The 60,948-nt window shown below is 33.3% G+C and overlaps 6 protein-coding genes and 1 long non-coding RNA gene across 14 annotated transcripts; 4 read left to right on the top strand and 3 right to left on the bottom strand.

The window, feature by feature from the left end:
* Window positions 1-1,480: 1,480 nt before the first annotated feature.
* On the top strand, window positions 1,481-9,801 carry LOC140976432 (ubiquitin-conjugating enzyme E2 27-like). 3 transcript variants are annotated; one of them, XM_073440576.1, is made up of 5 exons: window positions 1,481-1,788; window positions 8,488-8,536; window positions 9,070-9,211; window positions 9,327-9,416; window positions 9,555-9,801. In XM_073440576.1, the coding sequence occupies exons 1-5, from the start codon at window positions 1,608-1,610 to the stop codon at window positions 9,660-9,662; spliced, it is 570 nt and encodes a 189-aa protein (XP_073296677.1). In that variant the 5' UTR covers window positions 1,481-1,607; the 3' UTR covers window positions 9,663-9,801. The 3 variants fall into 3 exon arrangements, with proteins under 3 accessions (XP_073296677.1, XP_073296678.1, XP_073296676.1); XM_073440575.1 differs by having other exon boundaries at window positions 1,483-1,788; window positions 9,052-9,211; XM_073440577.1 differs by lacking the exon at window positions 9,327-9,416 and having other exon boundaries at window positions 9,052-9,211.
* A 2,472-nt stretch (window positions 9,802-12,273) lies between these two features.
* Window positions 12,274-20,966, top strand: LOC140976429 (uncharacterized). Of its 4 annotated transcripts, XM_073440570.1 has the most exons (8): window positions 12,274-12,361; window positions 12,540-12,646; window positions 14,166-14,239; window positions 14,519-14,676; window positions 15,112-15,158; window positions 15,978-17,663; window positions 18,108-18,300; window positions 20,351-20,966. In XM_073440570.1, the coding sequence occupies exons 6-8, from the start codon at window positions 16,063-16,065 to the stop codon at window positions 20,561-20,563; spliced, it is 2,007 nt and encodes a 668-aa protein (XP_073296671.1). In that variant the 5' UTR covers window positions 12,274-12,361; window positions 12,540-12,646; window positions 14,166-14,239; window positions 14,519-14,676; window positions 15,112-15,158; window positions 15,978-16,062; the 3' UTR covers window positions 20,564-20,966. The 4 variants fall into 4 exon arrangements, with proteins under 4 accessions (XP_073296671.1, XP_073296672.1, XP_073296673.1 ...); XM_073440571.1 differs by lacking the exon at window positions 12,540-12,646; XM_073440572.1 differs by lacking the exon at window positions 14,519-14,676.
* On the top strand, window positions 18,311-20,069 carry LOC140976431 (uncharacterized). The gene is made up of 2 exons (XR_012175217.1): window positions 18,311-19,391; window positions 19,467-20,069. It is a non-coding gene; the product is annotated as an uncharacterized lncRNA (long non-coding RNA).
* A 6,580-nt stretch (window positions 20,967-27,546) lies between the features above and the next one.
* LOC140976428 (transcription factor ICE1-like) lies at window positions 27,547-30,791 on the top strand. Its single transcript, XM_073440569.1, has 4 exons — window positions 27,547-28,811; window positions 29,768-30,004; window positions 30,197-30,367; window positions 30,447-30,791. Exons 1-4 carry the CDS (start codon window positions 27,714-27,716, stop codon window positions 30,528-30,530), a joined length of 1,590 nt encoding a protein of 529 aa, XP_073296670.1. The 5' UTR covers window positions 27,547-27,713; the 3' UTR covers window positions 30,531-30,791.
* A 5,321-nt stretch (window positions 30,792-36,112) lies between these two features.
* On the bottom strand, window positions 36,113-36,782 carry LOC140977458 (uncharacterized). The gene is made up of 2 exons (XM_073442200.1): window positions 36,245-36,782; window positions 36,113-36,129 (listed from the first exon to the last, which is right to left on the bottom strand). Exons 1-2 carry the CDS (start codon window positions 36,780-36,782, stop codon window positions 36,113-36,115), a joined length of 555 nt encoding a protein of 184 aa, XP_073298301.1.
* Window positions 36,783-42,722: 5,940 nt separating this feature from the next.
* LOC140976427 (probable alpha-mannosidase At5g13980) lies at window positions 42,723-50,278 on the bottom strand. 3 transcript variants are annotated; one of them, XM_073440568.1, is made up of 28 exons: window positions 50,167-50,278; window positions 49,712-49,918; window positions 49,435-49,554; window positions 49,178-49,264; window positions 49,022-49,093; window positions 48,785-48,898; window positions 48,473-48,573; window positions 48,282-48,375; window positions 48,015-48,182; window positions 47,853-47,939; window positions 47,533-47,598; window positions 47,407-47,463; window positions 46,944-47,163; window positions 46,712-46,851; window positions 46,482-46,547; window positions 46,340-46,399; window positions 46,181-46,252; window positions 45,574-45,621; window positions 45,364-45,483; window positions 45,135-45,200; window positions 44,332-44,444; window positions 44,125-44,209; window positions 43,823-43,933; window positions 43,654-43,746; window positions 43,466-43,513; window positions 43,286-43,354; window positions 42,966-43,189; window positions 42,723-42,877 (listed from the first exon to the last, which is right to left on the bottom strand). In XM_073440568.1, exons 2-27 carry the CDS (start codon window positions 49,712-49,714, stop codon window positions 42,992-42,994), a joined length of 2,478 nt encoding a protein of 825 aa, XP_073296669.1. In that variant the 5' UTR covers window positions 49,715-49,918; window positions 50,167-50,278; the 3' UTR covers window positions 42,723-42,877; window positions 42,966-42,991. The 3 variants fall into 3 exon arrangements, with proteins under 3 accessions (XP_073296669.1, XP_073296667.1, XP_073296668.1); XM_073440566.1 differs by having other exon boundaries at window positions 49,744-49,918; XM_073440567.1 differs by having other exon boundaries at window positions 42,723-42,864; window positions 49,744-49,918.
* LOC140977457 (probable alpha-mannosidase At5g13980) lies at window positions 50,256-52,175 on the bottom strand. The gene is made up of 7 exons (XM_073442199.1): window positions 51,871-52,175; window positions 51,569-51,652; window positions 51,401-51,489; window positions 50,978-51,152; window positions 50,669-50,788; window positions 50,412-50,498; window positions 50,256-50,327 (listed from the first exon to the last, which is right to left on the bottom strand). Exons 1-7 carry the CDS (start codon window positions 52,075-52,077, stop codon window positions 50,256-50,258), a joined length of 834 nt encoding a protein of 277 aa, XP_073298300.1. The 5' UTR covers window positions 52,078-52,175.
* Between the last annotated feature and the right edge of the window lie 8,773 nt (window positions 52,176-60,948).

Genomic DNA, 60,948 nt, shown 5'->3' with positions numbered 1-60,948 from the left:
CCGGAGTTTCAATCTTCAAATTTAGCTCGTGATTCAGAACTCCATAACTTTTAATTCCATTTAAGAATTCGGGTGTATGCACTTCGTGCAATAAATCGACATTTTTATCTGAATGACACGCTGAACCAAGACTTAAATACAATCTTCCCTCTGAATTGTTTGGTGATGTCATGTATTCATTTATGGACTGAACAATATCGAAAGTCGGTCCTAATATCTCTCTGCTGGAAGTATCTTGTATCATTTATTGTACTACCAGACAAGGATATGTACTATCTACAATGGTTGAAATAGGATCCCTGAAGTTTTCAGCAACATTTCATTTGGAATATCAATACTCGCATAGCCATCGTTTGGTTCTTTAATTTTTCCATCTCTTGTATCTGCAATCCAATTCGAAAATCTCTTAATTTCATCGTCTTCTCATCAGAAGCCAAATTATTGGTCGCATATTCTTAGTCAATTTCAAAACTATGAGGTGTCTCCATAGATACGACAAATTAATAGTGACATGAACAATATTATGTCCACTGTCCTTATAAATAACATGCAAAATCTGTCAAAAATCACCACCGAAACAATTGTTTTGCCTCCAAAAAGGAGTTGAAAGTTTGAACGGTTTGCAAATCTCATTAAGTTGTTCATGCTTCTGTCAAGTGATTCTAAACAAAACATGTACATCATTGGAGCTTCATCTCATATGAGAAGTTTGGATTTCACAATAAGTTTCGCAAAATGACTAACTTGTTTGATATCGCCAGTTTATTCTTCGGTAGGATTAAAAGGAATTGCAAGTGAGAATGNAACTAATCACTTATTTGTAACCAAAAAAAATTAATTTTTAAATAAAATAATAATTTTTTATTTTTAAGAATATAAGAAAGAATCCAATTTTCGAAAAAAATTAAAAAATAAAATTAATTTTTGAAAAGACTGAACTTGTCGAACATGAAAAATTGACAAGATAAAAAATGGAATTTCTTTTAAATCTTAAATGTTTATATAAATATTTAAAAATATATATTTATCAAAATTTAAAATAAAACATAAATATAATCAAATTTTCAAATATAATTATATATGTAAATTTTTTTAAAAAAATAAACTCAAATATTGTTAAAATAATATTTTTAAACAAGTTCAAAATCCAATTAATTACATATTTGTAGTCAAAAATAAAATTTGAACTTTTAAATACAGGAAATTCATTTTTCTTTTTTTAAGAATATAAGAAATTAGCCCATTTCTAAAAAAATGGAAAAAAGAAACATTTAAAAAGGGTTGAACAAGTAAGTGAACAAGAAAAAATGATTCAAGAAAAATTGACAAGATAAAAAAAAAGTTTTTTTTTTTAAAAAATTAGAATATAAAATGAAACAAAAAATTATAAAAAATAAAATAAAATAAAAAATTGATCGTACTGGCGTTTTACTCCCACAGCAGAGGATCCGTTCCCCGAACACATTCGCATAAACCTTTACGAACAGATTCGAGAAGAGGAAACAGTTCTACACAGCCTTTTTCGTATCTGCTTGGGAAAGAGAGACCACTTTATCTCTGCCCATAAAATCCCATAATTGTAGCCAGAGGATTATCGAAGCTTAAAAATGGTGGATTTTGCTAGAGTGCAGAAGGAATTGCAAGAGTGCAATCGAGATTTTGAGGTGTCTGGCATAAACGTTGTTCCAAAGAGTGAAGTTAATCTTACCCACTTTCTCGGCACAATCCCTGGTCCTCTTGGCACCCCTTACGAAGGCGGAACTTTCAAGATCGATATCGTTTTGACTGGTAATCATTGGTTTACATTCATGTTATTTTCTAATGGGCTTAGATGCTCGAGGGATCGCGTGCAATTGGGTTTTCGAAGACGATTTTGTCGTGATTTTCTTTTTTAGCTTAATTTTGGTGCTTTCTTTTTTAGTTTAAATTTCGTGCTTTTCTGGTCTTGTCGCAAATTATTCTTCAAAAAGAAAAAGAAAATTAACAAGGTTATTTCGTTAATGTTCGTTTACGTGTTCATTATTTCTGTGAACTTGTTAGATTCTTGAAGTTTTTACTGCCGGGTTATTATTGTGGGTTTCTTGTTTTGGGGGTACAAAATCAAATTTTGCTGAATGGTGCAAAGATTGGTGGGGGATTGATTCGTTTATAATTGTGTATGTGCGTGTAAGGTTGGATGAGTTATTTAATTATTTTTACGTATAATATTTGATTTGTTTTTATAAAATTCTTCTGTTCTTGAGTAACAGAATGAGCTACTTGTGGTTTTGTGTATCGATGAAGTTGGATCTTGTTTTAGGCTGTTATCTTGATACCTCGTATCAAGCTCTTCAAGTTGGATTCTACTTGCTGTGATAAAATCTTGCGTTTCATCTTTGGGATTATGGCATTGTAAATTGTAATTGGTAATTTATGGTTCAAGAATTTAGTAATACTTGATGAGTGGATTTACCTTTACCCTTATCTTTTTGCACAATGCTCGATCCTGTGTCATTTAACCATATACAGATTAATTCATGAGGATAAACATAAATTTTAAGGTTTAATGAACTAAAACTTTCTGAATTTGGATGAATTTTAAATAATCCAGAAAGGACTAAACATATAGCTTCTATTAGTTTATTACAAGGCCTGGAGTGCAATGTCCTCTCTCTTTTATCATAATGATACATACCATTAACGTTTCCAAAATATAAATTTCTCATACTGTCAACAAATTTAATGTACATAATGTGATACCACTTTCGTCAACGTTTTCATACTTGTCATTAACCTAGTAGAAAACATAGAACTGGAAAAGCAACCAAACTTATTATGATACATCGAAAGTTGACTTTAGAAAACATATTTGTAAGAAATTTTTCAGTGAAAGCACCGCAAAAATGACTAGACGTTACAACTTTTACCATGTTCCCATGGAATTTCTACCTATATATGGTCCAAGAGTTAGTGTTGCAACATAGTACCAAAAATTTAAAAATCCGTACTTCAACTATCTGTGCCTATGGTTAGGAACCCATACAGCACAGCATATGGCAACAGGTTCCTTCAAACTTAATTTAGGAAGCAAATCTTACACATGTGGCACCATGTGTCCTCTTTATATCTGGAAATTTTTTAACTTATAAACACCTATTACCTATGGGCTTTCTATGGTTTAACTTGTTCGTACTTCATGCAAATCTTGTCATAGAAACAATTAATTTAAATAAATGTGTGGGATTCTCCGAAAATGAAAATAAACTTAGCTGAACTCGAATTTTGGACATAATTTCTTGCTTGGTAGCACACCTTTTTTTCTTTTGTTCTTGTTGTTTGTGCTTCATATTATTTTTACACGTATCAGTTCAAATATCACCAGGATGTAAAGCTTAGAATGCTTAATCTTGTGTTCAACTTCCAAAATGGGCGCCTGAATCTGAAAGTGATAGTTGGATGGCTCTGTTAATCTTCTGTTCATCATCTTGCTAATTTCAACTAACCTTATCCTGGAGAGTTTTATGGCTGACATTAACTCTTCCAGTCTCCTTTTCTGCATTACATAAACTAGAGGATAAGTCAGGTGTGGCTATCGTATGAGTTTGAGCTGTCATTGTGTTATTTTACATTTGTGAAATCCTATTATGTGGAATACTGTGGGATGGGTGATAATAATAGAGGTAGATGATTTACTCACATTATTTGGAAATACATAGCTACTTTATTTACACATGGTTTTACATTACTAGCGAGGCCCAATGAGCCTAGTTGACATCCGAACTCATCATCCGGTGTCATTACATCACCTGACTGTTGGGGAATTACACCCGAAGCGATGCCGACCACGATGATAATATAGTACCCAAAAATTGCGGAATAAAATAACAAACAAGAACACAAAGATTTACGTGGTTCGCCCAATATAGGCTACGTCCACGGAGCACTGCAACTTTTATAACTGGAAGAAATATTACAAGTGTATACACCAATATACTAAATATCTCACTCCCAACCCGAGTATACCGAGAAAGTAAAAGCTTTTGATTTTGGGATACTAAAAGCAAACAAAGAAGGCTCAATTTATAACAAAATTCTTAAGCCAACATTGAAAGAATCCCGATGTGGGATTCCAATTTGCTGAATTTTTTATTCAGCATGGGCCCCACTTTACCTAACATTTCTCCCACTTGAAGACTTGATTTCAATCATGTCTTCACACAATCAGTGCAGCAGCTCGTACCTCTTTTGTTAGTCCAGGAGACTAACTGAAGTCAAACACAACTTCTGTTTTTCAATTATGTCAGTGATCAAATTCTTGTCGAAAAAGTTCGCAAGATGGATTCTGGTGAAGGAACATTATCAAGTTCTGCTCTAAATCTCGAGAATAGAGAAAGGGGTAGGAGTGACGAAAAGAGTTTTAACCGATGGCGCGGTAGGTCCAAGTCAAGAAATGGAAAAGAAAAAAAACAACTTTGAAAAGAATTTGAAGTGCTGGAGCTGTGGTGAAACTGGTCACTTGAAAAAGAACTGCAGATCAACGAAGAATAATGCCAATGCTGTCACTGAGGAAGTACATGATGCTCTGCTATTATCCATGGAAAGCCCTGTTGATTCTTGGGTTATGGACTCAGGAGCTTCGTTTCATACCACTGGTAATCGTGATGTATTCGATAATTACATTGCGGGAGATTACGGAAAAGTTTTCCTGGCTGATGGAAAACCTGTGGAAATAATTGGTATGGGTGATATCCGGATGAAGATGAAAAATGGATCTGTCTGAAAAATCAACAAAGTAAAGCATGTACCAAAGTTGACACACAATCTGATTTCAGTGGGACAGCTTGACGACGAAGGTCATAAGGTGACCTTTGGTGATGGTTCTTGGAAAGTGAAAAAGGGAGCCATGATTGTTGCTCGAGGAAAGAAAACTGGAACACTGTATATGACTTCCAGTTGCAGAGACACATTAGCATCTGTGGATGCTGGAGCGAATTCAAGTCTATGGCATTATAGACTTGGACATATGAGTGAGAAGGGAATGAAGATGTTGGTGTCAAAAGGAAAGCTACCAGGATTAAAGACTGTTGAACACCAACTATGTGAAAGCCGTATCTTTGGAAAGCAGAAGAAGGTAAGCTTTTAAAAAGGCGGTAGAGAACCGAAAGCAGCAAAGTTGGAGCTGGTTCATACTGATGTATGGGGACCATCTCCTGTGACATCCCTTGGAGGCTCGAGATAGTATGTCACATTCATTGACGATTCGAGTAGAAAAGTTTGGGTTTATTTTCTGAAAAATAAATCTGATGTTTACGATACCTTTAAAAGGTGGAAAGCCATGGTGGAAAATGAGACTAACTTGAAGGTGAAGTGCTTACGGTCTGACAATGGTGGAGAATATGAAGATGATGACTTCAAGAAATATTGTGCACAGAACGGGATCAAGATGGAGAAAATCATTCTTGATACACCTCAACAGAATGGTGTAGCTGAAAGGATGAACAAGACCTTGAATGAACACACAAGGAGCATGAGATTGTATTCTGGATTGCCAAAATCATTTTGGGCTGATGCTGTTAACACTGGTGCATATCTGATCAACAGAGGACCTTCGGTACCACTGGACTACAAAATACCCGAAGAGGTTTGGAGCGGCAAAGAAGTAAACCATTCTTTCTTGAAAGTGTTTGGATGTCTATCTTATGTTCATATTGATTCAGCAAGCAGAACAAAACTTGATCCGAAATCAAAGAAGTGCTTCTTTATTGGTTATGGAGATAATGAGTTTGGTTATCGTTGCTGGGATGACCAAAATCGGAAGATCATTCGGAGCAGGGATGTAATCTTTAATGAGAAACTTCTGTACAAGGACAAGTCAGACATTGGAGCTGGAGATGAATGTCCTGAAGTCAAAAAGACTGATGAAGTGTCATTGACAAATATTCCTGTGAATGAATCGAAAACCAGTAACCAGGAAGATGAAGAAGAAACTGCACAAGATGATGACCCACAAACTCCGATGATTGAACTCAGGAGATCTTTGAGAAACCATTAGACCACCTGATAGATACTCCCATGCACTTCACTATATTTTGCTGACAGACAAAGGTGAACCGGAGACCTATGAAGAGGCAATGCAAAATGATGATTCAACCAAGTGGAGTTGGCCATGGAAGATGTGATGGATTCACTGTCATCCAATCAGACGTGGGAGTTGACAGAACTTCCGCAAGGCAAAAAGGCGTTACATAACAAGTGGGTGTACCGGTTAAAAGAAGAGCATGATGGTAGCAAGCGGTACAAGGCAAGACTTGTTGTAAAAGGCTTCCAACAACAGGAAGTCATTGGTTACACTGATATTTTCTCTCTGGTGGTAAAGTTAACTACTATCAGGACTGTACTTGGATTGATGGTAAAAGAAGATTTACATCTGGAACAGTTAGATGTAAAGACGACGTTTCTTCTTGGTAAGCTAGATGAAGAAATGAATCAATCACAGAGATATGAAGTACGGGGGAATGAGAAAATGGTGTGCAAACTTCAGAAGAGCTTGTATGGTCTCAAACAAACTCCAAGACAGTGATACAAAAAGTTTGATGGTGTAATGAATAATGATGGTTTTCTGAGGTACCAGGCCGATTACTATTGTTATGTGAAGTTTGATGGTTATTATATCATACTACTGATATATGTAGATGATATGTTGATAGCAGGAGATTGTCTGGAGGAGATTGATAAATTTGAGAAATAGTTATCAAAGGAATTTGCTTTGAAAGATTTGGGTGCTGCAAAACAAATCCTTGGAATGGGGATCCTTAGAGATCGGGTGAATGGAGTCTTGAAGCTTGAGAAGATTTTTGGAAGCAAGAATCCAGGTGATTTGCTCACGAAGGCTGTTATCATTGAAAAACTGAAGTTGTGTTTGACTTTAGTTGGTCTCCTGGACTAACAAAAGAGGTATGAGCTGCTGTACTGATGGTGTGAAGACATGATTGAAATCAAGTCTTCAAGTGAGAGAAATGTTAGGTAAAGTGGGGCCCACGCTGAATAGCAAATTGGAATCCCACATCGGGATTCTTTCAATGTTGGCTTAAGAATTTTGTTATAAATTGAGCATTCTTTGTTTGCTTTTAGTATCCCAAAATCAAAAGCTTTTCAGCTTTGATTAAAAGAGAGTGCATAGAAAAAAGAGTGTATTTTTTTCTTGAGTGCGGGAATTCTCTTGTGTGAGAAGAAATTATTTTCTCGGTATACTCGGGTTGGGAGTGAGATATTTAGTGTAATGGTGTATACACTTGTTATAATATTTCTTCCATTTATAAAAGTTGCAGTGCTCCGTGGACGTAGCCTATATTGGGTGAACCACGTAAATCTTTGTGTTCTTGTTGGTTATTTTATTCCGCAATTTTTGGGTACTATATTATCATCGTGGTCAGCATCGCTTCGGGTGTAATTCCCCAACACTGACAAGATTACTAGACTCACCTCTCACCACTGATTTTTCAGAAATAAATATAAAATGTCATTTTGCAGCCGAAGTTTGGTGGACTTGATTCTTGTTGAGAACTTTGCATTTTCGTTTTGACAAATTATACAATGAGATTTTTTGTTTGTTTTTATGACTATTGAGTCTTCTGTGCCTTATGCTTCTTAGTTGATCCAGTATCTGGATACAGCTAATATGATTCCCAGATGGTTGGAGATTGTTAGAGCTTTTAAATTAGGGAGATGTCTATTTTTGTGCGATAGTTTCTGTAAGAGTCAGCATAGCAGATAGCTCAAGTGTTATTTGATTGGCGCCCAATTGAGCAAGAGCCTGTTTTGTACATGAAAGGCTCAAGTGGTTCTCTGTACTCTGAGAAATGCCTAAGAAAAATAAATTTAAGTATGTGCATGATAATCTCATCTGGAGACTCAAGTTACAATTTGTGCGAAATAAAATTTATGACTGCAAGTTACAAATCACATTTCTGAATGACATCACATTATTTTGCACGATTAGATGGATGTTGGTGATAGATGGGCTCTTATATGTGTATAAGTTTATGCAGTAACGTGCTGATTTTTGGTCATACAAACTTTTCTCTGTATTATTACTTTCGGATCCTTCTATGCTTTTACGAAAGCACAAAAGTAGCCATTTCTGATCCTAGAAAAGAGGTTTGCTTATGATTGCTTATACAGTTAATATTTGTGTATAAAAAGTGGTCATAAGGAGCATTGAAGGAGCCGACTGCGGACTGCCAACAAAAACCAATTTTTTATAAGGTCTTTCAGATTTCGGACTGTTGAAAAAGATGGAAACGGGTAAATTGCTGCAAGCTAAAGAGCTTATTATGTTTTTCATGCCTTTTTTTTTGTCAGTGAATAGCAATGAAACTTTGATACTAAATTGGTTTTTCTTTACAATGTAGGGATTTGATTCTTATTACAAGTGGGCATTAGTTAGTAATATGGTATCAATAGCTATTTAGCTTGAATTTCATGTGTTCACGTTTTCCTTCCTTGCAGATGGATACCCATTTGAGCCTCCCAAGATGAAGTTTATCACAAAAGTATGGTACGTTGAAAAAATTTGTTCTGATGACTTTGCCTCCTCTTCATGGTTCATATGAAACTCCTGTAGTCTTCCTTCATTTCTTTCTGATACATTGCTTTTAAGGCACTGGCGAGTTTTGTGTCGAAAAATGGGAGCTAAGTTACTGGATTTTATGGGACGTTTATGAAAATGCTGAAACATTTGTAATTGTACTTGGAACTTACACGTTGCTAGGGAAGGGATTCATCTTAACACTCAATTGTTTGTGTTATTTTCATATTTTTCACAGCGACCTTTTACAACAATATTTTACAAGTTTGCCTTTTCATTTTAAATTAGGGGTGATAGAAAACAGGGCAGCCCATCTTACAAGCTAATGTCTCATCATTTTTTTATGTTGCTATTAATATATCGGTCCATCTTCTATTGGCGTTGACCTTTTTTCCCTTCATTGCTGTAACAAAATTTCTTTTTCCATAGGCTTCAAGAAATTATTTACATTTTTAGTATTTCTATATCTCCTTTTCCAATCAAAGGCATCCTAACATAAGCAGTCAAAGTGGTGCAATATGCCTGGATATCCTAAAAGATCAATGGAGCCCAGCCCTGACTTTGAAAACAGCACTTCTTTCTATACAGGCATTACTCTCTACTCCTGAACCCGACGATCCTCAAGATGCTGTGGTAGCACGACAGGTGTTTTTCTCTGCATAATTTTTTCTTACCCTCCCCATTCTTAACTTTTTTCCCACGATTCGTTGTCTTCAATGTTATCAACCATTGACTAGTTATTTTTATATATATTCTTTAGTATCTTAAAGAATATCGAACTTTTTTGTGCACCTCTCGCTACTGGACTGAAGCATTTGCCATGACATCGTCTCTTGATGTTGAGGAGAAGGTTAGCTACATTCAACATCCCTTTTTTTAATCATGCTATAAATATTCAAGAAGCTTGAAGAAAAAACATGTGTAACGATACACAGGCCTAATTTTCCTGCCGATAATCCCAGATTATTATTTTCATTAATTTCTACAGGTGAAAAAACTTGTGGAGATGGGGTTCCCTGAAACATTGGTACGGAGTGCTTTGGAGAGCGTTGGTGGTGATGAAAATTTGGCACTTGAGAAGCTTTGTTCTGGTTAACATAATCGTTTTGATGGTTAGTTTGGACAATGAAAACTGATTATGCCAGTTGGGATTCTGTCTATATGATATAAATGACACCATACCTTCATGCAATACTGTTCGTGTAGTTGTCATCTTATCAGCTTTCACCGGTTAACATGTTTTCGTGGGGCTGAACCATTCTAAATCGAGTGCTAGGTTCAACGGTTGGTCAATGTTACATCGAAAGGAAAATTCCAAGATTAATAATTTTTTAATCTCGAAGAGAATATTATAGAACATCATAAATTTTAAAAATAAAGTAAATTTATCTGTCATTTCATACATTTTTTTGTTATTGAGTCTCGAACCCGAGACCTAATCGTAAATATAAGGTACACAACATTTAACTAGTATGGTTAACATACTGGTTCCTGGCTGGGTCATTGAAATCATTCCACCCCTCAGGAGCAATAATATCAGACATATTTGTGAGTGAAAACACAACAGCGGAGAAAGGCCTCCCTCCAAGCTCAGCCGAGCCATATTCTTCCACTCCTCGTATGCTGCAGTTCACGAATGCAAAACAGCTGTTTTCTTCCTCGGAGGCCCGGCCATGAGCCGTCACCGCCCCGTTTATGTTCCTTGTGCCGGCTGGTACTGGGGTGGCTATGAGCCGTCATTAATAAAGCCCTCCGACGTTAGAGAGAACACATGCAAAGAGAAGAATGCTTGAATATAAATAAGCAAGAGAGTTTTGAGGATTTGTGTTGTGAGTAAATTAAATAAATTTAACAAGTGACCTTACCCATGTACTTATGTTGATCACGTAACTTAGAATAACTAAATCCAAGGGTGTTACTCAATTCATTGCAAAATTTTATGTATTAGTTATTAGAAAGTGAAATTTTGTGATAAATTTATATGGATTTAATTACAGTTTTCTCCAAAAACCGCGTCATTAAATAAATGAATAGGAAAAATAGAATTGTTTTCCTTAAAAGTGGTAGAAATTGATTTAAAATAAGGATTTTTTCCAAAAAAATTAATTTATTGGCGATGTTTTCTTTAAAAATTTCATATGAGACCGTGTCATAGTCAACTTGGTGAAACAGATATCCTATCTAATCCAAGTTATGAAAAAATATTATTTTTCATAACAAAAATATTTTTTTTGCACTCCAGATATGGAATATATCGACTCATCTAACTAACATAAATATGTGAGACCGTCTCACATGAAACATACTCAATTTTCTTAAGTTGCGTTTGAATTTTAGAAAGCACTTAAATAAACTTCCAAGTTATCGATTTTAAATCAATTGTCAAATAAATTTAGCCATACGACAAATGCTTTTATTATAAATTTGAAATTCTTAACTTCAAATTCAGCGATTCAAATACAAATCATAGATTGTCCTAAACTTCCACCTTCTTATTGCTCTTTCAAATCTTAAATACTTAAAACACAAATTTGTATGCGAATTATTGATAAATTCACAAATAGGTACATGAATTATTGTAAATTGCTCATTAGGTTACATGATTCAACTAAAAAGTCCATTTTACCCTTAAATTATATTGCTCATAAGTGCAGTTACTCTTATTAAATTCAATTAGATACACATTTTTAATTTCAAGATTATTTATTTTTTTTAAAATAATTATATTTATGATAAATGAGTATCACACTTTTGTATTGAACTATAATTATTAATTAATGTAAATATATATCAATAGATAAATTATATAATAGAATATAATATATTTTAAAAATATGTATAATGATATGTTATAAATCATGTATAAAAATATATTAATATGTTGATAAAAATATGATTAAATAATTTTTTGTTATCGGAGTTCTAAGGTACTGTTTTTGGATTGCCGAAGCAAGCTCAATCATCATTTTAATTTTTCAAAATATGGTATTGATCCGTTAGAAATTCGAAAAAGTTTTCAACATAAAAATTATAGATTACGAAGAAAAATCTCTTGGAAAAAACCGTTCGCATTTGGCCACTGTAGCATCAATATGGCGGTGTTTCATTCATTGTTTTGGTTTACATGATCATTCCGAGAAAGGATAATTTTCCACTTTATTTATGCATTGTTGAGAAGTTTAATGGTTTTAATACATGTATTTTACTTTAAATATAAATATAAATATATTTATTTTATTGTATGCTTATTAATATATTAAAATATATTTTAGATGTATATATAATTTTATTTATTAAATTATATTAATATATAATTATGATACTATAATATAGATAGAAAAAAAATCATATTTTTAATAGTGCGTTTGACTTTATAATTTATGAATTGATATATATTTATATTAATTAATCATTCTATCATTTTTACATAAATATTATGATAGTTATATATATATATTAAAATAAATATAAAATTAATTTTATATTTTCAATCAATAAAATAATTTTGAAAATTAAAAAAAAGTATATCTAATTGAATTTAATAATAATAAATGGGCTTAAGAACAATTCAGTTTAATGGTATTGTTTGATTATGTATCAGTTGAATCATTTACCAATTTTTTAATATATCAATAGTCCGTGTGTCAAAATGATTTTACTCATAATTTATGTGAAAATATAAAAGATAATAAAATTCGATGTAAATATAATCTGCTTAGACAAAGGCTGAACGATCTTCAGGCGAAGGCGTAGAAGATTTTCAATCCTGCTTTGTTATCCATATAAATAAAATGGGTAGGTTTCATCTCCCAGATTTTAGATTTTTAGTGTTTTGCATTGATGAAATCGTCGTAAGTATTGTAAACAATTACAAATCTTTGCGCTGCCTTCTTTTTTATTTTTTATTTTCCTTGGTTTTGGAATCATGTAATTTTACGATTTCCGGACAATGGTTTTTTGTCACTTCTTGTAGTTTGTGATGGTTCTTAAGTGAAGATTGTGGATGAGATTGATAGATGTTTGGATGTTTAGAAACCCAGTGTGGCAAAGCTCAGAACCTCAATTCACGCATTTAATCATGTAAGATAAGATAAGACTTCGTGATACTTTAGCTAGCTCCGTTTTACTCATATTTCTTCCCGTTGGACAAGAAATAGAAAAGTGAAATGGGTTTCTAATTTGCACATCATTTTTATTTTTGGGAATCCTGTGGTTAATGATTAATGTGTGCTAACGGCTAAGAGCAAGTAAAGTATCGCTTTGTTGTTGATATTATGTATGTTTATGATAACTTTTATGTTTCATACCAGTAAATTTCGTGTTAGAATTATTTTATTCAAAACGAATTGAGATCAGCTAATCAACAATAACTTTAAATTCCCAATGTTGTTGAATCCAAGATAAACTTTGTTGATTCTATATTTAGTCTTTCTTCTATACTTCGAGTCGATTATATATTTGTAGTTTTGTTTCAACAACCTATTAGTTTTGACCTTCAAGTGTTATTATGCTGCCACAAGAAATAAGCCTGAGAGAAGTTAAATGTTCGTTGAATCATAAGCGGGACAATTTTTTTCTCGTGCTCATGAAAGAAATGAGTTCTTTTTGGTTTCTATACATATAAATAATGTTGAGTGAATTTTAAGATCTGAAAGTCCAAGTTATTGAAATTTTGTCTGTCAAATGGGTAAGATTGGAAGAAGCATACTGGTTAAAATTTGTCCTTCAAAAGAAAAAAAGGGTGAGGTTTCCTTACCAGTTGAAGTTGTCATTATATACCTTTTATGTAGTAGGGTCCTTGAAATTAGAAGTCATCGCGCATTTAGTTCAAATGTCAAGTCAATTATCTGATCCTGTATGGGGTACAGCGGTTGTTTTGCATGGTTAATGTCCAATCTGAAAGATTTACTTTTAATTCCTCTTCCCTTAATTTTTTGCTGAAACTTTCTATATTTATGGACGACTTCGAATTTTTTATGCATTTCAACTTGTTGAATTTTAATTTGCTCTTCACTTTTTCGACCATGCTATTAATTTTCTCTTGTACATTCTTAATCAGCAGAAAAATTGACACAAACATGTCTGTGCAATTCTTTCTAGTGAAAGCATTTATAGTTTTAAGCCTCTTCTTTTGCCCATATGACAAATAGGGGTTTGTCATAAAATGCCATTAGGAAAATGCATATGATTGAAACGGTAATACCAGGAATCTGCTTCAATTTTATGCTGCTTTCTAATTTGTATTCATCGAAACATAAAAAAAATTTATGTTACTTGTATTAAAAGGGATCCAGACACAGTTACATCTTTCGGCATGATTCTGAAGGGTAGGATCTTATTTGGAAATATACTATGCCATTTTGTAAGCAAAGTTTTTTAGACAGATTATAAAAGATGCTAATTTTTTTGTTATGTTGTCTGTTATAAATTGACACAATGACATATGCTGAACCATATCGCTGTTTAAGTACTATCTATCGAAATGGCAATAGTTAGAATAAAAATTGTGTGTTACAAGTCGAAGAGTTTGTCTATTAATTATTTATGTCACATCTTCTATGCATTTACTAATTTAGCAAACTTTTTATCCAACTGACAGCATTGGGTTTTGAACTACTGCATAGAGCGTTTGGATTCCAAGTTGGTTGATGTGCCATGTTCATCAACTCAAAGGTAACCTTGCCTAGTTATTTATAGTTTGTTTATTTTCTTTCGATTATAACTTATTTGGATTGAAAAGTAGTGTTTGCTTGATTCATTTAATAAATATTCAACGTACACTATTATTTTATTTGCTTAGTTTCCTTAGTTTGATTCTTTGTGGTGCATTACAAATGCGTTCAAAAGTTTTTGCCATTGTTTTGAAGCTATTATAAATTGTCAATTAATAATTATTTTTAATACTTTTGTAGTTTTTTTCTTTCTTTCTGAATGATTTGTTTATTTTGCTAGCCAAACCAAACCTGACACAGAGGCAACCGTAGCATGAAAATAGAGAATTGCATGTTGCAAAAGGAAGCCTAGCCGGATGATTGGTATTTTGTTTACTTTTCACTAACGACTCACCAATGATCCAAAACATACCAAATGGTAAACGTGCCACATTGGAGGTAATATGAACCCAAGTTAATTTATTATGTCTTCTTGTGATCTCTTAAGATTTTGAAAACTATTTAGGCGAGTTCGAAAACCATTTTCCTTGAGCTTCGTCTTGTAAACCCACTTTACACCAATTGTTTTTTGCCCTTTAGGAAAATCACATAAATTTAAATAAGTTCAGCTTTCTTTAGTCCATTGGCTTCTTCAACCAAACACACCCTTGATTAGAAATCAGAATAGAGACAAGAAAAAAAGACGCACCAATAAAATGGCTTTGTATAAATAAAAAAAATGGAATGTTATAATAAATCATCCAAACAATGTTAATGTGTTTAGCATGATGCCCAAAATCGATTTATGTGTCTTGAACAGTTTTTTGGAAGCCCTAGTTTGTTAATTTATCTTCTCACGGCCTGTCAATATTTAATTGTTTGCCAATTTTTCAGATCCAAGCTGCTTCTAGAAATTCTAGTTTTTGGATTCCGGAGTCCAGGTAATTAAGTTAGTCACCATGACCTTCCTTAATTTTTTTTTTATTTTTTGACAAATAATTTGTGGGTAAAATGTAGCCTTTTCATTTTGCCAATTTTGCTTTGAAGTTTTTTCCCTTCATTTTTGCCTTAATCTTCATCAATCGTGTCCTGTTGAAGAGTAAATTAGAGAAGAGATCGACTTGCACCATCGTCCATTGCTTTGAGAAACTTTGGCATGAATCTGTTTTGTTTAGTGATCAGTTGCGGTTTTATTAATTCAATGGTTCTCCACATGGGATTGGAGAAAAGAGTAAAAGAGTGATTTCGAAGTCTAAGATCAGAATAGTTTTAAATGTTTGTGTTTTACAGTTTAGACTACTGGGGTAGGCATTTTGCTGTTTGATTGATATAGGATTCCCAACTGTAGACCATTTATTCTATTGAAAGTTCAGATCTTGCCGCTGTATTCGTGGAGTCCATTCCAATACATATGTAGTTGCATTGTCGGGATTCAAATTAACTATGCGAGGATGTGTTTTCTGTTTTCCATATTTCCTTCCACTGAAAAGATATGAAAAATTATATTAATATACTTTTATTTACTGTTGATTTTTATTATTATTATTTTCTGCGGGTCACATTTGTAATGGATAATATACTCTTGATTCTTATTTGATTCTTCTCTATAATGGATGGATGCTCATTCATTTAGTATGGCCGTATGGGGTATATGTGAAGCTAATTGCTTTTTCCATGTGAAAATCTACTTCGTTTCTGTAAATACAATGTTGTTTTATTGTTTAATTGGTTGATGTGACAACCTTTCTACGTATTTTCAGGAAGATTACTTCCTTCCATTTTTATCAGTGCTGGTTGTCAATGTTGAGTTAATATCATTGATGAGTGATTGCCAAGTATCTGGATATGAGCCGGTCACCATCATTTTCTGTGAAGTCGGAACTTGTATCAGAAGTTGACGAAAAAGCTTTGCATCAATGGGTAGCTGCCTTTTGTATCATTAGGTTTGATCTCGAGCAGGGGCAGCTCATTGATGAGTGTTATCCACCTGGCTGTCTAACCCAAAATGAGGAGCTTCAAGTTGCTTTTAGTTCATTTCCAGATTCAGCTTCACAGCACCTTAACAGATCAAGTATTCATGATTGTATTTTCTTCTTCCGTATAAGGAGGCATGAAAAACTTCCAGTTTCAAACATTGGTTCATCAAAGACTAATGAAGTAGAATATAACTCACTATTGCGATGGCCATTATATGAAGATACACAAAAGGGTAAAAATCACAATTACTCAAGGTACCTGTATGATTTTGTGTTTAATAGGCAGAGACATGATGAGAGGCTAAAGCGAGGAGGTGAACAAAAATCTGTTGTTATTCTTTCTCACAGTCCATACTCTAGTGTGTTTAGGCCTTTACTACAAATTATGGGCCCTTTGTACTTTGATATCGGAAAGAAAGCATTGACTCATATTGCTAAGTGTGTGTCGACGTGGCCTACTCCTGAACCTGGTAATCTCATGGTGCTTCCTATTGGGAATGCATTACTGAAAGTGAACCTCCCCCCTTCTCACAGTTTGCCCTCAGATAGTGGGATTTTTGAAGACTCTGCGTCCTCACTGGCTCCACTTCTCCCTTCAAACCTATCAGTTCCACAGGGTTTATTTCATGACTCCGATCTTTTCGGAACATTCCGGGGACTCTTGATGCATCTTTGGAAGCTCTGGGAAGTGTTACTCATTGGGGAACCCATTTTAATCATAGCACCGACCCCTCCCCAGTGCTGTGAAGCAGTTGCTGGTCTAGTTAGTTTGGTTGCCCCATTACTTTTCAGTGTTGACTTCAGGCCTTACTTTACTATACACGACCCTGAATTTTCCATTTTGAACTCTCTCCCAGAGGGGGCCATTTTTCCTCCAATGGTTTTAGGTGTCACAAACCTCTTTTTCTTAAAAGCACTGCATAACATGCCTCACATAATTTCAGTTGGAACTCCTATTTCAAATTCTAGTCGTCTGAACATTGATTCAAGGGCTTCATATGGGGGAATTTCTGCTCAAGAAGAACGATTTAACTTCCAACATCTTTCGGTGAGGAAGTTTACTGCTGCAAACTTCTTGAATGCAGTAAAGTTGAAAAGAGATGGTCCTTTGTGTCTAATGACAGAACACAAAGAAGCTGTATGGTCGAATTATGCTTCAGTGACAAAGCCAGATACCTCTATCTTGAATAGACTTGTTGATGCTGGATTATCTCCAAGGGTTGAGGAGTCGATGTCAGTTGTTAACAATGATATATTACGCCGCCATTTTTTGGAGCTGACTACTAACTTTTTGGCCCCTTTTGGTCCATATTTCAGAGCAAATACACCATCTGAAGGTTCATCTCCATATTCTGACCCACCTTCTCTACCGTCTTTCAGTACTGAGGAATTCTTATCAACTTTGTCAGAAAGAGGTCCTGGGAAGTTTCTACTGAAGAGAATGAAGTCAAATTGGCTAGATCTCTACAGGTACTGAATAAGGGATAGACATTCACCACCTGATATGAGAAGGGTTTCTCTTGATAGATAATTCTTCAACTTTTTGTTTAAAGTATCCGTGAAGAGAACATCTCTCCCAACTGGACCTGAAACATTGTTTAATGGTTTTGGAATTACTTCTCTGGTCTTCTTTCCATCAAAATTATTTTTACATCGAAAAGAAATGTTTATCACATGAAGCGTTTCTCCTTATATTACTTCAGTTAGAAATGAATTTTTTTTCATGTTTGGCAATCATGTTCAGTCCACTTCTTTCTGTCCTTGTCATACATATTTAAAATGTCAATATAAACATTACCAAATGGGGCTACAAAATTTATATGGCTTCTAGCGATGCTTTATCCTCAGCAGTAATTGTTTTGTTGATATGTTTTGTGACTTTCTAAAATGGATATTTATTTTACATAAATGCAGGCGTTTCTTAAAAGGACACAACTTTCTGCCATGGTTTCGTAGAAAACGTGCTGTTGCTGAGCAAGAACAGTATAAAATGTGGAGACAAGCTAGAATTAAGAGCAACATAAACCAGTTGATAGCTAAGATGTCTGAATTGGAAATAGTTGATTCCTTCAATGCAATTGAGAGAAACCTCCAAGGAGAAATGCAGGCATGTTTCTTTCTGTAATTTCTTTTAAAAAATTATATTAACTTGGGTATGTGATGATTTGTCGAGGATTTATTTAAATCCTCATGCATATATTTTCCTCAATCCCTTCTCTTGTTTCAAAATATTGTACTGCCTTGTGTCCTTTTGCTTTTCCTTATATGGATTTATTCATTGGAAGAAAGTATTTGAACCAATCTTTATTTTTTCTTTGTTCTTCTCGTCTTCCATTCTTCTTGTTTGATTTTTCACAAAAAGTGGGATGCAGTGGAATGTACTTGATAGGATTCTGGAATCAGGGCACACACATTATGATTATCTGAACTGGAATGATGTGGCAATAGCAGTTGGTTGAGAAATGGTGGAGGAGGTTAATCGATTGAATGGTTCAGATATTTGAAATGCATTTGGAAGTGCCCTACTAGATGAGAAAATAAATGCATAAAAAAAGTAAAATGTGCAAAAATAAATAACACAATTATTGGAGATCAAAGTCAAAATTCTCATGTTCTTTCCGCCTCCTGTTGGGGAGAAATGCGCTAGATGATTCTTGAACCTCATTATACAGTGCAAAGACATCACCATCTATTAATGTCATCTGTATAATATTTGAGCGGTTGACTACTCAATAAATGAAAATTGAAATTCTAAGATAGTTCAAAATCTTTAGGTTAATTAATCTTCTAATTGATGCAACCCATCTACTTGGTTCCCTCTATTTCTTTTTAGCTCTGCTATATTTGGTATGGTGTTAGAACAATGTATATGTATTTTACACCATGTCTGTGTGAACTCTTTTGCAACTTATCTTGATTTATACCAATCGATTGTACCATTAGATTTGTCTTCGTCAGCAAACACCAACTTGTAACCTAGATGTAGGATTTGTACAAATAGGACTGAGGCCCCATGTCCCTTGAGATACATTTCACCATCCATTGCCTCTCCAGTACCGATGAGCCATTTTTTCTTGATAGTAGTTAGAAATAAAACCAATAGAGAAGGAGAAACGAACTCATGGAAACTGATCAGCGAAACAAAATTCAATTAAGGATGAGCAGTGTTGGAGCACTTACCCTTGCGAGTAATGACAGGTATATCCAAATAAGAAGAATGTGGTTCATATTTGAGATATATGTTTGAGGAATCAACATTGGTCAGGATTGCAGGAGGAACACTACGTGTATTCCTTCATTGATGCACTTGAAGTGGGCCAAGATAGAGACATCCTTGGTCGGAGGATCAATAGATTGAGGAAGCAGAACAGAGAGACTGGAAGCATTCATATCACTTTTCAGAGGATTGAAAATATGAAATATGGAGAAGACTCGAAGAAAAGTACATCAATGGATGTAAAGTATTGATAAGAATTGGAATCTTAATAATACCCCTCTGGGGTATGAGAATATCCATAAAATGCACACTTGATAGATCGAGGGGATAGCTTATCAAGACGAGGTCGAAGATCTTGAACAAAGTACACATCTTCATAAACTCTAGATATCGAGGAAAAATTATCCATATTAGGATACAGACATGAAAAGGGATATATCCATGAAGAGATGGGCTGTTTATGCAATTTTACCGTGGTGTCAGTAAAGGATTTGGTGAAAATCAATCAAGTAGTAGTAGAGAACCAAAAAGAAACATCAAAGGAAGGGGGGAGGAAAGAAAATTTGTTGCTGTTCGCGGTTGAACAGTTCCGATTGTACAGTTCACGTGAACAGTTGTTAACGAATTTACTATTCACGTGAACCAATGCACAATTGTTTTTTTTTTAAAAAAAAAAATTGTGGGGTGTATAATTTTGGAACAATGTAAAAGAAAACCTCGGAAAGAAGTGAATTAATATAATTGAAACGTATAGGTTATCACCTATATTAGGAGAGATATAGGATTAATAGGTGTACAGAGGTGTTTACCCATAACCAACAACACATTAAAATTATTCTTCAACATATTGTACTTATCATTGCTGGTGGCTGTTGTCATTTTTATATATCAGATATCCATATGTGTATTTCCCAGTTAATTTCATTATCTCACATTGCAGTACGGAAAAGCAAATAAAGATACTGAAGATGTCTGCAAGAAATTGAAGAAAGATCTCCAAATTGTATTTAAAGTTCTTCCACAGGACTTGCAGCAACTTCTTACAATGAACCCCAGCAGAGCGACTCTTTTACGAGAAAGCCTTGACTGCTCAGATCTTCCTGGGCATCCTGTTCCGACTGGTGGCGATGTATCTTCTGCTGAATCTCAATGACACGCAGATATATTCGCAAATACTTATGTATCAGCTATGTATGTACGCGACCGTGGTCATGCATTAAGCAGGACATGGAAGAAGTTGTAGTCTACCTCACACTCTTGGTATTGCGGGAACTCTTCATGCCCCTTTAGGTCAGTTTTTATCTCGAACTGCTACCGAAGATTTTCTCGGAGCATCATATTTAATTTAGTCAGTCAAGAACGAAATGAATGGATTATACAAATTTAGGAGCTCGTGTAGTACCGCAGGTGGCGATGAAAGAAGGAACATTTAGTCAGTCGAGAAGTTTTTGTTGTACCTTTTTAGTCCAAAGAATGTAATTTGTTATTTGAGAGAGAGAAAAAAGTAGTGACTTGCCCATGCCTTTTAAAATAAGTGCTAATGACTTGGTGGATTACCAGTAAATTCACATAGTTGATTTGATACACATTGTGCATAAAAATTTATAGTAGGTCTCTTGTGAGACGGTCTCACGAATCTTTATCTGTGAGGTGGGTCAACCCTATCGATATTCACAATAAAAAAGTAATACTCTTAGTGTAAAAAGTAATACTTTTTCATAGATGACCCAAATAAGAGATTCGTCTCACAAAATACGACCCGTGAAACTGTCTCACACAAGTTTTTGTCAAAAATTTAAGCTTATACTAATAAAACGAACAACATGTTTAAGACCTCAATCTCGTGTAGGATCTCTCAATGTTTCGTGGTTGATAATTGTTCTAAAATCTCACCTCATAAGTCGTTATGAACCTAGTTAGTTTTTAACATCCACAATTTGTGCACGTTTAACGTGTGAGTAGTTTTTTCTTTTCAATTTACACATCCAAACAAGAAACATACTAAATTTTTTCATAACCAAATGCCAATTTTGTACACTTACTTTATTTATTAGTATTGATTGAACCAACCCGAAACGGGCTCGTTCCATATTGATTTTAAACAGAACTATATATTATGTTTCTTTTTACCGGATTTATCCGCGCAAACTCAAACACACGAGCTTAAAAATCCATCTTCATGTGGATAACAAGTGCTTTCGAAGGAAATTGGGGAGTTGGAAGTTTGGAACACAAAAATAAGATCAAAATCAACTCATGGCATTATTGGCTGGTATTTCAGAAATAACCATGTCTACAAATTTAGTATTCAACTTTAGAACCAACTTCATGAACAAACTTGCTCCAAATGTTTGAATGTGTCCCCACCAGATGCAATGGACGAGACATGGCTTTCGCCTCAATCATAATATAATGTTCATGCAAATCTAAAGCATGCTTCTAAAGAGACTGTAAAGTAGAATAACTAACGGCAACCTCGTGTATCCATGGAGGGTGGCTTTGGCGTAAGGAAGATTCCGGAGGGGGGGGGAGGAGTAAGTGCATGGCGTTGTTGGACAGAAGAGCGAAATCTACAAAGCAAGCGGTTGAGAGGACATTTCTGGAGGATCACCGCCGCTGGCCGCTGCCATTCAGAACTATTATAACTTTGCCATCTGAATCAACATCGACTATGAGTCCCCGAGTCGCCTTCTTTAATTTCACAGGTCTGAAGTATTGTTTCAGCTCCTCCGTCACCAAGCTCTTGATCCGATTGTAACTACTATCCTTCTCATCATAATCTAGATCGAAACCAATGCGACGTCCACCTTTCTCAATTACACTGCTTCCGACGTTTGATGTCATGATTAAGAGCGTGTTCTTGAAGTCTACTGTTCTACCTTTGCTGTCGGTCAACCTCCCATCCTCGAGAATTTGAAAGCATCACGTTGAAGACATCGGGGTGAACCTTTTCGATTTCGTTAAAGAGCACAACTGTGTAAGGACAGAGCCTTTGCTAACTCTGATTTCTCTAAATATACGTTTTTTTGTTTGTTTTTTCTTGACTATCAATACCTTCTATTATATCCTTAAAAAATAAAAAAATACCTTCTATTATTAATGGTTTCTAAATAAATTGAAAAAAAAAATTACCTATAATTTTTTAAATTTAAAAATTTAACTATCAATTTATAGAATGAAATTTAAATTTATCTTCTATTTTTGAAATAAAATTTAAATCTAATTTTTTTAAATATATATATCTGTAATGCAATTTAAAATAATAAATATATATTTTTTGTTTGTTTTTCCCATTTATTAGTGGATTTAATAAAAGTTAAAACAAATAAAATAGTAATAAAATTTACACTCTATTTTTAAAAAATGAATTATATCCTTATTTTAAAAATAATTNNNNATATATAAGCGATATCAATATTTTTAATCAATTAATGTTAATGAAATTTCAAATAAATCGAAGGAAAATGAAATTTACATTGTTGTTTAGTTGTCCAATTTTTGAGTAGGTCTTTTGTGAGCAGGTCTCATGGAAATATATACCTGAGATAACTTGACTTGGTCCATTTTCGGAGTGAAAAACAATGTTTTTTCATGATTCGAGTCGGATAGGAGAAATGTTTCACGAAATTGACCAATAAAACATCTTCACATGAGTTTTGTGCCAAAATTTTTTTTTTTAACTTGAGTAAATTAACATACATGAATAACGTAAATTGTGTGAATTTAAATGTACGTCCTTATTTTCATTAAATAGTATTAATAAATACATTTTTTTTCAGGTATTAATGAATTTTACAATAATTGAAGAAAAATAAAAAGTTATTTTGGAATAAAATTTACACTCCATTTTTTTTTAAAATAACTATTTCTTTAATGGAATTATAAGAGACACAATGTCAACATCTCAACGTACAAGAACTTGCTAGGAGTTCATCAATTCCAGTACTACTCTCACTCACTCACGTTTAACCCAACAAAACTGAATAACAATGAAATATTAATATTTTAGTTCAAACGTTTCTTGATCTTCATGTCAAATGTTATATTTATTATCCAAGACGATATTCTAATTTCTTATAATTGTGACCTACTCTGCAAAGCCTTATACAAAGCTAATGGTGAAATAATGAGGATTGCACTGACGTGAGTGTCAGTAGGCCAAAACGTAAAATCCTATGCATGACAAACCCAAATAATTGTTTGGTACCATGAGAGAACACTTCAAAAGAATGAAAATGAGTTTAAATTGTTTTTATGTGTAATAATTACTCTTATATACATCAAAGTTATAGAAAACGAGTAATACGAATGAATTCAAATCTTTTTTTATGTGAAACAAATTACTCTTATATCTACAATTATTTAAAATGATTTATAAGATTTTAAAATTTTTCTTCTTTTTTTTAAAATATTTTTTTGACTTTTAAAAACTATATGAAAGTCTATTTTGAATATCACTAGACTTCTATAGACTATTTAAAAGTCTTGATTTAAATTTCTTATATATATATTAAATACACCTCCCTAAAGTTCAATCGAATATCACATAAAAAAAACGTCAAAAGTCATTATAAGATATTAAATTTCTTACATTGAATACACTAATCCCACTTTAAAAAAAAAAGATAGAAGGATTGGTTGTGAGATAAATTACGAAGATTTCAGCTTCCGATGGGCCGACGATGGACGGCAGATTGCTATTTATGTTGCCCATTTTACCCCTGTGTTTTGTCCATTTGCATTGGCTGCTATTCAAAGATTGGGCAACTAAGAGAAATTCGCACATCACATTTGAAAATATAACTACTATATTATACATCTCTGACACGATTTGATTAATCTATTTCTTGAAATTTTTGATGTCGAAACTGGTCGAAAAGCTCGAATTGTTCGGTAAGAGTTCAAGTTTCAAGCCTCCTCGCATCGGTAGATATTTATTGTCGAGGTACAAACATTATTCGTGTAAGCTAATCTAAGCAAAAACTTGTGTGAGACGGTCTCACGGGTCGTATTTGTAAGACAGATATCTTATTTGGGTCATCCATGAAAAAATATTACTTTTTATGCTAAGATTATTACATTTTATTGTGAATATCGATATGGTTGACTCGTCTCACAGATAAAGATTCGTGAGACCGTCTTTCAAGAGACCTCCTCAATAATCTATAGTCTAGGACTGGATAGTTGTAAATATTTTTTGGATATATTTTGGGGATCGTTGTCGTTAATTAAAATTATTGAAATTATTGTTGCTTCTAAGTTTGGGCTTTAAACTCTGTTACAACAGTCGTAGTATTCTTGAATTTGATCGACCCACTATGTGATTTTGGGCAAGACTAAATATGGGCTGGTCCTTATTCTCACAACATAGGGCTTCGGCCCAATCTCCCAATTTACATCTAATCCTATCTTCTTGTTAAACCCAATCCTTAATTGCTACTTTCGATTAATAATATATTAATTAATTATGAGTTCTTTCACATAAATGATTTTATCTTCCAATAATTTTATGTTAAGATTTTTATTTAAAAAGTAGGGTTGAATAATAATACCTGGAACTTTGTATTTAAAATTGTGACAAGGCTAATAGGTGAATAGTTTATCTCTTTTCCCTTTTTTATGATTCTTATTTTGTTTAATTTAGTTTAGTTTAGTTTACCCCAATAAAAAATACGTAAAAACTCGTCTTCAATTTTGTTAGACGAATATCCAATCCGATCTAATCCCTGAAAAAGTATCCATTTTTTGTATGTCAAATGTAATACTTTTCATTGTAAATATAGACCGTATCAATCTGTCTCAGTACTAATATATATCAATGAGACCGTCTCATAAAAACTAAAATTTATTTGTTTTTCACTATTATTCATATTTAATTTAGTTTATTCTAATATAAAGCTTGGTTTTTCACCCTATATCTCTATAGGCGATTAGACATTTTGAGTATTCAGTGGGCGATGCTATATCAATTTTTATATATAAAAAAATGTCTTCACTTAATTTAAGAGTGCAGTATCAAAATTGTGGGACTTTAAATTTCATGATTTTGAATTGCATTTTCATTATTTACACAACTTAAACAAAATAAACTCAAATTGATCAAAATATAACCTTATGTAATTTCAAATTAACTAGGTGAATATTATGAAATAAGATAGCGACTACTCTGTCAGTTGTTCACGTTGATACCGTGTTGAATCACGAGTTTCCCAATCAACCAAACTTTTCGATGTATAATTTCTTTTATATGACAAATCACGTTTTAACTAAAATAGACACAAATAGAAAGTTACAGGACCGACAAATTTAAAAGCGATAAAATACATGAAACATTTGTTGTTAACTATGTAAAAATGTTTTCAAAAATATATATCAACAATATTCTTGCCATTCATTTAGCTCATATTAAAGAAGAACTGATTTTTCTTATAAATGTGCAGTCTAAAATAATCCTTGGGATAAGATGTTGAATAAAAGAGTTTTTATGCATTTTTTTTAAAATACTCAAGCAACAAGCTAGTTAAAATTTATTAGGGAAACTTCTCAAAAATGGCAAATTCAATAAAACTAGAGCAGTCACTTTCTAAGAGCAGATTTATGACTAATATTTTGAGTGTATGTATGCTATGAGTCGGTATCACAAATCTATATCCATGAGACGAGTTGACTTTATTCATATTTTTAGCAAAAAATAATACTTTTGACATAAAATTAATATTTTTTAATGAGTTATGTCCGATATTCGTCTCACAAAATAAATTTTGAATCCTATTCTGTCCTATTTTAGTAGAAAATCATTAAAAAAATTTAGTAAAATGTTGAACAAGTAACTAAATCCACTCACATTTTTGTGTTCCTTTTTCCTTTTATTTTTATGACATGGCCATTCACATTTATACTCAATTCAAGCAATTTTTTCTGGTTCTTTAAAGCCCCAAAAATCTAAGCTTTAGAGAATTGTAATAATTAGCTTACATACTTACAAAAAGCAAAACCAGAAATCATATGCACTTTGCTGGCTTAACAACCTACGTCACAATTTGCCCATAAAAAGCAATAAACTTTGCACAAACCTCCAAATATATACACGTATATATGTATTATTAATCAGTAGTATTTTATATAATATATATTATTTTTGGTGTTAAATATAATTTATGTAAAAAATCTAGAGATTAGATTAAGATATTTTATATTTTGAAGATAATACTTAAAAATTATAGTATTTATTACAATTTTTTTTTATATTTTAGATAAGGAGTTTCGTGATTATTTTATAGACACACCATAACGCACATATACATGCTCATATATGCGTACACTTTTTTGTTTATACGTAAGACCGATCCCGACCTACAGGCTACCATTTTTTTTAAAATTAGGAATGCGTTTTTTACCATCGAGTCTTGAACCTGATATTTCATCTTAAACATTAGATTTTAACACAAAACGGGTTATAATTTATCGTCATAAACATCTTGTTTCTCTTGCATAGTAAGAGAGCCACCCATGGATGATAAAATTTTACTCATCTATCAGGTTATCTAACCATCAATTTTGTTTTAGTGCAAATTTCACATGAACACAATAATTTTTGCATATAAAACTAAACTTAAACCCATTTATTTTAAATTTTATTCTTAAATTATTGTTTTCAGCTGTTCCTATCATTTTATTTACAATTATTATTAATTATATCAAACACACACATATTATACATTATATCAAACACACACATATATTATTAATTATATCAAATATTGACTATGTATATTTATGTGACCACAGATGAAGTGACATTCACATATTGGATGTAAAATTTTTGTATGTTTCGTCACATTCAATAGATAAGTACCACTTCATCGATGATCATATAAATGGTAAAAACTTGTGTGAGACGGTCTCACAGGTCGTATTTTGTGAGACAGATATCTTATTTGGGTCATCTATGAAAAAATATTATTTTTTATGATAAGATTATTATTTTTTATTATGAATATCAGTAGGATTGACCGGTCTCAGATAAAGATTCGTGAAATCGTCTCATAATAGACCTAGTCCATATAAATATATACAGAATATTCCTTAGCCACTGTTATTTATCACATATTTAGCGATAAAAAAAATTTAAAAATGGCCCTGTTTTTCTGATAAAGCCAATCCCCTTTTCCTTCCCCTCCCACCATTCCCTTTTCTTTAACGTTCCATTTTCTCACCCTTTCGCTATAATTTCCTCTCCCCTAATCTCTGTGTTTTCCACTCCACTGGCAGATTTCTCTTACACAAACAACACAAAACAAACTATGTTGTCTAGAGCTTCATGGGCTCAAAACAACAACAATGGCGGACTGGAAAATAAGCCGGAAATGGAAATGGGTGCACTTTCTACATTCAAATCCATGCTTGAGGCTGAGAATGATGACTGGTACGCCACGAACGCCTCCGCAGGCGGTGTCAACCACCATGCGACCATGCATGACATCTCGTTTCCAGTGGGTTTCCTCGAAGCTGCTGATAACAATCAGCTACTTTTGAATGCAGTTGATTCTTCTGCGTCATGTTCGCCAACTTCAGCTGCTGTTTTCAACCATCTTGACCCGTCCCATAACCCCTTAAACCACTATATGCATCCGAAATCTTTGATACCAAACAACCATGTAGAGGGGAACTTCGATTTAGGTTGTGAGGGTGTGTATCTTGAAAATGCTTTGAATCGAAGCTGCGGAATTATGGGAGGCGGGTTCGGTAATTTGGGGGCTCACTCTCAAATGGGCACTTTCAATTTGAGCTCTAATGTTCAATTTGCAGCTAATAATTTACTTCATTTGCCGCAAGGTAGTAGTGGGATTGGATTTGGATTTGGGGAAGATCCAATGCAGGGGAATGCTTTGTTATTTAACAGGCCCAATGTTCTTAAGCCCCTCGATAATTTTGCCTCAACTGGAGCACAGCCAACACTCTTTCAAAAGAGGGCTGCCCTTAGGAAGAATCTTGGCAGTGACAATGGCAGCCATTTAGGTTCTTTGAACTTAGGTGGTAGTACGAATCAATTTCGAACTAGTGCTATTAATGTGGAAGAATATGATAAGAAGTGGGATTTTAGTGAAAAGAAAAGGAAAAGTAGCAGTGGGGATGATGTTGAGGACGTTAGCATTGGTGGTTCTAATTTGAACTATGATTCAGATGATCAATTGTGGGAGAATACACCTACGGATAAGCTTGAAGATGGTACCAAAAATGGCGGAAATAGCTCGCATGCGAATAGCACAGTCACTGGTGGGGATCAAAAGGGCAAGAAAAAAGGAATGCCTGCAAAGAATTTGATGGCCGAAAGGCGCCGTCGGAAGAAGCTTAACGATAGGCTGTACATGTTGAGGTCTGTTGTGCCAAAGATCAGCAAGGTATGAGAATTCTTCCCAACAAATTTCTCGTGAATTAGACCATAGTTTTAGTCATGTTTTAGTTCTTGACATCATTTCTTTCCCATGTTTCTTGATTTTGTTTCTTGTTTGTGTTTCATTTTCTCTTAATTTAGTATCTTGCAGTTGTTTGATCATTAATGAGGTTCAGTAGCCAATTTTAATTGGCACTTCCTTACTTGAGAGGCATGCATATTAAAGTTGTATGATAGCATTTAATTCACTCACATGGAATCTATGAGCTCATTTCAAATTGCATCTTTCAATTTGGACCACAGATAGTAAACGAAATGTCATTGTTTGAGTGCTACAAAATGAAAGAGTTAACGATTAGTATTTATTTCTTGACTGACATATTGATTAAGATATTTACTTTGAACCAAATTTTGTTATACATCTTCCTCTATATTTTTTGAACTTTTTTCTTACCAACCAGCATGAGGTCCCGTCTCCATTATATTATTTCTCCCTATCCTTTCCGTTCTACGTATTCAAAATTCTCTTATTCCGATGCTCGTGCTTTCATTAAGATTAAGAAGAAAGAATCCTTAAAAACACTATTGTATTCTCCTATGCATTGGAGGAGTGATATTAATGTTGTACCACTAACCGTTGATTACTTTACTGGTAAATTTTTTTCACTGATTTTTAACCAACCAAACGGCAGACCTGTTGGTTTTTCGAAACATAAGTCTTGGGTTGAGTCGCGACAAATATGCGATTGGCCTTTTCTAACGAACGAGTACTTGAGACGAAAACAAAGACAGTTGAACGGAGGTTTATACATACCATTGTTTCTAATTACATTCTTTGAGAAACTTCTTGATTAAAATACATGGACGTTTTTACAGCTTGAGATAACATAATATCTTGATAACATAAAATTCCGTTCACCGGTTTAACTACTTTGACATACTTTCGATACTCTTGGTTGGTAGATGGACAGGGCTTCGATACTTGGGGATGCAATTGAATACTTAAAGGAACTTTTGCAAAAGATAAATGATCTTCACAATGAGCTTGAGTCCATCCCTGGTAGCTCTTCAATGACTCCGTCCACTAGCTGCTACCCTTTGACGCCTACGACTCCCGGCCTTCCCACCCATATCAAGGAGGAACTTTGCCCTAGTGTATTTGCTAGTCCACTTTCCAGCCCAACGGGACAACCTGCAAGGGTACGTATGAATAGTATGCTTTTTTACTTTGAATCAAAAGGGTTTCGATTTTTGCCTTTTCCTAGCTCTTTGGGTGATTTAAATTTGATTCACGGAGTGTTCAGAAATCAGAAAAAAAGTTGCTCTATGCATACATGAGAAAATTTAATTATGAAGCATTAGCATACTGACACAATTTTAAAATTACGACAGGTTGAGGTTAGGTTAAGAGAAGGGAGAGCGGTGAACATCCATATGTTCTGTGGCCGCAGACCAGGCCTTCTTCTCTCGACTATGAGGGCCATGGACAACCTTGGGCTAGACATTCAGCAAGCTGTTATTAGCTGCTTCAATGGGTTTGCATTGGATGTTTTTCGAGCTGAGGTAGCCGCCATATTTTCCTTAAAGGGTTTAGCTTATTTTGATTGTCACTTATTCGATTTCGTTGTCGTAAATTTGTTAGCAATGCAAAGAAGGCCAAGACCTGCATCCGGATCAAATCAAGGCCGTACTTTTGGAGTCGTCTGGCTTTCATGGGATGGTGTGAGCCTGTTCGATGTCTTGAAGTTCAAGAAGTGGTTCGGATTTTGAGCCACGTTCCCTTTTTCGAGTGACGATGATTCACAGAACCAAGATCTACCTGAATCAGCCAGTTTCATGTCTATCGCGTTCCATAATTTCATTTAAGTTGATCCATTGTTTAGTTTATTTCTCTTCTTCTTCTTCTGTTTTTCCTTTTTTCTTGTTTTTGTTAATGTAGTCCGAAGAAATGTGGTGAATCACTAGAACTTCTATGATTTTCGTTCCAGTTTGAAAATCTTTTTTGTTTATCTTTCGCTTTTGGGGGGGTTTACTATTTCATACAGCATATATAGTTGCAATTCTATGTCCTTGTTTTAAAATTCCTGTTAACCTATACATGGAAAGAATTTGATAACAGTTTGAAGTAGTAAATCAATCAGCAGTTACTGCAAATTGGTAAAAAAAAAATTGTATTATAATTGGTATCAGAATAGAAGTCATAGATATACATACGTGACAACAATGAATTATAAATTTATGTAATTATTAAAAGAAGAATTGTTGGTCAACTAACAATCATTTATATTGGAGCTGACAGTTTAATATAATATTTATGTAAGATACAACTTGAAATTCTTGATTCAAGTATTGTCTATACTATTTCATCAAGATTGAGACACGTAGAGTAATAACTTTAGTGTCATGGTCTGTTTTAATATTTATTTATATTAATAAAATGTTAAAATTTGAATGCAAGTTATATGTACTTCAGCAGATTGAGTCATTGTTTCTTTGAGTTTAGGTTATATGTTCAATTCTTATTGAGATCATTTTTTTATTTTTCAATTTATTTTTTAATTCATATATCAAAATTGCAGTGTAGTCCCTCACTATTTCTTATAATTATGTTTTGATCATCATTTAAACATAAATCAAATGAATTATAAAAAATAGTATACAAGCACGCAACGCGTATGTCGGTGTACTAGTAACTAATAATTTTTGTAGAATGACAAATATTTAGTTTAAAAATAAGGCCATGTATTAAACATTTCTAACCATTTGGATCGACTAATATTTTGTTGGAGGAGGATAAATACGTAGTAGTAATTAACAAAATCTATTACATAGATGTGGAATTTAGTTTTCAGCTACTTGTTTCTTTCATTTATGTGAAACAAAACATATCTAGAGTGAATTAAAAATTGTGCTTCATAAGTAATAAATTTTTTTGGTATTTTATTTTTTTTAATTAATTTATAGGATTTTCCATTTGTCATGAAATAAACTCCTACAATAATTTTTAAATAAAATAATACAAAATAGTATAGCATTTAAATTAACTCCTATGATAATAAACACCTACTTTTATTTCATTCGCAATGAAAAAATATTTAAGTATATCAAGTAAAATATATATTTTTGTAATAATCGATGAAATCATGGGTGAAGTTATGAAACTCAAATAGCTTTTGAGATGGGTTAGAACAATTAATTTATTTTTATTTACTAGTAAAAAAGCACATGCGTTGCATGTGAGTAACAAACTTAAATACACTATGAATATTGATCTTAAATTTGCAAATAAATGTAGACAAATAATTTTTCACTAATTATTCAATAATAAATATTTTTTAACAGCTAATCTATCATTTTAAACAAGCATGATTTAGTTTCTTTAATATTTTCTTGTATGATTTTCGAATCTTTCATCATCTTTTTTCATCTTTTTATTTTATTTTTTATGCTCTTTTCTTCGATTAAATTCATCTATCATATCATCATATCTAATTTACATGTTTCTTTTTCGTCGTCGTATTTGATTTTGATTAATCTCTTTGATGTTTGCGTGTTTTTTTCTTATGATCTTCTTATTTTGTCTATTTAAGTCATTCACTCTTCGGGTCAAACTCCATTTTATTTTTCTTGTTTTTTGAAGTCTTACTCGATTTCTCCACATATTATATATATTATTTATTTTGCATTAGGAACATAATTAAGTGTATGAATTAATTGTTAATGAGAAATAATGTACGCGTGAATTTTGGAGTATAATGAATAAAAAAACTAGAAAAAAATGGACTGATTAAAATAGATGTGATATATATATTAATTTTAAAATTATTGATATAATTACTTGATATAAAAATTAGGAGAAAATACATGAAATTACAAGAGCATATAATATATTAGAAAAAAACTCTCTCGAGGTAAGAGATGTAGATAGAATAATGCTAATACAATCATAAATTGTATTATATTTAGAACAAAACAGAAAATTGGATAACAAAATATATAATAATAAGAAATTTAATTTTAAAAACATTATTTTGTAAAATATTATCTTAACACATAATGAAGCATAAATGAAATCTTATTGAGCTACTATTTTTTTTATTATCACTTAAATCAATTTATTGAAATTTGTCAACATTTAGCATGTCTTATCATCTACATAAAAATATCAAGAGTTTCATAATTTTTTTTGATATTAACTAATAAAATTAATTTAAATACATAAAAATTCTTAAGTTCTTAAAAAAATTATTTTATAATAATCTAATATACTTGTAATAATCTAAGAAAGTTGAAAACATATAATAGAGTTGAAGAGTTCACAAAATTTTATAGTTATATCTGAAATATTAAACATTTATTAGAAATTTTTAACTTTTAGTCTTTCTTACCATCTATATAAAAATATCAAGAGTTTCATAAATTTATAGATATTAATTAATAAAAATAATTTAAATTAAATATATAAAAATTATAAATTAATAAAAATTAATATAATGTGTTTAAAATAGTCTGAAAAAACTGAAAAATATTGTTGAAGAGCTCACAAATTTATTAGTTGTATTTTAAAAATTAAAGCAACTTACATCCATATACGGCACCAGGTTTTCTACTCGCACAATAAGAGGTACAAGTAGCAAAAGCACAATTAAAAAATAATTCATTGAAAACATAATCCGAGGGAATTATTGCAAAATCGCAATCATGAAATAATTCAATTAATATTTTACGTTAAAAAAATATTTTTACCAATAATCTTTAACATATTTCAATATCTACATCATGTATGTTGCTTTTTAGTTCATATTTAAAAAACAATTTATTATAAAAGTGATATATTTATATGTAAAAGAAAAGAAAAGATAGAAACATTAAATATTCATTAGAAATTACGAAGAAATTCACTCATTTTAGTAGCAATAAATAAAAACCATTGATAAATTGATGAATTCAATATATATTAATGTCTAAAGTAACTTAAGATATACAATGAATTACAAAAAAACCCATTAAAAAATATTGATTTAATTTACTTGCTTAAATGAATAAAAGTATATGAAAATTCATAATTAGAAATCATATATTTATATGCACGTTAGATTTTGTATTTTTTTTCATATATAATGTGTCTGACTATCGATTGCAAATAAAATATCATTAAAATACGTTTTTGACTACTTATTTGCTGCAAATCAAATTCCACCAGTAACTTTGTAACAATTTTAATAACTAATGGTACGATTCTTATAAAAAATACTCTCAAGTATAATACTCATCAAAATCAAAGTGTTCTCATAAATATAAAATCTGGAGCTGATTTTGTTCTCATTTACAAGCCCATTGATTTTTAAGTTACGGTTCATCAAAGAGAACATCTAGGAAAACACTGAAATTGACTATAGAAAGCTATGTTGGAGATTTAATAAAATAAATTTATAAATCATGTGATTAAATCCATATATCACAACAAGCCAGGAACTCATATCGAATTATCAGAAAATATGAATAATAGTAAACACGTACCATAATCCATTGATTGATCTAGTGTCAGAGTTATGGATCTTCCAATGCAATAGAGAATCGACCACCTTATTCTTGCCTTTGATGGGAGAAGGAGAGAGATCTAGAATACGTGTGCCGTATGTATTCTGTGTTATATTCTCTGTGCCTTGGGGACCATAACCTTATATAACCTTAGCAGTCTTCAACCCATCATAGAAGACCTAATTGGGCTGGGTTTCTACACATAAGGTGGACCATATCAATTTATTTAATACTTTGGAAACCCATAAATAATTAGATCACTTTATTGAGTCTTTATTAGATAACTTGTCCATGTACAATTAATTAAATTATGTGAGCCCACAAAATAATTCCAACAATCTCCCACTTGGGCCACATAAGTTATCCGGATATTGTACATGCAAAAACTGGATTGAGCTCTTGCTATCTAAACCAAAATATTCCTTAATAATCTGGTCTATCAATTATATCAATTTTGAACCAAAGCAGTCATCGCTACATTTAAAATCACTAGACCCATCAGTGATCACAATATTAGCATAATCAATAACATAGATCAAGTATGAATGTGTAGTATGGAAATACATAAATGTGATCCCAGAATAAAACCTGCATTTCCAACTGGTCCTCCTAATGATTCAAAGAGTCCAATAACAGACTTTCAACCAAATGCTAAACCGCAATGAAAGTCATTACTTTATTTCAGAGTAATTCAAATAAACCTTAGTCTGTACAGAAAATCAAATCATGTCAAATGAGTCAATGCAAACTGAATACAAACTCCCACTGTACATGCATATTCACTATATGGACAACACCAATGTGTGTCACATGCCCAAAAATCTTGGGTGGCCAACCCATGACAAACGCATCCGCAATATAGAGTTTGCAATAACATGCTCAATTGATACACAACCACTCTGAATTATTTCCTTCCAACTAGAAACTTCATGTCAATATCTTTTGACTTTGACAACTTTCAGTTGTTATTTAAATATAATATAGCGGCTTTATTATCACAATTGATCCTCAATGGTTTCTTAGACCAATTATCATTACCGGTGATAAAATTCCGCAATTTTATTCGGAGTACAAATATCCAACTATTTCCAAATGTCAGATTTTCGATGTGTGAGCATAAAATCCTTAGTTCACTTTATGTACCACATAACCCGATTAATAATCTAATGTCGGGTTTCTTAAATATCTACTCAACATTCCAATGATATTCACAATATCTAAACAATGTTCCCCATAAAACCGTACGAGATTACCACCTGATAAAATTTATATCACCACATATGTGGACATAAACATCAATATATTCTTCTCAATGTTGACTTTACAATTTACTCACTTCCACTAAAGTCAACATACGAAATTAATTTGCATTTAATTTCAAAATTTCATGCATGCATAATGTCAATGTGATTTAAAATATTGATGTTCAATTTATCAAGCTTATCAATCAAGGAACTCATAACAAACATATTTGAATTTCGAAAAATTGAAAAGTTTCATTACCACAAGGATAAAGGCAAAAACTTGATTTGTCCAAACATGAACCTAAAATCAAATTTCGTCTAAAAAATACAGTGCAACAGAAGTGTTTTTTCAAATTCAAATACCAGAAAATAAAAATCTCAGTTCTTAAATGAAGCTTTAAAAAAACACCAACAATTTTATTGTCATTTTCTATAAGATGTATTTTTCACCATCAGTTGGAAACCGGCTCCTTAGGCAACCCTTTCTTTGCATGTCAATTGGCTTATTTGGGACAATCCTTCTTCACATGCCCATCAGTCCTTTTGCAAAAGAAACAAATGATCACTTTATCTTATTTCTGTTGCTCCATATGCTGTTAAGTCCCAGAGTTTCCTTCCTTATTGCTCTATTTTCTTTTCTTATTGATGCAATTACCTTGATAGTTAGATGCCAAGTGAGCACTTTCAATCATATCTTGTTTCAATATCTCCTCATCCTGAACGCACTTCGCAATAAGCTCATTCAAAGTCCACTTTTCTTTCTGGGTATTATAACTTATTTTGAATTGATTAAATTGCGCAGGCAGAGAAATCAAGACTAAATGCACGACTATGTTTTCCGACAATTCCAACTTGAATGCTTTTAGTCGAGTCACAAGATTTGACATTTCCATTATGTACTCCCTTATGTTCCCTTTATCTTTGTACCACATTGAGACAAATTTAGTCAGAATAGTACTTGTCTCGACCTTTTCATTTACAGTGAAACGATCTGCTATTTGAGTAAGGAACTTTTTGTCATCATTTTCTTCAGGAATTGCACCCCTAATAGTATCTGGAATGGAATGTTTCATAATCATCAGACTCATGCGATTTGATCGCTCCCAATTTTCCAAAGAACCCTTTTGATCAGAAGTTCCTGAACTGGTCAAAAGTGCGGGGCAATCTTCCCTTAACGCATAGTCCAAATCCATGCAACCGAGCACTATCATAACATGCTCTTTTCATTTCTTGAAGTTTGAGCCATTAAGTACTGGAATGTTGTTCAGATTGACAGATATAGAAGATGCTATAACAAAATAGAAAAAAAAAAAAACTCACAATAAATTATAGTCCATGCATATATTTAAATTAAATAAATCATAAAATATAAGCATACTGGTGGTGGGCCCATAAAAATACCTAGCACAACATTGATATTTAGTCTTTGAACAAAAATAATAATTTGTAAGTGGTATTCTGAAATATCATGGTTATTAAATATTGATAATAAATCCGGCCAACAATATGCCTTTCTTTGGATCGAAAATTGCATGCATGGATAAATCCAAAATTATCACATATTTAGTACCACATATTGTGCTAAAATTTGGCCAGAAAATGACCTTCCTTTGGGTCGATCATTTTCTGCATAAATTTAACACAATTTAATATCATATAATGTATCTACAATCTGGCAAGAAATAATCTTCCTTTGGGCCGATTAATTTCTGCATAGTTTTGACACACTTTAAGACCATATAATTGTGTGATTATAATTTGGCCAAAAAATAACCTTCTTTTGGACCGATTATTTTCTGCATAGATATAAACACTTTTTTTTTTAATTCTGCAATCTGGCCAAAAAATAGTCTTTTTTTGGGCCGGCTATTTTTCGCATATATATAAATGCACTTGAAGAAGATATATTGAATCTAAAATTTGGCCAGAAAATAATCTTCCTTTGGGCCGATTATTTTCCGCATAGATCTAGATGCACTTTAAAATCATCTATTGTGTTGGGAATTTGGCCAATTGAAACACAATTTATTTTGAACTTTAACAATATCTACATATCTCAAAATCACTTTATAAACATGAAGTTTAAATTTAGCACCAAATTTGAGATACAAGATATCAATTTAACTTAAAATTTCCACAAGAAAATTTAATTTACCTTAATTGGGCCAAATAAAGCATAAGACTAAATATGCAAGAAATAAAAATTTGCACCTTATAATTATTCATCCACAAATATTTTATCAAAATAAAAAAGAAGATAAAATAATGAATAATTCTATATTAATTTTATTTCATGCAATTAAATTTTGAAATGGTCGAATTTAATATTTACAAATCAGAATTACAGAAGTCATAAAATAATAAAAGGTCAAAATTCTGGATTTCAAAATTTGGACAACCAAACAAGGCCTTAAATTAACCAAAAAAAATTCGAAACTCTAACCTTAACCCCAAAAACGGCGCCGCCACCTCCTCCGGCGATACCAGTCTGCGGCTACAATCACCCAGGCGTCGCATTACCACGGCTGACTACTTCCATATCATACGGGACCACCTACTAGTTCAAAAACGATCGAAATCCAAAAAATTGGACGGAAATCACGCAACCATATTGCGATTTCCGAGCATTTATCCTACGATTTCCGGCATACAGAGGTGTGGTGGTGGTCGTCCCGACGTTTTGAATCGACCTGAGCCTTCAATTTCCGGATTTGGATTCCATATGGTGATCAATTTCAAGGCTACGGTTTGAGTATTCAATTTTTTGGGGATTTTCGATTTTTTTATTTTAAAAATTCGAAAATAAATCTGAATTTTGGGTGTAAAAATCGAAAATACTATATCCGAAGAGCATGAATTTATTCAGATCCAAATTTAGAAAATTTTAAGAAAAATCATATCTGAATCCAAAAAACTTATAGACTAGAAAATTGTATCAGATCTGGGAATAAAACGTAATTTTCTGTTTCGATCCATCAATAAAAATGTAACACCCCGAAAATTTAAAGGTCCACGTAAACCACATGCATGCAATTAGTAAATTCTCGTGTATTTTAATTAAATATTTTAATTGCATGAATTAATTTTGCTGTGCTTACTTGCATGTTTAAAATATATTTTTCTACATGATTGCATTAAAATGTATTTTTAAAAGATATTTGAGTTGCGATCGAGGAACGGAGACCGAGGGCTGAGAAAAATAGAAAATGTTTTTATTAAAGAATTATTTTTAATTATTTAAAATATGGTTGATGCATTTTAGTATTTTTTGAAAATAAAGGGTTTTGAGGTGATTTAATACGCCGGGACGTAAATTTTATCAGTGTTGGTTTTTCAACAAAAATACGAACTTTTTGACAACCCGGCTAATAAATTCACAAACTTATTTAAGCAAAATTATTTTTAATATTTTATTAAGTACTAATGGGCTTAATAGGCCTAATTAATCTTGTTAGTGGGCTTAAGTTATCATTAGTACTTTAATTGATATTTAAAGTGCAATCCACCCCATATTTTGACACACAACTTCACGCCTCACCTCTTTAAAAATCTGAAAACTCTTTCTCAAAACATCACACGGCACACCTCTAAATTCACGAGAAAGTTGCAAAATTTCAAAGGAAAATTCAGCCAAGGGTTCGTGTCATCGTTCTTCGCAATCGTCAACGTAAATTCGTGCGTAAATTACGCAAAGGCATGCCATACATATCCTTTTCTCATCTATCACATCGTATTATCGTTTTAAATATCATGTGCATGAAAAGCATGAATTTCTTATGATTATTTTCGGAATATTGCACATACATGTAATAAATTCATGAATTTTGATCCAAAAATTATGCTAAACATGTGTTAAGGGGCTGCCATCGATAGGGTAATAATATGGATTGGTCTATAGCCAAATCATGATAATTATTGAAGGGCATTATATACACTGGAAACCGTAGGAAAAGAATAAAGAACAATCGTGAGTTTCTCTTGGAGTTTTATGTGCTCTTGTGGTTCAAGTTGCACGGTGACTTTGCATGGTGCTTAGGGGTTCGACCAGGTCTTGAGGAGGGTTCGGTTGGGACGTGGCTAGGTCCTAGGAAGAGTCCTAGAATGGCTAGGACTCGTGGTTCAGGCTGGGGAAGAGTCCACGAAAGCTAGGACTCTTCCCAAGCAATTCACGCGCGCAGGAGTTCAGGAAGAAGAGGGGCTCACGGTTTAGGGCGGGCGCTGGCTAGGTAGTCCAGTAGGGACTAGGGACGATGGGTCAGGGCTAGGATGGGGCCTGGTGCAGCCAGGGCTCGTGGTGGCTCGAGGGAGATGAGGGCCGAAACCTTAGGAACAAGAGGAAGGTAGCGCGCAGCAGCTGGTGGATTTCAGTTGGTTCGTGCGCGAGTCTAGTGGCCTGGGCTGGTATGGGCTGGGTCTGGGCATGGTCCAGGGTTGGTTAGGGTCGGCTGGGCTCGGTGGTGGCTCGGCTGGGGTGGTCCTAGGTTGGCTAGGGGTCCTCGATGTCGCGAGGAGGCTCACGCTGTGCACTTACAGAATTTGGGTCAGGTTCCAGGTGGGTTTTTGAGCGGGCCAGGCCGGGTTTTGGGCTGGGCTTGCACAGTAGGGTCCCTAGATTGGTTGGCTAGGTTTTGGTTCAAGGTGGCTCGGGCGTGGCTCGGGTAGATTAGAAGATGGCTCGGTGCGTTCGATAAGGTGTCAAAAACGAAAATTTAAGAAAGAAAAATTGATCCAAGGGTCCACGTGGGTGGCTCATGACTTGGAAGTGTAGAATAAATTCTAAAAATGTTATGTTAAAAATTTGGGATCAAAATAATGAGTTTTGGGAATTTTTCGGGATTTAATCGCCGTACGAAACGCTAATTAACGAGTTAATCGAAAAGTCTAGTTTGAAGCTTTATAAAATTATGAAAAATTACGTTTAAGCTTAAATAATTATTATAAGTCTAAGTTTTTAATTTGAGAATTTTATATTAAGGTTTAGGTTAATTCGGGATTTAAACGCATTAATACGTCACATTTAAAGATTAATTTAAAAGTCCTCGTTTTAGGCTAAATAAAAATATGAGAAAATTAATGTAGGCTTAAATAATTATTTGGGACATGTTAGAGTTAACGAAATTAAGAAAATATCAAAAACGTGAAATTTTACGTCTAGGGGTAAAACGGTCTTTTCACACCTAAAAATTAGTAAACGTCATGGCAGTGCCCTGAATGCTGTTTTATGTGCTAATATGATTATTTTCTATAGTTATGGATGCTTATGGAATTTTAAATGTTAAAATGATATTTTAAACGTTTATGAGTTTTTATAAGTTAAAATGATATTTTAAATGTTTAGGGAATTTTATATGGTTATGATTTAATATATCAAAATGTTATTTTAAATGTTTTGAGGTTAAAATGATTATTTTTAAATGTTTATGAAATGTTCATGATTAAATTATGATTTTTAAATGTCTATAGGATTTTTATGATTTAAGGTTGACATTTAAAAGACATGTTGCATGATTGGTTTCAAAAATAAAAATGATATGTTGTGGATGATTTTTATAAGTGATGAAAATTGTAAAATGTTGAAGGAAGTGAAGTGATTGTGACTAATTCGTTAATAATGGCGATGTCGTGAGGGTGATGGTCCCAGTGGGGGCCCGACGATCGTGTTTCCATTATTGCGAATATGAGGTTATGAGGTTTGAGGAAGAAAAGGAATATCGTGAGGGGAGAAGGCCCCAGAGCTCCAGCCCATTTATGGGAGAAGGCCCCAGAGGGAGCCCCGACGATCGTATTTCTATTCGATCATGTTAGGCCAAGGCTCAGTTGACTGGTGAGAGCGTCGCTGATGTCCCCGCCGCCCAGTACTGTGGTTATATGTAGATGGATCCATCGATCATGTCATGTCATGTCAGGAAAGTCACAATTAACGATATGAATTCAACAAAGGAAAAAGGAAAAATGTTTATGATCATGAAAAATGTTTCATGTTATGTTATGTTGAGGAAAAAGTAAAAGGTTAAGGTTTATGTTATTCATGTCATGAAAATGTTTATGTTTAAAGTTGATGCATCATTATGAAAATGTTTTTATTTAAAGTCCATGCATCATAAAAAGGTTTACGAAAATGTTAATGTTTTAAGTTTATGCATCTTCATGAAAACGATATTTTAAGTACAAGTATTTTTCACTGTTGCATGTGATTTTATATGTATTATTTGTTATAAAGATTATGGTGGGTTGAGTCTTTAGACTCACTAGGTGTGATGGATGCAGGTTATCATGATAATGCTAATGGAGGTCTTGATGGTTGATCCGACTGGACTGAAGGTGCACATGACCCGAGGACCGACGCTAGTTTCCGCATATATGTTATGATTTATTTTAAAAGATTTTATGACTTTTATCATGATCACGAGTGGTTTTTGAGAGGTTACAATATGGGCTATACTTTTAAAATGTTATTTTTAGATTTAGAAAAATGTTAGTTGGATGTTTATTTTAAAATGATGTCAAAAATATTTTATGAAATTTTATGGTTAGGCCGAATGCTATGTGAGATTTAAAAAAAAAAAAAAATTTCTAGCACATTTTGAGAAAAAGAAAGGCAGACGTTTCAAAAAAAAATCTCATAATTCAACATGAGCGTGGCTCTGATACCACTTGTTGGAGATTTAATAAAATAAATCTATAAATCATGTGATTAAATCCATATATCACAACAAGTCAGGAATTCATGTCGAATTATCAGAAAATATGAATAATAGTAAACACGTACCAGAATCTATTGATTGATCTAGCGTCAAAGTTATGGATCTTCCAAGGCAACAGAGAATCGACCACCTTATTCTTGCCTTTGATGGGAGAAGGAGAGAGTTCTAGAATACGTGCGCCGTATGTATTCTGTGTTATATTCTCTGTGTCTTGGGGACCATAACCTTATATAACCTTAGCAATCTTCAACCCATCATAGAAGACCTAATTGGTCTGGGTTTATACACATAAGGTGGATCATACCAATTTATTTAATATTTTGGAAACTTATAATTAATTAGATCACTTTATTGTGTCTTTTATTAGATAGCTTGTCGATGTACAATTAATTAAATTATGTGAGCCCACAAAATAATTCCAACAAGCTACATTAATGAAAAAAAGACCCCATATTATGCCGACGCGCAGCAGCAGCAATAGTAGTAACAGCCTTAAATATTCACATTTAGATACTCGAACGGGCGATCCATTATCCAAGCCTTCTTATTGAACCACCTTGGTGATCAGGAACTGAGAGCGTTTCCTTAAATATGAGCTCAGTTAGAATAAAACCCGGTAGTAATCAAAAGGATTCATGAGCTCAGAATGTGCCAAACACTTCAGCAACTTACCTTATCTCTCAATTTTCAGATAGATTTCAGTTGAGTTCAATTATGAATGTTCGAATTTCCATTGGGCTAAGTTCTACCACCAACTTCACAGGATCTACAGGACCCCCTCTCGGTACCGTGCCTTGGTTTGTATTCGAGCCTTCCACTTTCCAAGATAACCTCTTTTTCTCCATTTCTTCTCTTTCTTGATTGGCTGAGAGACTCATTTCCTTGACTTTGTTTATCTGATAAGATCATATTAGTCAAAACAAACTGCTAAACATTTGTATGGGAATGATTACAATAACTGACGCATGTTAAGTTCATATAGTTTGTCTCACCTTCCTTTTAGCAAAAACTCCCTTCAAGTCCACGGTTGCCATCACCGAAAAGTCCTTGTCTTCTCCAACCTATGACAAGATAATCAAAATAAGGAAGAAAAAAATGAGATGAAAACAGAGAATATTTTCTATAGGCGAGTTGAGAAAATGACAGATTCTTGAATGATTTAGAATGACAACCTCGTACAAGTGCGCCAACCGAAAGAGAACATTTCCATTTTCAAGCTCCTGAGCACCAGAAGAGTTCAACAGCGGTAAAATATTACATAGTACTTCTTGTTTGTCATGCCCCACCGCCCATCTCGGGGGCCCGAAATATATACACAATTTAAAGAATCTGTGGTCATCATATTTGTGTGAAGAATTACCTGGAGAGTTATTATAGCAACATTATTAGGAAGGCTGTAAGAAGGATCCATTGCTGAAAAGGTAGGTGTTGGGAAATTCGTCCACTCGTCATCCTGCAGATATTAAAGGAAATATTGAGTATTAAATATTGACTCAACAGCAAAAAGAATAGCATGATTCCCAGGTTACCTGCTCGGAGAAAGCTAAAATGAAAGGTGAATATATCTCCTGTCCAAACGATCGACGCCACTTTGACCCCTCTCCAAGTGGATCAATCCTGACGTAGTACTTTCCTTGGATCTGCAAGAAGTTTAGAATTTGATCTGGTTTTGTGGGTACACTCGATTGAAATGAAACAGAAAACTAATACCTTAAATCTATACAAATGATATACAATAATTAGTTAAACTTCATAGTAGCTAGTTAATATTTACAACAAAATTCTACAAGATGCTTCAGCTTTTTCCAACATCGTGACAGAGTATGCTTACAGTTAAACCCAAGCACTTCTCTTTGACACAGACTGTTTCATTTAGAGCCTCATCGACACCTCTGCTATCGTCATATAGCAATCTCCTATAAAACAAGACCTCAAGTTACAATAGTAAAGTTAAGCATAAAAGTAAGAGTAACAACTAGATTCATTCCTGTGACAATCAACATAATACGAAACGGGAGTCTGATAAAATGAGCAGAACCTGTGGAGCATTATCTCCAATTCACCATCAGCAATACTTGATCCTCCTACTGATCTATCCACCAAAACTGATAGCTCTGAGGTCTCGTCTTTGATGTAAGCTCCAAGATTGATCTGAAAGAATGCCAAATGTGATAAATGAAGCAAAATAAGATAATTGGTCGGCAGATGTTACAATATCTCATTAACTTCTTGACATTTTGTTTCCTTGACTTCTCTAATAGGATCAATGTTATAGTCCAAGCACTAAGTGGACCTAGATAGGTTAAAAATATTTCAACTATTCTTCCGTGTTCAGAACCTAGTTAGAAGTTAGAGGTGAGTGAAGACAGAAAGGAAGTAACTCAACCTAAAAATAAATAAATCTTCAGTGTTCAATGGAAGCAACAAACCCCAAAATATAAATCAATCGTGCATCAAAGTGTGGACCACAGATGGAAATTGTGCTGCCAATTGGAACTCCCAGAAGCTAATAACTATCTACTTGTAGTTTTATTGTAATGTGTACAGTAAAATAATGGATTTTTTTAATTGAATGCGGGCTAAATACTATATACTGAGTAAATTTCATTTTGTGATAAAATTCAGGTTAGATGCCCTTGGAGTATCGCTATATGCATATATGATATATGTCTTTAGAATAGAAGAAACACATTTGAAAGTGGTGACAAAACGTTGTGCTGATAACCATCTAGTATGTTGTTGGCAGCTAGAACATGATAGCATAATTCCTTCACATAAAATTTTCGCCGAATGAAAATCAAAAGGAAAACTGTAGAAAGGGTTATTTTAGACTAAACATACTGGATAGTAGTTTCCTGCAATAGGTTGGTTCACTTGAAGGTCCCAATCAGTTCTGTGGTCTCGAATCTAAACAAAAAACAGCAAATAGTAATCTATCAATGCCTTGATAATGTCAGAGTCAACGAAAACCATTCATTTTCCACGTAATAATAATGAAATATATTCTGAACAGTATATTAGTTTTTGAAAAGAAAAATCAGTGACTGACAGATTAGTTGATGGAACATACCCTTTCAAGAAAATCACGCCCATTAGAGTCTGTATAAAAAATTTTGTTGTTTCCTATTTTGGATTTTATGCGAGTAACAATCTCCTTACCAAAACCATCATCAGTGGGAATGGGACCAACCTATAAAAAAAGAATAATTAGGTAGGTTTCCGATGAATAACGATGGATAACTTTCAAAAAATAAAGAGAAAAAGAAGAGGACTGAATTACCACAAACTCAAACTCAGCATGTTCCTTTTCCTTGTACACTCTGGTAATCTATGCGCAGACATATTACAAGTTCAGATAACAAATAAAAAAATCACAATAAACTAACATCTTACTTGCAAATCTCTAGTTTTTTCATTGGATAATTGCACACATTACACCAGTGAAATCCCGAAGTTGGTGAAAACTCTTCATGAAAAAAATGATCTATCAACTCTCCATATTTTCAAAATTTGAGCACACGTAACCCTAAAAACATCTACATACAAAAGATGTAAGTGCTCAAGATTTGAAAACACCAGGAGTACATAGATCATTTTTTTTCATGGGCACTTTTTAGCAATTCGAGATTTTTTTCAATGTGCAGATCCTAATTTCCAACTGTTTTCCTCATAGATTATTGAAACTGTCACGAGAAACTGAGTTAGGATTGCTATAGTAGCTAATTTCAAAATCACTGCTCGTAAAAAGAGCATCAATTTTTTCATTAAATACGTTCATCAAGGCATTGAGTACCCTCAGAACATTATATATGTTTTTGAAATAGAAGTTCAAATGAAATAAAAAATAAATGTCATCTGATGTATAAATTACTGAATCTACAGCAAACCTGATATATCCAGGAATTAATCATCTGATGAACTTCGTCAAAGAGCGGTCCTCGAAAAACTGTAAGTGGAACCTGAAACATATATTAATTAGCTTACTTTTTTTGATCATGCAATTGTTACTCAAACCGGAGTCTTAATTTAGAAAGGAATGTACATACCTTCTCTTCAGACAGCTCTGGAAATGAGCCATTTGGCCGGAAAACATAAGCCCCTGAAGCCTTCAAAAAGTAAATGAAATTATTGAATAAAGTCCACCAGCAACAATTTGGGAGATAAATCTAAACGACATGGGGATGTTACCTGAAAATCAACACTCCTGTCATATCCAGTGAAATAACCGTATGATTGCTCAACAGAAATGTTTACCTTCATTACAGAATATAAATGCTATTATGTATGTTCACCACTTTGCAGCACCAAATCGGAAGTTCACAGAGCAAGTTGCTGATGATAAGACTACTATAGCATATGACAGAAAAAAAGGCGCAGCTAAAATAGGCAAAAAGATGAGTTAATTTCTGAGGACATACCAAACTCCTGCTATTAATATATTGCATCAGCTTTCCATTAATACCAGAGTGCACAAGCTTCAAGCTGCCTGAACCTATTTCTATAGGACTGGTTTGACTCCATTCAAAAGTGTATAACAATTGTTTTGACAAAACAGATGCTGCATGAGTTAACAAGTGACAAAATGTTAAAAAACATCGAGTACGAAAGCACAACACAATTACTACTTTCAAATAAGATCAGTCTAACAACCTCCCAGTTTATCACTTGAGATCATATAACTACTAAAACCCAAAGGTGGAACTACCGCTGTAAATGCGAGCCAATACTTGGGATTGACATTTGAAGATTTGCCCAAGTATGCACTGGCATAGGATTTTGTGTTGGCTATTGAAGCATTAACTATAGGGATAAGCTGTGACAAAATCAATTGTCCTGCAGCATCTCTAACATTGACATTCTCATTGACTACCTGCATCAAAAGCATAAAATAACATAATTTAATTATTTGCTAACTAAATTTCTTGATTTTTTATTCTCGATTTAGTTGAACAATTATGTCAATTCATGTATTAAAACCAGTCTTTTTTCCTATTAAATCACAGACCAGGACAAAGCCTGATGTACCGAGAAGAATAGACAAAGAAAACCTGATAATTTGACATCACTATCAAAGCAAAAACTAAATAAAAATGATCAAATGAAAAATGCTCACAGGAATTCTCACGATCTCCGTTCTCTTCCACCCCATAGGATTGTAGACAAGTACCACCTATGGAAAGCAAGGGAACGATTTATCTATTATTTATATACTTTTTTCGATAAAAAAATTGTTACTTACTAATTTTTTCCCAAGAGAGAGGTCAACTTCTGTTGGCGGACAATAGCTTATGTTCAGAAGGGGGCACTGGTGAGAAAAGAACGCATTAAATCTTTGATGCATCTAATTAACATCAAAATATAAATAGAAGATCGCTCTCCCGGTATTTAGAAATAGCAGTTAAAACATCTAGGTGAGAGAGAATATGATAATTCAATTTGATTGAACACATGTTCAAAACAAGTTGTTGAAGAAACCAAACAACTGCTCAAGATAATATTTTGTTTTCAAAGAAAAGATAAGCACAAATACAAGAGAACCGAAAGTTCAGGGGCATTTGCCTGCTTGAAGTCTGTAACAAGACTCTTGCATTCTGAAGTTGATGCTTGTGTCAAACAACCAAGTGCAGTTGCCACAACTTCCTCGGACTGCAGTAATAAAACTCAAGATGTTAATTTATTACCATATGGTGGCAAAGAAAAAATGTTTGGAAAATATTGTACCTCCTTGTAACCAATTGAAAGCCGTTTGGCATAGTCATGAGCCACATGTTGCTTCTCAGTACCAGTAACTGCATCATGATGTTGTACAATTGCCAATGCATCGGCCAATGAGTCAGTTGTTGGTCCTGATTCATTTCTTCCTTTGAAAAGCTCTAACTGTCTTGCTGCCTAATTAAGACAGGAGAGCAGTGAGATTTTGGATTGAAAGCATTTGCATCAGAGAGTTACATTAATGATCAGAAATATTTAAAGGGTTTCATGACCTACCAAATAGTAGCCGCTCATCATTCTGACATAGCCTTTTAAGGCGGGTCTACTTGTAAAATATCCTGTCCAATAAGAATTTTCTCGATCCGCATATCTGATACACATTGTGATTCAATTATCACCCAATAACTTTAGCAGAATAATGTGCATTTTTTGAATATATTTAGGAAAAATTAAAAACTTGAACCAACGGGAAGTAGTCTTCAGTTTTAAGAGGCCACGACTCATGTAAGTCATATTTTGCATCAGTGTATATAGATGGAGTTGAATAAAGTGCATTGACTCTGCCATCCTGCAATCAGGTTGAAAATCTTTATTTTATGAATAGGAACAGGATCGAGACATTACAATATTTATAATGCAAATGTTGTTTTCAACAAGAAGTTTTTGTGCAAATTTAAAAGTAAAATGATTCTCAACAAAATATTTCAAATAATTAAGCCTCTCTTAAGAATCATTCGACAATGCCAAAAATGTGACTTGTACATTCAGAAAATACTGACTTGATTTACATAATGTATGAGTTTATCCATATTCCGAAACCACGTATGCGAATATTGATACTTGAAGTCTGTTCCCATAGTCCACATTATATGATTTGAACGTGTAACATTGGCCTGTCATGGTGAACAGAGTAACTATTTTAGATCAATATGAAAAACGAAAAGGCAGAAAAATAAGAAAGACAAATAGATGGCAAACAAGAAACTTTAAAAATAAATTTGCCAGTAATTAATTACCTGTGAGATGGCAGCAGCTACAAAAGCATCGACACGCTCTTGAACATTGTAATCAAAAAGATCCATGTCATCCTTTGGTCATAAAGCATAGACTTTGTCACAATCTTCACAGCTAAATGTCAAGATTCAGACATTTTTATTTTTCTAAAGAAATACCTGGACAACAGGGGAATCAGAATCGATTTCAAAGTAAAAACCAGTTGGTGGCTCATAATTCCCCGCGTAAAATGCACCGGTAAATATCTGAATAATTCAGAATGACAATGTGAAGTGAAGCACTCAACTTTCGTTGATAAAAAGCTTAAAGAGATGACAACTAGTTATGAGCATCAAAACAAACACTAAAGCAATCACAAGTATGACCTCATAGAAAAAAACAAGTACGGCGTAAAAAATTGAGTCTATAAGATAACCTGAGAGGATGAACCACGACTTTTGGAACCCTGCCAGATAACCTCGAGGGTCTTGTCAGAACTCCTTTTGGCTCTATCTTGATAGTCAATTCGAGCAAAGAAAAGAGAGTCAAACCCAACCTATACCAAAGAGCGTCATGATTTTCAGTTAAAAGAAGTCTATGACATAGGAAGACATTGTTCTTAATATCCCTGATACTACATAAATATCATTCAGCATATTGGTGGATGGATTAAGAAAAAGACTTGGACATGAATGAGGAGGCAGGATCACGACCATAATCTACGCGTACAGACTCATAATGCTACCTCTGCCCCCAAAAGGTATGCTTGAACAGCAGAATGTCCAAAGGGGTCGATCTGCCAACCGATTCTTGGTGTGACATTGAAATCTTCTTTGAGAAATCGGTGTCCCAGTGTTGTTTGATCTATCATATCAATGTAATGTGTGGTTGCCTCATCATGCATGCACATGCCACCATTTCTGCATAGACAAAATTATTTCTGAACAAAGAAGAAAAACACCATCACCTACCAACAAATTTTTTTTTAAAAAAAATTAAGGCCGATTTTATTAGTAAAGAAAAATAAAGATTACAAGAGAGGGGACCCGACCAAACCTACCATACACTAGTCAAAAGAAGAGCAGTGACTGAAATATTATTTTTCACATTCACAGCAACAACTGAATAAATTGCTAGCTTGTAAATCTCATGAGAACTACGTTAGTACATGAATTCAAGTTGACCCGAGTTGACAAGCATTTTGACTGTATTTTTCATTGCTTCACTTTGGTCTCTCCACCACCGCTGGAAAAAAGCCTAATACAAAATCGAAATTATTGACACAAACTGAAAACTAAATATATAAATGAACGCNAGATCCATGTCATCCTTTGGTCATAAAGCATAGACTTTGTCACAATCTTCACAGCTAAATGTCAAGATTCAGACATTTTTATTTTTCTAAAGAAATACCTGGACAACAGGGGAATCAGAATCGATTTCAAAGTAAAAACCAGTTGGTGGCTCATAATTCCCCGCGTAAAATGCACCGGTAAATATCTGAATAATTCAGAATGACAATGTGAAGTGAAGCACTCAACTTTCGTTGATAAAAAGCTTAAAGAGATGACAACTAGTTATGAGCATCAAAACAAACACTAAAGCAATCACAAGTATGACCTCATAGAAAAAAACAAGTACGGCGTAAAAAATTGAGTCTATAAGATAACCTGAGAGGATGAACCACGACTTTTGGAACCCTGCCAGATAACCTCGAGGGTCTTGTCAGAACTCCTTTTGGCTCTATCTTGATAGTCAATTCGAGCAAAGAAAAGAGAGTCAAACCCAACCTATACCAAAGAGCGTCATGATTTTCAGTTAAAAGAAGTCTATGACATAGGAAGACATTGTTCTTAATATCCCTGATACTACATAAATATCATTCAGCATATTGGTGGATGGATTAAGAAAAAGACTTGGACATGAATGAGGAGGCAGGATCACGACCATAATCTACGCGTACAGACTCATAATGCTACCTCTGCCCCCAAAAGGTATGCTTGAACAGCAGAATGTCCAAAGGGGTCGATCTGCCAACCGATTCTTGGTGTGACATTGAAATCTTCTTTGAGAAATCGGTGTCCCAGTGTTGTTTGATCTATCATATCAATGTAATGTGTGGTTGCCTCATCATGCATGCACATGCCACCATTTCTGCATAGACAAAATTATTTCTGAACAAAGAAGAAAAACACCATCACCTACCAACAAATTTTTTTTTAAAAAAAATTAAGGCCGATTTTATTAGTAAAGAAAAATAAAGATTACAAGAGAGGGGACCCGACCAAACCTACCATACACTAGTCAAAAGAAGAGCAGTGACTGAAATATTATTTTTCACATTCACAGCAACAACTGAATAAATTGCTAGCTTGTAAATCTCATGAGAACTACGTTAGTACATGAATTCAAGTTGACCCGAGTTGACAAGCATTTTGACTGTATTTTTCATTGCTTCACTTTGGTCTCTCCACCACCGCTGGAAAAAAGCCTAATACAAAATCGAAATTATTGACACAAACTGAAAACTAAATATATAAATGAACGCAATCAAATATGATTTATCTCACCTGCTCAGCAAAGATAAATTTCCGGTTTTTATCAGCCAACAATGCTGGAATCAACGAATCCAGCACATTCTGCACACACGCTACCTACACATACAGCATTTGCACACCAAACAATCAAATCCATAACAGAAAAATCTAATCAAAACCCCAGTCCACTATAAGTCATCTGAGAGTCAACATCGAACAACATGAAACATGGACTAATAGCATATTACACCGCTTCGTCCCGGACTTATCCATCATTCAACAAGCTAGAAACACAATTTAACATGGAAAAACAAATTAAAAAAACGCCGTAGTACCTGAATAGAATTATTGGACCCAACGTAATACTGATCAATTGTCTTCAACCAGCCTACATCATCGTGCGAGTGAGGGACCAAATGAACATTCAGCTTTCCAGGAACAACACCTCCAGAAGTATTGTAAACCATGTACTTCGCCTCCACCGCCAAAACACACACAACACACGCAGTAAGAGCCAACCGGAAACCTCGAAAACTCGCCATTGCCGGAAACTACAGAAAATTCAGCTGTTTTAACATAATAATGGATTCGAGAGCTGCAGAGTTAAATGATAGATATGATAGCTCAGTGACAGGGTGTGAGCAGATATTTCCATTTCTTCACATGGAGAAAGTTTTACGGTGGATCGAAACCGTTGATCCCCAACACCAGATCTAGAAATCGACGGTGAGTGACGGATCGGACCAATGGTCCATATACATCGAAGAATTCTGAGAGTAATTTTGACCAAAGTCAAATAACCGTTAAGATTTTCACGCAGTTGACTAATAGACTTGATCATTTATTGTTATTGTTTTCCAAAGGAACGAGTAGGTCTCTTATGAGACGATCTCACAAATTTTTATCCGTGAGACAGATCAACTCTACAGATATTCATAATAAAAATTAATACTCTTAGCATAAAAAATAATATTTTTTCATGGATGACTCAAATAAGAGATCTGTCTCACAAAATACGACCCATGAGACCATCTCATACAAGTTTTTGCCCTAAGAAAATTTCTATATTTGGAAAGGATATTATTTAATTGAATTATGAAAAAAAAACATAAGAGATTGAATCATAAATTAAAAACCAGATTAATGTAACAAAATAGTTTTGTGATTTCATATATTTATTGCTCGAAAATTTAATTCGAAAACCCGAAAAAATAATTCTATAATGGATCTGATTCATTAATTTCGTTCAAAAAAGTAATAAAATAACCAAGCCAAATCGAATCAATATTTTTAAATATTTTTAAAATTTTACCAAAATAAATCAATCCTATCATTTAGTTCTATCCAAATGAAAGTTTGCATTTTATACTTGAAGACACCTTTAAGAACATAATTTGAAAGTGGAATTTGTTTTAACATGTTAACATTTGGCATGTATGCAAGCCCAGTCTGGCACACTGTATAATTAGTTAGGTACCCCTATTTGGTTCACTTGTTCAGCCCAAATAAAAATATGTATATATAGTATTGATATGCTGCATATCCATCGTATACACTTATGTGAATATTGATGATGTGACACTCACTACTCAATTTCTTAATGTTGTGTTCATCTTTGAATTTTTAATTGACTGTTTCCCTCTCAACTTTGAATCTTTGAAATTCGAAGATAGTGTTTACAGGTGTCACGCCCCAGGGACAGGGTTGCTCGACACCGACGTTGCTCTCAAATTTACATTCGAAAACAACAAGCCTCAGAAGTACAAAATTCAGAAATCAGTATTTTTATTCATAATATTGGATAATTCATTGTCTGATACAAACTTGAATAACTAATGTTTTATAGCGGAAATGTAAAACCAGACATATCAATATCTTAACAGATAAAGCGGAAAACATAATTTAGAACGGAAAAATAACAGTCTTCTTCACCAGCCCCAGAACTGATTCTGCTCTTCTTCTTCTAACCTTTCTTCTTCGTTCTTATATGAGATGGGTTTGGTGGGTGAGTGATATGATCGTCACTCAGTAAGCGGGGGCGTGAATAACTCCCAGTTTTCAAAACCATTTTTAACAGAAACAGTAATACAAAATAATATACAGAAACTCTTACTTTCAGAACATGAATAAGTATTCAGGAATAATAGGCTTCAGAACAGAAATCAAAACTTAAAATTTAACAAGCAAGCACTGAGCACATTCGTGAATTTCATGGCTAAACTGATATCAGTCCTCTATATGTTCTCTCATCTAAGGGGTGAGGCCAGAAATCAGAAATCAAGAATCAGAAGTGTTTCAGAATATATATTCCTACTATTAATTCACTAGGTTTCAGTACTTAAAAAATCAAATATCATAAATATATATACTTTGCTTCAAAACAGGAATTATCAAACTGATTTCAAGATATTTATACGTAAGCCCACTTACAGTAATTTGCTAGAAGTTTCAGTTGAAGTCTGAAATCTGCTTGCTTTTGTTACTAGATTTTACAGCTCGAAAATACACTCTCTTAGCTCAAATTTCAAGTGATAACTCAAGACTTGTGTAACAATAAATTCAGAGACTTGAGGGTGTTTATAGGCAAAATTCTGACTGTTAGCCTCCCAATTAATGACCATAATATGTCATGATGTGACATTAACAGCTTTTATTCCATGTTAAATACTTCAGTTACAAGTCATAAACAGAATCAGTAGTTGCTGCTGGAATCTCGAGCTACTGAACACTTCTGCTGCTGGATTCTATCTGCTGGAAAATATCAGCTTCTGAAATGTTATTTGTTGTTGAAATTGTTAGGTTCTGCTGGAATTTCGCATTACTATTGAATATTGCTAGCTGCGGCTGGAAATTCGGGTTCTCACAACAGGTAACAAATATTATTTATTTTTCAAATTTTTTAAATATTTTTTCTTTAGGCATTTTGTGTACTTTTGTAGTTCTTTGTCTTACATGCAAACAGACTAAGATTGTTGAATACCTTGCCCACTAATTCTACTCTAGTCTACGGGTTGCAAGTGAACTGAGCTAGTGGGAGATTGTTGAAATTATTTTGTGGGCCCACATAATTTAGTTAACTGTACATGAACACAATATCTAATAAAGGATCCAATAAAATGATCTAATTAATTATTGGTTTCCAAAGTATTAAATAAATTAGTATGAACCACCTTATGTGTAGAAACCTAGACCAATTAGGTCTTCTATGATGAGTCGAGATTGCTAAGGTTATATAAAGTTATGGTCCCCAAGACACAGAGAAAAACACAGAATATATACGGTACACATATTCTATATATCTCTCCTTCTCCATCTAAGGCAAGAATAAGGTGGTCGATTCTCTGTTACATTTGAAGATCCGTAACTCCGACGCTAGATCAATCAATAAATTCTGGTACGCGTTTACTGTTATTTATATTTCTGATAATTCGACATGAATTCTTGACGTATGTGATATATGGATTTAATCACATGCTTTATAGATTTATTATATTAAATCTCCAACACGCTTATCGCAAAAGTCTCAGTGAAATTTACCCCAAAGAAACCTTGATCGATTTTTGCGATGAAACTCTGTGATTCCCTTGGCTCGAGAGGAATTCATTGTAATCTCGTTTTCCTCATTCAAACTTGACAGCATATATATTTGGCCAACACTTTTTAGTTAGATGTATACATTTGCAACCTATTGCTCCCTTTGTACCTGTTTTCCTCACTTGGAGGAGTTCAAGAAATCCATAAATCTTTAAAGCATTACAGTGTAATTTAATTCTCGTTGTTATTATGAATATGTAGTGTAGGAGATGCAGATTCTCAAGTTGCCTGCTACAAATAGAATTAATTGGAACATGCACTACTCCACTTTTTGTTGGTATATAGATTAATTATTTATTAGCAAGGAGAGGGGTTTTTGTCATGGTTCGATTGAAACCCCTGGCATCCCGACGAGGATTTTAGCAAGAGACAGTGCCATTGTTAAAATAATTTAGTAGATGTGTGCTATTGGCATCTATGTGACTATGTGCATGTTCAAGTAAGCATATCTTATAATATCTATATTTATATTAGTGGTATGAGTATGACTATAATATTAATAATCTGAAAAAAAAATTAAAAACCATGATTTTATGGAAGTTAAGTGAAATCGACAACTACTTGAAAATAATGAGAAGTGTGCATGAGTGAGAGTAGTACTGAGATGAGTGACCTCCTGAGAAGTTCTCGTACGTCAAACTGCTGATATTATGTCGCTTGATCTGGTTGGCTAAATGAACCATAAAAGAGTGACGTCAGATCTTAACGTTTGATATTACGGCCGACAATAGGAAAAAGATAAAACTGATCTTTAAAATATATGAGACAACAACAGCTGATAGACACACATCTCCCCGGATTCGTAGTTCAAACAGCCTGACTTATTAGCATCCAAGTAGGTGCACTCTCCGCTGCCACGAGTATAAGAAAATAAAGTTGTGTCTTGGCTAATAGCTATATCTTTTGGCCTAATGATAATCGTTTGATCCGAAAAACTGGTATCAGAGATAGGTCGTGAGTTCAATTTTCCTAAGAAGCATATTTTTTTATATTTCTTGGGGTGAATGTTGGGTTAAGTCTCTATGAATGAGAGTAATACTAGGATGAGTGACATTTTGAGAAGTTCTCGTGCGTTAAGCTGCTGATGTTGTGTTGCTTGATCTGGTTGGCTAAGTGAGCCGTAAAAGAGTGGCACTCTATTTTAACAGATAATACTATTTTACTGGGAACAGGGCCAAAAACATGGAAAAAGTAAAACTGATATCTAAAAGATATGAGACGACACCAGCTGATAGACACACATCTCCTCAGACTCATGGTCCTAACAACCTGACCCGTTAGCACCCAAGTAGTTGCACTTTACGCTGCCACGAGTATTAGGAAATAAAGTTGCATCTTGGCCAACAGCTATAGCTTTTGGCCTAGTGATAAATGCTCGATCCTAACAATTGGTATCAAAGATAGGTCATGGATTCAATTATCCCAATAAGCATATTTTTATATTTCTTGAGAGGATATTAGATTAAACATACATGAGTGAGAGTAGTACATGGATGAGTCACCTCCTATGAAGTTCTCGTGAGTCAAGCTAGTAAAGTCGTGAGAGCAGTACTGAGATGAGTGACCTTCTAGGAAGTTCTCGTGCATCAAGTTGCTGACATTGCGTCGCTTGATTTGGTTTGCTAGATGAGCCGTAAAAGAGTGACATTAGATCTTAACGTGTAATAATGTCGCTGTTAAGAACATGGCCGACAATATGACGTCATTAACGAGCAAAACTATATCTACTACGAACATGGCCGATTGTAAAGAAATGGTAAGACTGATCTCTAAGAGATATGAGACAACACCAACAGATAGACACGTACCTCCCCAAACTCATGAGCTTAACACTCTGATTCATTAACAACCAAGTAAGTGCATTATACGTTGTCACGAGTATAAAAAATAAAGTTACATATTGTCTTACAACTATAAGTTTTAGTCTAATAGTAAGCGTTTGATAATAAGATTAGGTAAATGAAATTCTTAATTATCTTTTGTATTTAATTTTTTGTTCATGAGTAAGAGATGACTTTAGATGTTCATTTAAAAATGTGAAAGTTTTCCAATATTCTTTTTACAATTTTTGCACAAAAATATACTTATCTATCGAGTTAATTAATAACAGTATAGTTTGTTATTGTTGACAAGGTGATCATTGATGTTTAACCCGTACTTAACTTACACACCAAACACTATAGATTTAATCACACTATATAAATTACCTATATTTATCAATTTTTATATAATCCATATTATATCTTCCCATCTTTTGATTATCCGTACCAAATAATATCTTATTTAATTTATAAAATGGAGTATGCACATAAAAACTCTTATGAAATCATCTCATGAGTAAATTTTGTGAGATATATTTCGACTCACCCATTCAATTCATGAAAAATATTATTTTGTATATCAAAATATTACTTTTCATGATGATTATGGCTCGAGTCGTCTCATCTTACAAATATAAATCTGTAAGACAGTTTCACAAGTGACACACTCTTGTAAAAATATGTGACATTCATGGTCATCAAATGTTATATTTTCTATTTTGCTCTTGAATANTTTAATATACTTTAGATGATAATTATATATTATAAAATATTTTATACAAAATTTAATTTATACACAAGCTATATATTTGTAAAAAATGTATATGACTTATTTTTTTTAAGTTGAAGTATGGAATTTATGAACCACGACTTATATTTAATATAAATGAATATCGATTACCCTACCAAAAGAAAAATAAATATAAATATCGATTTTGTCCATTTTTCTTCACCAAGCTTTTACGTGTTGGATTTAGCATCGGAATATATCCAAATTAGACCAGATATTTCTGCACCGTTGGACATCTCTTTTAACTCAATTTGATTTAAAAATTTCGATATTTTTTTTAAATAGATTTTTGATAAATCATTTGTAATTTGGAAAGTTGTTGCATTAATATAATAAAGTAAAAAAGCAAAAATACGATAATGTTTTTTTTTTAATAAAGTGGACAGAAATTTGTGCCTGTTTTATAATAGTGTCTGAAATAATAACCTATTTGAAGTTTGAAATAATTGTATGAGGTTTTCCAACTCTCAAGCTATATGTATTCAAAAGTTGACGATAAATTAGTTGCTTTTCACAATAAAAATCTTTAAAAAATAAGCTTTTTTTTCCTTCGGTTCACGCAAATGATTTTTTAAATTATTTTTGGGGAGGAGGGATCATACAAAAAAATTGGGCAAAAACTTGTGTGAGACGGTCTCACAAATCGTATTTTGTGATACAGATCTCTTATTTGGGTTATCCATGAAAAAATATTACTTTTTATGCTAAGAGTATTACTTTTTAATGTGAATATCGGTAGGGTTGACTCGTCTCACAGATAAAGATTCGTGAGACCGTCTCACAAGAGACCTACTCAAAAAATTGATATATTAAATTCAAATAAAATATTATAAATGTATTTTTGATTAAAAAAAATTTTGGGGGTGAGGGAGAGAATATATATTTTGGGAAAAAGAATATTGAAAATAAATTATATATATATATTTTTCACACATAAATAATATATAACAATTTCTTCTACTATATATTATCTCAATCTTAATTAATACTAAACATTTTGCTCGCGGTTCTGCGTGTTTACATAATTTAATTTGAATATGTATTTTGATAATAAAATTTTTATTTATACATTTAATCAGAAAATAAGCAAACCTACATGACAAATATGATGTGAGGATAAAATAGGAAAGATATTTTGTGTGGTTGTGTCATTCCAAATCAGTCTCTCTATAATGCTCTTGCTTGATTAATAATTAGTACTTGAGCACACACATTCAACATAAAAATTATTTTTTATATATAGAAATAAATTTAAATTAATTAAAAATATAATAAATTATTTTAAAAATAATTTCAAACTAATTACATATATTATATTCTTAATAAAAGGATTGAAAGATTTAAAGGAGGTTATTAATTTTAGTAAAATAAAATCAATAAAATGATACAATAATTATATACTTAAATTTATTTTGATGTCAGAAATCCATACTATATATATGTTGTACACAATAGTTTTGATATGATGCACACTCACCGCTTACATTTATATGAGCACATCTATTGGATGTATAATGTTGTTATATTTCATTATATCTAATATGATCATCAGTGCTTACATAAGTGTGTACGTTAAATGTGCATTATTTTTTTGAGCTAATTGATATATTTTGTTATGATTGAAATTTGAACCGAAAGCTTGTCTCGAACACGAGGTACGCTGTAAGTCAACAATTAACATTTTAAAGTATAAGAACATGTCATAGTGAACAGTAAGCCCTAGAATGAAATATTTTCTCATTGTCTTTCCTCCTTATAAAACCTAAGCTTAATTTCCCATAAGCACAATCTATCACTCTCACCTCTTTTGATTTATTCTACTTCAAGTGAAGAACAGAAGACAGTCACAGTGGATCCAAGAAATGGGAAGAGGTCCTTTTCATCCAATGAATCGGAGGAGAAAGAAGATAATGTTCATGACTCATTATTCCCTATATACTCAGCTCGATCTCAGCACGACATGTCGGCTATGGTATCTGTACTGTCCCAAGTCATCGGCTGCACCGGAGAAAATCGAGCATTGCCCGGTTCTGTCGATGTATTAAACTCATGGGCAGGGCTACCCCATCATCATCAGTNATATCCATACTACCCTCGAATCTTTCTTTGAAAATTAATGGTATATATAATACATTGATCAATTTTATCATTTCAAACCACAATCATTGAATGACGGATAAAAATGACCGTTCGACAGGACGAAAAATCATCAATATATCGATGCACACATAATGCAAGTGCTTCGATCGATTGCTATTAGTGTACATGTATGTGCGCGTGGGTACGTGTGTGAGTTGTCTAGCTAAAGACTTTTTTTGTGTTATATTTCAAGATGATATGTCAAAACCCTTGTTTAGAACAAGAAAAGGAATCTTTCTTTAATAAAATTAGCTGTTTACTCATATTAATTATGACTTGTTTTTATGAAAAGGGAGTAGCTCAAACCAAAAGAGAAGACATTACAGAGGAGTGCGGCAGCGGCCATGGGGGAAATGGGCAGCGGAGATACGCGATCCCAAGAAAGCAGCAAGAGTTTGGCTCGGAACTTTCGAATCTGCGGAGGCTGCAGCTCTTGCATACGATGAAGCGGCACTTAAATTCAAAGGAAGCAAAGCCAAACTCAACTTCCCCGAAAGGCTTCAAGCCGAAAAGTCCGTGTTTGGTTACAATATTACACATCCTCTTGGAAATACAAGTAGTGCTGCCCAAATTCCAGCTCCACATCAACAAAATAGCAATCATCTGAATGTTCTTCAATATAATTCACAGCTGGCGCCGTCCGGTGGGATTCATAGCAATAATAATTTGATCGGTTACGGAAATTTTTCGACTTCTTATAATTATGCACCTGCAGGATCTTATTTTTATGATGAGGGTTTTTTAAATAATGCAGTACCGATGGTATCTTCTTCATATCAGCAGCAAGAACAAGATTGCTTGAGGTTTCAGCTACAATTCGGAACGTCATCGACATCTTCTTCTTCTTCTCCGAGTAATTCATCTAATTATTCTATTCGAAATTGGGAAGAATTTGAGAGACACAAGTGATCAAGAAGGTAACTAGAATGTGGAGCAAGATTCATGAGGAAAAATCATTGCATGGGTGTTCTTTTTATTTATTTTATTTCAGTTTTATTGTTTATTTGATTTTTTTTCCTTGTTTTTGGAGTTTTTATGCCTTTGAAAGGCTCGTGAATGTAGCCAAAACA

Source organism: Primulina huaijiensis, chromosome 5 (genome assembly GCF_012295235.1).
Source record: "Primulina huaijiensis isolate GDHJ02 chromosome 5, ASM1229523v2, whole genome shotgun sequence".
Lineage (NCBI taxonomy): Eukaryota > Viridiplantae > Streptophyta > Magnoliopsida > Lamiales > Gesneriaceae > Primulina > Primulina huaijiensis.
This window is presented reverse-complemented; position numbering and strand designations above follow the sequence as displayed.

Excerpts from the sequence above, each read along its gene's own strand:
- LOC140976432 (XM_073440575.1), top strand. The coding sequence starts at position 1,608 with ATGGTGGATTTTGCTAGAGTGCAGAAGGAATTGCAAGAGTGCAATCGA. Across the intron at positions 1,789-8,487 it reads GATCGATATCGTTTTGACTG|ATGGATACCCATTTGAGCCT; the intron begins GTAATCATTGGT and ends CCTTCCTTGCAG. Across the intron at positions 8,537-9,051 it reads AAGTTTATCACAAAAGTATG|GCATCCTAACATAAGCAGTC; the intron begins GTACGTTGAAAA and ends TTCCAATCAAAG.
- LOC140976429 (XM_073440573.1), top strand. The coding sequence starts at position 16,063 with ATGAGCCGGTCACCATCATTTTCTGTGAAGTCGGAACTTGTATCAGAA. Across the intron at positions 17,664-18,107 it reads AATTGGCTAGATCTCTACAG|GCGTTTCTTAAAAGGACACA; the intron begins GTACTGAATAAG and ends ACATAAATGCAG. Across the intron at positions 18,301-20,350 it reads ACCTCCAAGGAGAAATGCAG|TACGGAAAAGCAAATAAAGA; the intron begins GCATGTTTCTTT and ends CTCACATTGCAG.
- LOC140976428 (XM_073440569.1), top strand. The coding sequence starts at position 27,714 with ATGTTGTCTAGAGCTTCATGGGCTCAAAACAACAACAATGGCGGACTG. Across the intron at positions 28,812-29,767 it reads TTGTGCCAAAGATCAGCAAG|ATGGACAGGGCTTCGATACT; the intron begins GTATGAGAATTC and ends CTTGGTTGGTAG. Across the intron at positions 30,005-30,196 it reads CAACGGGACAACCTGCAAGG|GTTGAGGTTAGGTTAAGAGA; the intron begins GTACGTATGAAT and ends AAATTACGACAG.
- LOC140977458 (XM_073442200.1), bottom strand. The coding sequence starts at position 36,782 with ATGGATTTGGACTATGCGTTAAGGGAAGATTGCCCCGCACTTTTGACC.
- LOC140976427 (XM_073440566.1), bottom strand. The coding sequence starts at position 50,216 with ATGAAAAATACAGTCAAAATGCTTGTCAACTCGGGTCAACTTGAATTC. Across the intron at positions 49,919-50,166 it reads TCGGGTCAACTTGAATTCAT|AAATGGTGGCATGTGCATGC; the intron begins GTACTAACGTAG and ends TTGTCTATGCAG. Across the intron at positions 49,265-49,434 it reads GTCGTGGTTCATCCTCTCAG|ATATTTACCGGTGCATTTTA; the intron begins GTTATCTTATAG and ends TGAATTATTCAG.